We start from the raw sequence: 72,089 nt of genomic DNA, 5'->3' as shown, positions 1-72,089 counted from the left end.
TTTCTCAGAACCCCCGTTGGTAGCATATCGACGGGATCGTAACCTGAGGGATCTCCTTGTCAGAAGCCGCCTGGAACCCATACCTAGGGATGGACCTAAAGCCAGATCGTGTATGCGACCCCGATGCAAGACTTGTGGGCACCTGTGGGAGTATGACAGAGTCAGCTTTCCAGACAAGATTTGGGACATCAGGCGGCCGTTTACTTGCACTGACCGTAATCTAGTCTATGCGATTACGTGCTCCCTGTGTGGGATTGCTTACGTTGGTGAGACCGGAAAGAGGCTGGGTGACAGATTCGTGCAGCACTTGCGTGACGTATCGAACTGTGCAGACACAGCAGTGGCCAGACACTTCAATCTGCCAGACCACTGCGATGTACAGTGTGTGCGTGTGTGTGTGCTCAGTTTTTGCCATTCGGACACTTCCGCCCGTCGACGTAGGGAAACTCACCTGATCAAGTTGTTGGGAACGCTGACTCCACGCGGACTCAACACCAGGATTGACCACCACTAGATGTCAACGTCACCCATATTCATCACCACTGCTGCTCTCACTTCTGCCACTACAGCTACTGCTGCTGCTACTACTACTACTTCTACTACTACTACTACTACTACTACTCTACTACTACTACTACTACTACACTATTACTGCTACTACTACTACTACTACTACTACTACTACTACTACTCTACTACTACTACTACTACTACTACTACTACTAACTACTACTACCACTACTACTACTACGACTACTACTACTACTGTTCATACTACTAAAAGTACAACTCTACCTACCTACCTATCCTATCTATCTATCTATCTATCTATCTAGCTAGCTAGTTAGCTAGCTAGCTATCTATCTACTGATTATCCACCGATTCATAGTCATCTACCTTCCTAGCTCTCTCTCATTGTGTCCAATCATCCACTTTTTCATCCATTAATATACATATAGACCCAGCTATCACTCGGCTGTTTACTCGCCCTCTCTCACCTCCCCTCCACCCTTTCTCTCTCTCTCTCTCTCTCTCTTTCTTTCTTTCTTTCTTTGTCCCCCCCTCTCTCCCTCTTTCTCCTCCCCCCCTCTCTCTCTCTCTCTGATTCCCCCTCTCTACCGGTCCGCCTCAAACCAACCACCCCCCCCCCCCCCCGCCCCTTTTTTTAAAAAATTTTTTTTTAAATTTTTATTTCTTTTATTAATTTCTCTCTCTCTCTCTCTCTCTCTCTCTCTCTCTCTCTCTCTCTCTCTCTCTCTCTCTCTCTCTCTCTCTCTTTCCCTTCTCTCCCCTCTTTTCTGACCATCTACCTATCTATCTATCTATTTATTGGTGTATTCCACTTTACTATCGCATCGTTCCTTCGCGAAGATTCGACCTTCGCTCATCCAACAACCCCCCCCCCCCCCCCCCACCTCCGCCGTGACCCTTTCACCTCGCCCCCTCCAACCCCCCCCCCCTACTGTTCCACTACAGCTTTCTACTACTACTACTACTACTACTACTACTACAACTACTACTACTACTACTACTACTACCAATATGTCTTTTATCTTCCATTATAGTCTGGAAAGTTCTGTTCCCTGACGCTGACCTTTGCTTATCAATTAGATCACCCCCCTGGGCACCCTATCCTCTACCCACGCCACGCTAACATTTCATTCATACTGCAACCACCATTGAGTACAGACGATACAAGTTATTTTTCATTATATTTTATTTGTTTTCCACGTTTATTTGTGTATTGTTGTGCTGACGAAGGGTTTGTACCCGAAACGTCCATTGTCTGTTTTGTTCCCATACGAAGCCTTTCCATTTTCACTCTTTCGTTAGTACACATTAACTCACCAGTGTGTAGCTATCAGTGATATGTTTTATCATATTAACTGTGTTTCAATTTCTATGAGTACTGGTTATACACACAACACACTACTGACTAAAATTAGCAACCACCAAGGACATCACGAATTTAATATTTTTCTTTTCAGTATATTATTATCTATCTGCCTGCCATCATACGTGTTTAAAAACAATTCACTTCCAAGTCTATTAATAGAGCAGTAAAGTTAGGTGCCCCAAACGTAAACAATAACAAGTTGCTAGTGATTTCCGTTAGGGACCGGAATAATTTACGCACAATATAGGTCTCCCAATTTTGTAGTTTGAGTTGTAGGCAATACACTTTCAGTATTGAAAATATGTTTACATAAAATCTAACAGTTGCAGAAATAATAATATAAGGCTAAATTATTATGAAAATCAGGCTCCGAATAATTCTCGTTTTGTTCACACCAGCGCAATAATTTGCTCTGGTCTAAAAATAGATAGACTGTAACTTTTGATAAATTTTAGAAAATTTTACCTTTTGTTCCATAAAATATCCATATCTAGACATTATTTGATGCATGATCGAGTATTTATGAATATGTGTTTCTTTTGCCACCTAACAGCCAAATTTTAAAGGTTATTTTTTTCTATTATTTACATTGGAACGTGAGCTGTCAAGACAGGAATATGTGGTTTGTCACGTGCTTCTCGACCTTTGTTTACGTTTGGGGCACCTAACTTTACTGCTATATAGTGTGCTATTCAGTGAAAAGGTCCTCGTTTCCCCAGCCTATAGATTGAATGAAGTTGACGTCACTCATGTTTTTGTTATTGCTTTTTGCCATCCGCGTTTGTGAGTAATTCTCACTTAACTCCATTATCCAGACTATAAAAGTTCATGGTTACACAGAGTTTTGTGTGTTGGTCATCAAGACCACTCTTATAGCTGGTTGTTTACAAACAATAGAATGAAGAAAGTTGAAATCACTCTGTCCTTTGCTATTGTTTTTCGACCACCAGCTTATCAAATCCGCTCAATCGGACTATAAACATTAAACGTTACAAAAGTTTTATTGATGCTATGCATTTAGCCAAAAAAACAAACAACAAAACAAAACCTCATAACATCAGCCAGTGGGATATAACGTACCAACACACAAAACTATGTGTAACCTTGAACATGTACAGTCTATTGATATAATTTAGTGAGAACAAATCAATAAAATAGTTGGCTGAAAACAATAACAAAGAGCTGAATGACGTCAATTTCGCTCCTTCTACAAGATGATATTATCGATCAGGCGTATAGAACTAGTGAGCATTTTAGCTGAACGCAAACCATCTATGATAATGCCGTGTAGTTTGCTTAGTTTGATAGTAACTGCCATTGTTTGCAATTGGAAGTGTTCGATTGGTGTGACTATGTCCCCCTCCACAAAATGCAGTTGATGCTATGCTATTAGACAAAAAACTCACAACATCCGCCAGCCGGATATAATGAACCAACACACAAAACTATTTGAAACCTTGAACATTTATAATCTGATTAATAGAATTTAGTGAGAACAATAGTTCATTTTACAATTCATATCCAAGTTTCGATTGTTGTATTACAGAGACATGTTGTATGGCGCATATTATGCCGACGACCCGAGACTAAAATGAAAATATGGAAACACGAAACTTAGGGGCTCCTTCCGTATATGGGTGTCCAATGTCAAGTCGTGAAACATGGCATTTGAGATTGATGGTATGTGTTTAGATAATATACACACCATTTCTGCCTGATATTGATGCATTCCATTTATTTATCCAAAAAGCTCAAAACATCCGCCAGCCGAACATAACGTGCAAACACACAAAACTATGTGTAACCTTGAACGTTAAAAACTTCATTGAAATGGCTGTCTAAAAACAACAACAAAGAAGTGAGTGACGTCAACTTCCTTCTATCTTTATCAATTGTTCAAAAACAGAAAAAGTTTATAGCCTTTGAGAATTTAGTGAGAAGAAATCACTCCACTGCATAGAAAGCTGCGAATTCAAAAGACACCTTGATAACCACCCTCTCAGACCGTGGCCTTCGTAAAGTTATAACGATGGCTACGCTCAGACAGTCGTCATACTGTAAACAATGGCAGTGATTGGTAAATATAGCGAAATGCACAGGTTTCACTATCGATGGTATGTGTCTATGTAAAACAATTGCTATGTTCTATCGCTTGATCACTAGAAAAAAAAAAAGAAAATTATATGTAAACTTAACCGTTTATAATATGTTCGAGAAAATTGTGTGACAACTCTTGTCACCCATTTGGCGGAATAAATAATAATTATAATGATGTACATTTAGTCACTCGGGTCTTTGTTATTGGTTTTTGCCATCCGAGTTTATGATTACTTCTCACTAAACTGTATTAACCAGACTGTAAACGTTCACGGTTACACATAGTTTTGTGTGTTGGTCCGTTACACTTCCGGATGGCAATGTTGTGAGCTTCTTAGCCAAGCGCATACTATCTATACATACTGTGCGCTGCGCTAAGAAACTCATAAAATTGCCACCCGGAAGTATAACAGATCAACACACAAAACTATGTGTAAACATACGTTTATAGTCTGGTTAATATAGTTTTGTGAGAATTACTCACAAACATGGATGGCAAAAAACAATAACAAAGGCCTGAGTGGCGTCATATTTGTTCTATCTATATATGACGCGCACGACCAAAGAAAAAGTTATTTGTCCCAATTTTAGACTGTGTTGTTTTCAAATTGGAAACTATTTTTGTTTAGTTCTGGTTATAGATGCTGTGCGCATGACTAAGAAACTCACAACAGAAAAGAAAAAGGACCAACACAGAGAAATAGGTGTAGCCTTGAACGTTTATACAATGTGAGAATTACTCATAAACATGGATGTCAAAAAACAACAGACCTGAGTGACGTCAACTCTGTTCTATATTAATACATTCGCCGTGCAACATATCAATGCCATACAACAGACAGTTTTAGAGAAATTAATCTCCCACATCGATATAAATTCTTCAACGGAACAATTGATACATTGCATTTAGCCAAAAAAAACCAAAACAAACTCATAACATCCGCCAGCCGGATATAACGCACCAACACACAAAACTATGTGTAACCTTAAACGTTTAATAATAATAATAATAATAATAATAATAATAATAATAATAATAATAATAATAATAATAATAATAATAATAATAATAATAATAAGTTATAGCGCCCAAATTCCACATAAGTGCTCAGCGGCGCTTTACAATATTATTTATTTTGTGTGTGGTTCCGTTTTATTTCCGGATGGCATGTTGTGAATTTCTTAGCCAAGCGCATACCATCTACAGTCCGTTTCACAACCTGTGCGCACGCATTGTGGATATTTTCACAACCTGATGGATTTTAATGACAATTGACTAAAACTAGAATTGCTAGCGACGATAAGCAATTTTTTTTGGCACTGGTTGCAATGCCACACTTTGGATTTTTTTTTCTATACGGTATAGATAGAATGCGCTTGGCTAAGAAGCTCATAACATTGCCATCCGGAAATATAACGGACCAAAACACAGAACTGTGTGTATCCATGAACGTTTATAGTCAGGTTAATACAGTTTAGTGAGAAGTACTGATAATTTTTTTGTTTGTTTGTTGCTTTAGGTCTCTTCCAACACAATTGAGGTTATATGAGAGACCGCTGAAACAAAAAAAACAAGCAATCTAACAAAAATAGTACAAATTTCAATCAAAATCATAACCTAAAGATATCATAAGCTAAATTATAAATAACCAAGAACAAACAGGCAGAGGATTTACAGGAAAAAAAATATCCCCTGTCAAAAATACAATCACAAACCAAAGAAGCAGGATAGGCTAGTAAAGAGAAGAAGAAACGACATCACTATCGGATCGTACACCCATGCGAACATCATAGGTATACGATTCAAGGGTGATGCTCCCATCCAACCACCCGCAAGTACTGATAAACGCGGATGGCAAAAAACAATAACAAAGACCTGTGTGACGTCATCTGCATACTATCTATAGATAGTATGCGCTTGGCTAAGAAGCTCATAACATTGCCATCCGGAAGTACAACGGACCAACACACAAAACTGTGTGTATCCATGAACGTTTATAGTCAGGTTAATACAGTTCAGTGAACATTACTCATAAACGCGGATGGCAAAAAACAATAACAAAGACCTGATTGACGTCATCTTCGAACTATCTATAGATAGTTTGAGTTATTCTCACTAAACTGTATTAACCCGACTATAAACGATCATGGTTACACAAAGTTCTGTGTGTTGGTCCGTTATACGTCCGGATGGCAATGTTGTGAGCTTCTTAGCCAAGCGCATACTATCTATATAAAAAAATGAACGTTCCAATAACTACACACACACACACACTGAATTCTGTTGTGACTACGATCACTTAACTCTCCAACAGGTTTGGCCAGGTGTTTAATTTTCACGAAATTCATGATTTCTACTGCTGTAATTTCTACTTTTATCAAAACAGATTACAATATGGATTAAACATACACATTTGTCACAATGAGGAGTCATAGTCCTCCGGAGCCATTAGACCTATGGAGCCGGAGCTCATTCCGGTTTCTATTGTGAGAAACGGACAATAGCAATTGCTTGCTACCCTTTGATATGACGCTTGTCTGTCGCAAAGTACTTTCCGCCAGATATAACATTCCAAGCTATCCAATCACTGAATGGACAAGGGGGTCAGAAAGAAATCTCGACTAAACCTGGAATCGACCTCGGTCCCTTTGATTATGAAGCGAATGCGCTAACAATGAGAAGTATAGCACTGAAAATTTACAAGTATTTCGCTAGAGAGCAGGTGAAGCACCGAATTCGTTTTCATGGCATGAGGCGAATAGCAATACTATTAACAGATGGTACACAATCAGAAATTCAGAGAGGAACGGTCCAATTTCAATAATTATGTGATGTGAGCTTAATTATGCATCTATTGTATTTGAAAAGGCAGTTCTTTAGAAAATTCACTACTTTTGCTCTCAAATGCATCCTACAGTGTAAAAACATCAAGACGCCTACCTACATGTGTTTTGTTTTTGTTTGTTTTTAAGGGTTTTACGGCGCTTGCAACACATTTAGGTTATATCAGCGCCAGTAAAAAGGAAGAAAATGGGAGAGTGACAAGTTCTAGAATTACAATTAAAGCACCCAAGAAAAAGTAAGACAAAGGGGAACTGAGAACAAATAGGGATCAGATGTCGATTCCAAGAGCATACCACCAATGTACTTAGTTTGAAATCACCTACAAGTCTCATCCAGACACAAGCACAAAATCCAACAAAGAGGAACACACTCAAATGCTTACATTATACATTCAAAATAAAAATAATAATACATAACAGAGAGATAATTTACAAGGAAAAAAATATCTCCCAAAACAATAACTATACATATGACTGTTTCCCTCCCAGCTAGGACTCCGGCCAGCGCCAGGACAAAACCAAGTAATCTCATTCCCAGACAAAGAGGAAAGCATGTTGGAAAACAGATATAAGGGGATAGAAGACACAGTATGTACCTCCCTGCCCGCTATGGGAGGTCAGGATCCCCACCCAGTACCTACATTTGTGACAATACACCAGAGGTGGTTTGCAAATTAAGAGAAGAAAGAAAGAAAAATTATGCTGTACAAAACTTACATGGAACCTAAACAGAACATAATATAGTGCATAACATTTACAAGGAAAAAAATATCATCTCCTAAAACTAACTATACATTTGACTGTTTCCCTCCCAGCCAGGGTATCAAGCCAGGGCCAGGACAAAACCAAGTAATCTCATTCCAAGACAAAGACAGAAAGCATGTTAGAAAAAAAGACATAGGGGGACAGAAGACAGTATCTATCTCCCTGCCCACTATGGGAGGTCAGGAACCCCACCCAGTTAAAGAAGTGTAGATTGTGATATTTCACATTACTACATTCAAAGTGCCCCCCCCCCCCCCCCCCCCCCCCCCCCAACAGAACATAATTCAAGAATGGCATACATGTACCGTTCTCGAAGGGTGACCAGTTAGTTTTTGAAACACGCATTCTCTTGCTCAACAGTAGGTTGGGCATACTGTCCTTACTTTGTGAAAGGCATTTTACACAACTTTCCTCGTCATACCGGAGACGGGTGTAAACATTCGGAGGATTTCCCTGGTTTTTGACATCAATGTCTTTGTCCAAAAAACGGATACACATCTGACAGAATGCTTGTATCGTCCAAAACATGACATAGAAGAGATAAATTATAAACGCTGGCAGCCTGTTTTCAACGTTGTTTAAATACTATTGAAATGCTATCATTACAATATTTGAAACAACCCAAAATTATTATCTAAGCTACGCCACTGAATGACACTTTGTTATGATTAGAAAGCAAGTTGGAAAACATATAGGAGGATAGAAAACACAGTATCTCCCTGCCCATTATGGGAGGTCAGGAACCCCATCCCAAAATTAAAAAAACAAAAACAATGCATAACAGAAAGATGATTTACAAAGAAAAAAACATCACCTCCCCAAACCAACACTATGCATTTGACAGTTTCCCTCTCAGCCAAGGACTCCAGTTCCGAGACGAGGACAGAAAGCAACTCAGAAGACATATAACGAGGCAGAAGACACAGCAAGTGACCTCCTGCCCACCATGGGAGGTCAAACACCCCACACAGAAATAGGGTGATAAGCTGTACGGTGAAGCGAGGTAGATTACACTTTTTCAGAAATGGTTACACAAAAATATACGAAAGAACCTAACAATAACAAAATATGTAATTAATATATCTTATTATTTAAACAAAAAACAACAAAAAATATTATAATCTCTGACTCTGACCAAAAAAAAACAAATTAATCAGCTGGGTTTTTTTCCTCTCAGCTAAATAAAATTCCAGACATGACAGGCCCAAGTAAAACCATATGATCTTCCAGAACAAAGAGACAAAGCCACAAGGAAAGGACAAAAGATATAGGGGGATAGAAAAGATATCAAGACTCTGGATCAAAGAATCTACCAGTTCAAGGAGTTCTAACGTTCCTCATCAAAGGAAAAATCCACCCACCACAACTACAAATTGATAATAAAAATTAAAGGGTTTCATGGTGCATGCACCATTTTAAGTCATTTCATAAGAATATGGAATTGGCAAAAAATTATCGATTTACATTTAAATGCACCTGAGAAAATGTATGACAAAAAAAAAATAAAACAAAGCCGAATCAAATGAACAACAGAAGATTTTTAACATTTTTTTTTTGCTTGCAACACATTAAGGTCATATCAGCGCCAGTAAAAAGGAAGAAAATGGGACGGTATAAAGTTCTAGAATTACAATTAGAGCATCCAAGAAAGGGTAAGACAAAGGAGACTTAGTTCAAATAGGAAAGATATAGTTTACAAGAGCACACCATCAGTGCACTGTTTTAGATCAGCTAAACGTCTTGTCCAGACATCAGAACAGGTCCCCTCTATGAGGAACACATTCAAATGTTTACAAATCATATTACAGTGGATAACAGAGAGATGATTTACAAGACAAAAAAAAACCTATACATTTGACTGTTTCCCTCCCAGCTAGGGTATTCGGCCAGGATGTAACCAAGTAATCTCATTCCAAGACAAATACAGAAATCATGTTGGAAACAGATATAGGGGGAGATAAGACACAGTGACACAGGTCAGAAACCCCACCAAGAAGTAGATTTCAAGAGCAATCAATGTGCTTTGTTTGAGATCACCTAACGTCTCATGCAGACACACACACAAGTACAGGATCTAAGAGGAATACATTCAAATGACTACACGGTATTATCTGTCCCCGCGGAAAATTGCAAATGAAAACCCCAAAAATTGCACCCAAAATTCCAAAAATTGCATGCAAAAAATGCAAAAATTGCAAGGAAAAATTGCAAATTTTAGACATTGTTTTCAATAAACAGCGCACAATAATTTATTCTTGCTTTAATTCTATGACAAGCACAGTCCACCAATTTTAGTTGGTATGTATCATACAGTATTGTGTCCATAAATTACATTGATATTGACATTGCATACTCAGAAAAGAAATATTATGCCAGGTATATACAGGGGATGCCACCAGGAGATTTTGAAAAATCAAAACAAAACAAAACAACACTTTTACACAAATGCATGGATTCCTAACATTTATGTGGTAGAAAAGCTCATAAATTTAAAAAAATATTATTATTATTATTATTATTAGTAGTAGTAGTAGTAGTAGTAGTAGTCGTAGTCGTCGTCGTAGTAGTAGTAGTAGTAGATTATTAGTATTATTAATATCATTATTATTATAATAATAATAATAATAATTATTATTATTGTTATTAATGTTATTATTATTATTATTGTTATTAATATTATTATTGTTATTATTATTAATATTATTATTATTATTATTATCAGTAGTAGTAGTAGTAGTAGTAGAAGTAGTAGTAGTAGTAGTAGTAGTAGTCGTAGTAGTAGTAGTAGATTATTAGTATTATTAATATCATTATTATTATTATTATTATTATTGTTATAATTGTTATTAATATAATTAGAGTAGATTCAGGCTTACCGGACACACAAGCCTTATCTGTGGTCGTCTCAGAGAATGGAAGACTGCTGGCCAGAAATAAGACCAATGCTGTATAGTGATGTCATAAAATGTAACGCTCAAGTGGCCGGTTTCAGGTGAACCAGCCGATTTTGCACCCTAAGCAGTCTTTTCCATGTTCTCGACGCAAAATGTTATTCGTGACATTTTGGTACTACCGGACACTTATGGAACGTTAAGGTCCAACCGGACACCCAACTTGGGCAAACCGGACACCCTTCACGGATGTTGAAAAACACTGTTTCCTTTTGTTTTTTAATAGTTTTCAATTCATAAACAGTTACAACAGATCCATAGGCTCAGTTTGTAAAATATCTGCCGGGTCGTTGGTCAATTTAGGGTTCGATTCCAGCATTCCAATGACTTTGAAGGACTCTTTCCATAAATTGGCAGAATGTTTCCTCCCCCAAAACGACTGCCATATATTTTCATAAATAGCTAGACTAGATCTAGACATCTAGATAGATAAATAAACACCTTTATGTTCATTTTCACCAGAGAAAGACAAAAGTAATTTATTCAAAACAATTTATAGGGTACATAATCCTAACGCAACATGTCACTTGCACAATGTACAAACAAACGTGAAAACACTGATCTTCTCCTCACTCATCCCCAGTATCTTCTCTCTCTCTCTCTCTCTCTCCCTCTCTCTCTCTCTCTCTTTGCCAGTACATCCTCTGTGGTACCACCTCCCACACTTGCACCAAATCCATCCATCCAGGTTCCTATCACTTCCACAAAAATCACATAAACGTTCATCTTTGTCATTCACACCACATAACTCATCCATATCCATCTCAACGTCCGACCTGTCATCATACACAACCATCGTATCATCATCCTCTGCACTAGACTCCACTCTTTCTTCCACTCTCCTCTTCTTGCCCTTCCCCTTCCGAGCACCGTCACTTGGGTTTTGTTATCGGAGCCGACTTGATAGGGGTGCTTGGAAGAAATGTCTGCAATGATGACTGAACCTCCCAGGTAGAAAGGGAAGCCAGTCTCGTCGCAATTGAAGACGTTGCTGGGGGGGGGGGGGGGGGGGGGGGGGGACCTTGGTAATGTCGATGCCATTTGACATTAGCGATGTCCGCATGGTGTGGAACCACCCACGTATCTTTCCTTCTGATACCTGGGCGCGTTGTTCCCAAGGGACATCGCTTTTCTCTCCCACACCTCCCCTTGTGTCTCTCCATGAATGCTTTGTACCAGTAATATCCTGGCTTGTTGTTTTTGAAGGGGGTCTCTCTGCCTTCAGCATTCATTATTCTTTGCACCTCCAGGCACAGCTGCTCCCTGTCCTTCCCTTCACCTGCCCTGGCACAGGCCACCATCCATTTGACAAGTTTTTTCTCCTCCTCTGTGGCCAACACTGTATGAGATACCCTATGGACGGGGTATTTTCCGGCCATCTTGTCCATCAGGGTTGATTTCGGGACAGAGTAGGTCGCAGCGGCCTGGCAGAATGAAAGATTTTTGGTGCGGATGGCATCAAGTGCAGCATCCACACTCTTTTTGATCGCGGCATCTTGGTGCCTGTAACAATGTGAAAAAATTAACTTTATTTAGATATTTGAACTTCATTTTCATAGACTGGCTAGTCTAATAATGTAAATTTTCCTTTACAATGGTGAACATAATATAATTTTAGGGAGGCCTTCGAAAGCTCCTACATCCCCAGTTTTTTTTTTTATAATGTTCTAGTAGGGGGTTTGGGAGGGGGAAAAGTTTTATTTTTAAAGTCTCCCCCCTCCCAAACCCCCTACCAGAACATTATAAAAAAGTTTCCCCCCTCCCAAAACATTATAAGGGGATGTAGGTGTAGACGCTTTCGGAAGGCCTCCCTAATTTTCTAATAATAATAATAATCATGATAAACATAGGCCGGTCAACAGAAATACAAGGAAAGCATTGCAACAAATAATATTATAGACGTCTAGAATAATAATAAACAACTTAATCAACCTGTCCGGTTTCACCTGAATCGTTTAAATTTTCTTTGGTCAAACCGGACACCCCCCCCACTGGAGCTAAAATGAAAACCGGACATCGTCAGACGATCTAACCACAATCAAACGATCCTAAAATAGCATGTAGTGCAGTGGTTGAGCCGAAACTCCTTAATAAAAACGTATAAATATCTTAAATAGCAACTTCCTTGCACACCTTGCAACCCATAACAAAGAACGGGATACTTACGTTTTGTGAGAAATATCTCGATGAAAACACGATTCTTTGACTTCTCCTTGATTGCACTCATGAAACGGCAGGACAAACGTCACAAGAGACGTGTGCTTAGTTACTAGAAATATGCACCGGGGAAAAAACAAAACAAAAGGAAATTAGACATCGAGTCGGGTAGCGTCCGGTTTGACCCGTGTCCGGTTTGACCTGAATCTACTCTATTATTATTATTATCATTATTATTATTATTATTATTATTTTTATTATTATTATTATTTTATTTCCAAGTACATCTATACATCATAATAATACAGTGGAACTCGGGAATAACGAGGTCGAGGGGACCGACCATAAAAACTTTCTATTTCCGAGTTACATGAATCTATGTTTATTTTTTTGTTTGTTGTTGCTTTAGGTCTCTTCCAACACAATTGAGGTTATATGAGAGACCGCTGAAACAAAAAAAAAACAAGCAATCTAACAAAAAATAGTACAAATGTAAATCAAAATCATAACCTAAAGATATCATAAGCTAAATTATAAATAACCAAGAACAAAGAGGCAGAAGATTTACAGAAAAAAAATATCCCCTGTCAAAAATACAATCACAAACCAAAGAAGCAGGATAGGCTAGTAAAGAGAAGAAGAAACGACATCACTATCGGATCGTACACCCATGCGAACATCATAGGTAGTATATTAAACACCCATAAAAAAAAAATATATATATATAATGTAAATTTTCACTCACATTTTTTTGCCGGGACGACTCGTTTCTGTGTTCCTTACACTCTGTAAGGAACACAGAAACGAGTCGTCTCGGCAAAAAAATGTGAGTGAAAATTTACATTATATAATAGCTCTAACCACCATTATCGAGCACTTTCGTACCTACAAGTACCCACCAACACTCATAAATATATATATATATATATATATAATAGATTGATGTTAGCAATAAAACTATTATTAAATAGCATCTTTAATAGTTTTGTGTGACGGTGGCAGTAGTATTTTCCTACGTTTAGCATTATATGATTATATGTGACTCCAGAACCTGGAAAATTGCAAAAAATTGCGGCCGTGTTGTGGCCGCAAGCGCCGCGATTTCCTGGAGGAACAGTATTATATATTATTTCTCAAACGTTTCTCTCTCAGCCAAAGACAGGACAAAACAAAGTAACAAGAAATCAACCTGCACAAGGAAAACAAAGAAGGGGAAATAGGGGACACAACAAAAGTGACCTCCCTGCCAATCACAGGAAATTTGTTTTTGTTTTTAAGGGTTTTACGGCGCCTGCATCACATTTAGGTCATATCAGCGCCAGTAAAAAGTAAGAAAATTGGATAGTAAAAAGTTATAGAATTACAATTAAAGCACCCAGGAGAAAGTAAGACGAGGGGGAACTGGGAACAAATAGGGATCAGATGAAGATTCCAAGAGCACACCATCAGTGTACTTAAATTGAGATCACCTACAAGTCTCAACCAGACACCAGCACAGGTCCCCACTAAGAGGAATACACTCAAATGTTTACAAGTCATACGTTAAAAAAAAATAACAGTAAGAACAGAGAGATGATTTAGAAGGAAAATCTAACAGGAAAATCATATCATCTCCCAAAACTATAACTATACATTCGACTGTTTCCCTCCCAGCCAAGGACTCCGGCAAGAGTCAGGACAAAACCAAGTAATCTCATTCCAAAACAAAGACAGAAAACAACTGAAAAACAGACACAGGGTAATAGAAGACACAGCAAGTACCTCCCTGCCCACTATGGGAGGTCAGATTCCCCACCCAAAATCACAGGAAAGACCCCACCCAACAATTACAAATAAAAACAGTAAGATATTGTATATAGCAAATAAATGAACAAAATATATTTGCATAAACTACAGTTTAATTTTTCTTTAACAAAAAATTAACAATGAACATTGGAAAAATTGATAACACAGTACAAGAGTAAAATATATGCAGTAATGTTTTAAGAGGTTTAAGGGCCTTTGCCAGAATTTAGAAAATAAAATGGAGAACAGGAGTAGATGATAGAAGAAATGTACTTTTGTACCTTGTCTGAGACAAAAATCATCACCCCCACCTGGATCGTTGCTAAAAATGAAAATAAATTTGTATTTTGATACTAGCTATACACATTAGCACATAAGACACCTATCAATGAGATGATTTAAAAGGAAAAATTAAACCATCTCTAGTAGAAAATGAATGACAAGTCATCCCAAACCCAGGATGTTCTATTATCCTGTCCTTTTTGTTTTGTTTTTAAGGGTTTTACAGCGCTTTTTAGGTTATAGTGCCAGTAAAAAGGAAGAAAATGGGAGAGTAAAAAGTTCAAGAAAAAGTAAGACAAAGGGGAACCGTGTGTATAAGAGTACTCGGCCCAACTAGATAGCAAATATATAACCCTTAAGTTTTATCCCACAGTACACCACACAGGATATAGTCACTGTAATCTTGTTTCAAAACCAGCGGAGATTAAACAAAAATTTAAATCAAACAAAACTATCATATCTCAGCAAAGGCAGTTACAGTTAGAGAGTGTATCATGATGCCTCTGCGAATGATGTCTCCAATTATATGAAACCATAAATTTTATATTATTTTGCCAGAGGCGTGCGTACATATATGCAATATCATTGCATAGGGAGGAAAGATAAATCATGACTAATTAAAAATGATATATCATTTAATCTTTACACTAAAAGTCAATTTTCCACACTAAATTTGTTAATGTTAAAATAAAGAAAAGCAGAATTAGCTAAGACGACTGCAATGGGATTAGATGTTAACCCACAATTATGTACAACCTGCATCAGATTTTGACCAAGCAAGCACGAAATTCAACTTCACACAAATATTTTAAACACAAACATGTGTGACTGTATTGCAAATGCAAGCTTAGAAGAATTGGATATCCAATTCCAATCAATGGAACACTATCTGAGGTTATTCTCTTGAAAATATCGACAAAATATTTCAATTTATTTCTACCTAACAAATTATGGACAAGCTAGCAGGAAGTGGAGAAATAGAAAAGACTTTGGTTGTAGAAATTGAGAGGTGCTTTTGTTACTTATAGCAATAGAGTTGCAGAAATTTAATTTGGACCATGTCATTTTGATATAATCTAATTTTGATTTTCAGATAAGGGCTCCTTAGCCCTACCATTGGTTATCAGAATGTCATTCAAAATGATTAAGATTTTGTCCTCTTGATCAATAAAAAAATCATACAAAAAAGATGAAGTACTATTTATCCTAAACGAATCCCCAATAGAAAAAAGTTCATTCAATTTAAAATCAACAAAATATTCCACCCCAAACCCCAGCAGAGAACACAATCTACAGCTCATACTCATACAGATAAATGTATCAATCACCTTATCCTGATATATTACATTTTCTTTCATTTCTTTAATTTAATTAAAGACATAATGGTGGAGGATTTATAATGATGCTGATGTTATTATTGCATGTCAACTCAGTATCTGCCAAAAGTGAAATCAGAGTCAATGAAAATAGGAATTTAGACCAAAATAAACAAAAATAAGAATTAGGGTTTAAATTTATACCTTCAAATATCAAATGTTCATAACAATTCAATTATCCCTCTTTGATAATACATTAATTATACTCTAAATGTATTTTACTGGGGTTTATATGGCAGAGGCAAAAGATTTTGTTAAAAGGGGAAAAGTTGGTATGTCTGCTGTGGCCGCAGTAGTGATAAATGATGCTAACGAGATGGTACAGGATTGATGATGCCACTGGTTGTAATCACCATGCACAATCCCTTCAAATTACTTCAGTTTTAAAGTAGGTGTTACGACGTATTACAGGTGATGGTGATGATCCTATGGGATTGATGATGATGATGATGATGTGGAACCTAGTCAGTCGTAGTAATGATAATGGCACTGTGGTGGGAGAGGTAATAGTGATGATGCACCTATCACAGATAACTAACAAAATAATATGTATATTTTCCACAAAAATCATGGTTTCCACAATTATCTATGAGATTTCCTTTAAAAACACCTAAGACTACCTGTAGCGCATTTCAATTTGGAAGATTATTAATTTCTGCGTGAAATTTTCATTGATTTTCCTCTAAATTTTGTCGAAAAATCTGAATCTAGAAGAAAGCCAAGTTTGGATAACAATCAAATTAAATCTGTATCGGTGGAAAAATTGGAAGGAGGAGGAGGAGAAGGAGGAGAACAAGAAGAAAAGAGGAGGAGGGAAAGGAAGAGGTGGAAGAGAAGAAAAATGAGGAGCAGGAGAAGTACGCCAATTAAGTGGTAGTGTAGTTGTAAGTTTTATATAAGAAATAAAACCAAAAAAAAACACGGTGTATACATATAATGGACATCACCTACATGTTCATTCCTTTTCAACAGATATAATGATCAACAATGTTGAACATTATTCTCTTCTAATCATATAATGATTAACCATCTTTAACATTATTCTAATCATATTCATTGCTGAAAATAGAAAGGAATAAAATTGAATTACATAGAGTTTTAGTATCATGAAATATAACTTCAACCAAACAGATCACAGAAATGTCTTTAAAACTGATAAGAAAATTTGAGCGTCTCATTTACATAGCACCAAATTCAAGTGGAGACAAGTAGTTTGAGAAATGAAATTTCTTGGTCAAAGCAATCTATCCCTATAATACTTAAACTATTTACATTGAGTTAATTACCGGTATTCAAATAATTTTCTCATAAGTTAACTCCCAATCCTCTTTGCAACACACTGAGAGGAGTTTTTGCTTTGTTTTTCTCAACAAATCAATCAAAAATATGTCCATAGGTTCTACTTTTTTCAATCATTTAAAAAACATAAAAAAATTTGCCCACTTAGAATGGGTAATTTGAAACTAGAGTAATTAGTTTTTCTGTTGAAATAATATTCAAATTCCTAAAGCATATGTCCATCTGATTCACGCTTCTGATTCATCTTTGTCTGCTAAGGACTCTGCTTCTGCTTCATCATAGGACTGGACAACTTTGACCTCCTTTGCTGTGATATCACACTGACCCATTTCATCTTTCTTGTCATTATCACAGGATTCTTCATTTGGGACTTTTTCAGTTGCCTTCATTGTCTGTTGTCCTTCCTTATTATTCACATTTTCCGTGGTCTCTGCTTCATTACTTTCCTTGGATTCTGCATCAAGTGTATTTTTTCCTTGCTGTTGTCCTTCACTTTCATTGGTCTCAACTTCATCACCTTCTTTTGAACATTTAGCTTCCCCTTCTTCAGTATCATTTTCATCTATATCTTCATTGGAAACTGCAAGTTCTGCATCTGCCTAAAAAAGAAGAAAAAAAATTTGAAACATAAATCAGTATGATTCCAAGCATTTATACCGTCTGACCATTTGCCCAATTCTTACATTAAGAATCTCGACATCTCATAGATATTTATGTACCAAACCAGTTGTCGAGAAATCAAAATTGAGACTTCATGTTTTGTTCATTCTACATTTTAAAAAAATAAAATTACACCCTTCTACTACAGCACCATTAGATACCGTCGCCTAGGCATTCCATGAAGGAACTTAGATAATCCATCAAACGAGATGTCTGATGTCAACAGGAATCGCCCATTTCCAAGTGAGCAAATTGGGGGTTAATAATCTTGCCCAAGAGAAAAAAATGAAAGTGCCCGACGCTGGGCTCAAAACACGGAACCTTCCAGGTCACAATACAATGCCTTAACCACTCAGACACGTCACCCCTCTATATATTTTCCATAAAATGTCACTTCTAATTTAAAATTTCTAAGTCCACAATATAATAATATTTATCAAACTTCAAGACAAACTAAATTGCAATTTGCAAAAATGTGCACTTTTTCAAGCTTCACATGAATGGGCAATCCAACAAACTTGTTTGTTGTTCAGTAATGTTGTACTCAAAACAGTTAGCACATAAAAAAATCAAATATTTTTGCATATATGTTGTTTGCAAAAAAATTGCACTGATCTGAGAATTTACAGGATTCCTATGCGCCAGAATACAAATTAGAATATTTTTTAGTGAATCTCAATGGCTGTTTTGCGTATGAGCAATATCATGACAATGATCTATAATAAATTGCATATTGACTTCTTATGTTTATTTTTGGTTGTTTGTTTGGTTTGTCTTTTTTATTTGGGGGGGGGGGGGGGGGGGGAATTATAACACACAATTTGAAGGGAATTTGAGAAATTAATGAACTTTCCATGAAAGGCAACTGTTAAAAGAGTGACATAAAAATGTCTATGGTAATATGAATAAAAAAATCAAATCAACCTTTTGTGGTCAACTTTGATGATTCAAAAATGAACCATTGTCCTGCTTGTTTTGACCATAAATTATGAAGTACGAGTAAGAAGAATATTAGACAAACAATGTGCAGATAGTGAGAGTAAAGGAATATATATCAAATTTAGGAATCTCAAATTGGAGTCTCACAAGGTTCTGTATCTTCTATCCTCACCACGATTCTATGAGAACATATTGAGAATAAATCATATAGAGAATAAATTACCATCCAAATGCAGACGACACACAAATATATGTCTGATTCCACCTAAAGAGCATGCATGATATCAAAAATTGGATGACAACTTGCAAAAAAAAGTTGGATGAAAAAAAGACCAAAAACTTCATTTTAGGTCACCACTTTTAATCAATAGCCTATTGAAAAAAATCAAATGTGACATAACTGGCTCGATTGCACAAAGTTATTCCTCTTCTAAAAACCTTGGCATCTTCCTCGATTACAATGACACTAGGTCAGCACATAAAATATTTATCTCAATGATTAAAATTCTACCTTAACAGAATTGTTAAAATAAGAAACTACATAAATACAGATGTGACGGAAACCTTGATTTTGTCATTGGATCTATCAAAAGTTGACAATTGTAACACTTTTTGAACAGCACCAGTGCGAACATAATACTGGCTGCAAAGAATTCAAAATAATGCTGCAAAATTAGTCCTTAAGTGCATTAAGAAACACCATGCAGCACTTCTGCTTAAAAAGGGTGAATATTATACAAAGTACTGGTATTGTGCTTTAAATGTTTTAACACATGTCAACCAACTTATCTCTGCACAAGATTGAATTTATTATAGTGATTCAATCCCTTCACTCATCAACCGATGATAACTGCGTGCTACTCCAGGAAAAGAGCTTTACATGTCATGTGGAAGACGTTATTTTTCTAGAAATATCCTAACCCTCTGGAACCACCTTCCAAAATATTTTAGACATTGTTCATCGAAAAATATGTTTTAAAAGCATCATAAGACTTTGTTCTTTTCCAAACTAATGTGTTGACACACTTGAAAAGCAATCTCAGCACTTCTTCCTGATGTTTTACAGCACTCAACAATTTCAATGCATTATTAAGAAGATAGTGACACCTCCGATTAACAGTGATTGTGGGACATGCCCAAAATCCCTATTGTAACAGTCCTGTTATAGCTGAATTTCAAGGGAAATAACCCAAATGGACTCTCGTTTTTTTCTTCTTCAAAACTGACCATTGTATGTGTATGTGTGTTTTGTGTTACGCACTGTCTGTGGCAAGGCCCATGTTTCACTGCAAATGATGTATGGTAGTATGTAGCTTAAACACATGCACACACACACACACACACACAGGGTATTCACGAAATAGGCCAAGCCTATTTCTCCTCTACCTTTAGCTGTCCGTGTACCTGAGAATAATAGAAATGTGGGCTAAGGTTTTGTATTTGGAGATGTTGAGTAGGTTTCCATTCCCCTATTATAACCGATTAGATTAGGCTCTTAGAAGTCTGTGTTATAGCAGGTAAATTTTACTAAAGGCAAAAAGAGAGAGATAAAATGGGGATCTTAAGAACCTGTTATAACCGGGTCCCAATCATGTTATACCCAAACCTGTTATACATGGGTTCCACGGTACTATAACTTTATAATAACCAAATCTCAGTTTGCTGACTCTTTATACTTTATATCATAAGTCCTAATTTTAAAAATAGAGAAATGAATTTACACCCTTGTCTCATATGTAATACATTTTCTTTACTTCTAATTACTTACTGGATCACTTTCCTCTAGATTGCCTCTGATCACCTCTTCCTCCTCCTGGAATAGAAAAAGATATATATAACAACACACATCATCATCATTCTTTGTTCACACATTAAAAAGATAAAATTTATTTTCACTGTTGGCAAAATTATTAAATTATTTTGGGTCGCACAATTAGTATAATGAATACGATTCAAATTTAATTAAGCACAAGTTAAAAGTTAACATATACTACTTACATCATCAACACTGTGAAATGATGCTGGACCGGAGTGTTCACTATCCACCTCTGAAAAATATAGAGGATCAATACTAGTTAATCCAGATGTCATTATATAAGGATGAATAGGAGGAGAAAAAGGAGGGACAGGAGCGTAGCAGAAATGTATTTTTTGAAAGTGTTTATTATTACAAACTTCAAATTCGACCCCATAAAAGAATACAAGCCAAAAGTTCATAAGATTAAAATAGGATAAAACTACATTATAGTTTTTTTTCTTATGGTCATTTTTTTTTTTTTTAAAGTTTAAAGAATTTGCGATTGTTTTACAGTCATTTCTTTGCCAGAGAAAGGAAAGATGATATGGATTTGTTTTGCTTTTTTTGTTTTTAAGGGTTTTACGGTGCTTGCAACACATTAAGGTCATATCAGTGCCAGTGAACAGGAAGAAAAAAAATGGGATAGTAAAAAGTTCTAGAATTACAATTAAAGCACCCAAGAAAAGGTAAGACAAAGGGGAATTGGTTCAAATAGGAAACAGATGTAGATTCCAAGAGCACACCATCACCTAAATGTCTCATCCTGACGTTAAGCACTGGTCCCCACTAAGAGGAACACACTCAAACGTTTACAAACCATACATAACAAAATAAACAAAACATAATACAGTGCATAACAGAGACATGATTTACAAGGGAAAAAATATCATCTCCCAAAACTAACTATACATTTGACTGTTTCCCTATCAGCCAGGGTATCCGGCCAGTACCTGGGCAAAACCAAGTAATATCATTCCAAGACAAAGACAGAAAGTAAGTTGGAAAACAGATATAGGGTGATAGAAGACACAGTAAGTACCTCCCTGCCCATTGTGGGAGGAAAGATGATATGGCAACGAAAAGCAAACAACAAATTAATTATCTGGACCAAAATTCATTGAAACAATATTCATACAAAATTTCAACTTAACATGTTTAGTTTTGGTTTAAATATAACAAAAAGTGATGAAACTGAAACAAAATAATTCTCCGAACCATTTAACAGAATAAACTGAAAACCAGGAAAAATAAACACCATGCAATAAAATCAAAATTGTCAACAACAAAAATTGTATAACAATATAACAAAACATCAATGGTCATAAAAGGGGGAGGAGGTTCACTGTAAGAAAAGTATAAATAAATATAAGGTCTGCAAATTGCAAACAATGAAACCCAAAAAAAAACCCTAAATCAGAAAAAAAATATCTCCAACATTCAATGTTAAAACAAAAATTAACAACTCCAGTTTTATTCTGTGATACACCATTAAGGTCAGGATAAACCTCCATATAGGAAATATAATTAAATATTGTTTTAAATTGTATATAATGATGGAGTTATACAGGAAAAATAGCCCCTGGGCCGCAAAATGACATTTATTGGAATCAAGATTTCTCAAGAGTTTTAAAGATAAGTCAATGAAATATTGTTTTAAAGTAAATCATAAAATCATTATAATGTACTAAAATAATTAAAATGAGGTAATTACTTTTTATGGTCATGTCATTCCAAAATGTTTTTGGACGGAAACAATATCTTTAAAAAATCCTTAATCCATAAATTGATGTTTATTTTAGTACAAAAGATATGAAAGGAAATCAACTATATGAATGCCAAATTTCATGGAGATATCTTTATACCTTTTTGAGAAATCATGATTTAGCTGTGGAGCAAGCTAAACCAGTGAAAATGACATATCCGAGAAAATGATGAAAAAAAACCCAATAACACTAAGGGAAACAAACTAACACCTCAAATTCATAAACATTAAAATAAAATATTTATAATAGATTTGTTACAATGTTTTTCACATGAAAATATGCAAAAAAAAATAATTTAAAAATTGCTGAAGTTTTATATAGGGCAAAAAAAACAAACAAAAAAAATATAAATTTACCCTAAAAATGTTTTGGGTTATTTCAGGGAGTTTATCCTGACCTTAAGATTATGGATGGGACATTTTTCAAATAAAATAAAACCATCTTGTCAATTACAAAGAAAATAAAATGATATTGCCTAAAATGTAATTGATCTAATATTTCCAAAGGTTGATCTGAACAAAATGTGACAAAAGAAACATGCCCTAAAGCAAACTTGTCAAAGGCAGAAAATATTAATTCTGTAAGGCAGTGGGAGGTTAAGAATCTGTTTCAACCTATGATGCAAGATTTCCATCTTTCGCTTTGTAAATTTTTGAAAAATTATGTAAACATGCCTTTAACAGAGTGTAGTTTAATTATCTCCTTACGGCCATTTTCCGGATTTTTCCATAAACGACATATTCATCCAACAGAAAAATTGATATTGTTTAAAAACTCGTAACTCAATAAGTACATGCTATACATAATTTTGTTCAGCAAAACAAGCCATACAACACAGAATTAAGTTATTATATCTATAACCAAAAAAATAAAAATTCTTCAAATTTTGTGATGAATAAAAGAAATCTGAATGATGTTAGTTGTATCATAACTGGAACAAATGTGAAGATTTTCCTATGGTTGATAAAGAGGGGCTTAAACTGGAGAGAGTGTGGTAAGTGAAATATCGTTTTAACAAATTTTTCTTTGATTTCTTGTAGAAAAAATTGGAATTAGCCACTTTAGAACTTCCATGAGGATTAAGTGACCAGCTGAATCTAATGAAATAATCCACAATAATTATGTGATATTCAAGATAAAATAAAATGGGAATGATGGCAATAATAAGCAAACATATTTCATGATAAAGCTTTACAGATTTTGATGATTTTAAAATGCAAGATAATGAGTCATTTGATGCAGTAAAGACAATAGGACTTGTTGCTTATAACAGGGTTAGTAATTTATAATTCAATAACAATTAACTTGTGAATTAAGGCAGAGAACTGAACGAATCAAAATGTCTCACTTGACCCTTTGTCAGTGTTTGTAACATCTCTCTCAACTCTATAAGATAAAGACTGCGACAGAGGTTCGTTCCTAAAGGCCTCAGCCATCTCTGGCATCTGAGCTTCATCTCCTTTTTCTTCATCTTGATCATCAATGACAACCTCATTTCTACAAGTCATCACAACAGCATCACCATTGTCCTTATTCACTCTATCATGATCTTCAGTCTTATTTCTATGTTGCTCAGGCTCATTTAAAGGAATTTGTCCGGCTGCACTGGAGATAAAATCATTATCTAAAGTTCTAATATTAGAGTTACCAACATCCTGACCTTGTTCATATTCATTTTCTCCACCAGGACAAATAGTTGAAATTTGTTGAACATCAGATACCTGGTTGTCGCTCCCCTGATTTTCACATATCTTTGATTTTTCTAAGCCTTCAGTTGAAACATTCTGAATATCTGTAAATGATTCTCCTTGATCGTACAATTTGGAATCAGACGAGAGTTTGACTGCACAATTCAAGGACAATGAAGAGACACTTCCTTCTTCAGCTGTTAGGTCACTCTCATCACATTGAGAAGTAGAGGTGTCATTGAAGGTAGAAGTATCTACAATGGAATAGCCAGATACCTCAGTGGTTTGAGTGGATGCTGATGTGTTGGATGTGTCAGCATATGAGGAGTCCAGTTGAGAGTCTGAGAAGACCAGACTGGATGTATCATAACATGATGAGGATTCTGGTCCACAGTCAGAGGACTCTAGTCCGGATCTATCCAAGGAACTGTCTGTCATTTCAGTGGATTCATCAATTACCAAACAGCCACTGGAATTATAAAAGCTATCAGTTCTGTCAAAGTCTTCAAAAGTCTCTGAAGCACTTTCATAGTTGTCATATGTGTCATCTAATGTACTGACTGAAGTGACGTGTCCATCTTCTCCTTCATCCTCTCCCTCCTTTTCCTCTTCACCTCCCGAAGCGGATACTGCTTCTACAACACTGGTACATTTTGGATCAACACAAACAAGAGATTCTTCTGTGTTTATTTCTTGAACTGAAATCTCTTCCAAGTCAACTGTGACATCGGATGCCTGACACGGATCATTTATGATTCCTTCTTGGCAGCTGCCAGAACTATTTGGCTCTAAACAGCTTTCAAACATTGACCCTTCCAAAGAATTACCATCAGGCGATCCAGGTGTTGCTACCTCCAACAAGTCAATGGACTTCCCATCGTCATCATTCAACCCAAATTTTATTTCATTGCTTAAAAAGCTATTGATGTCTTCACTGCTGTTTTTGGCATCAAAGGCTCCACTTGATGAAATATTTTCTGGGATGCCTCCAACATTTCCTTCACAAACATCCATTTCTTCATTCTCTTGTTCTGTGATTCCATCACAAACATCCATTACTTCAATCTCTTGTTCTTCAAAGTTAATTAATGCAGAATCCTTTTCAGTATCTCTATCCAGGTAGCCATCAATATCTTTAATGACAGAAGACTTAATCAAACTATTAGAGTTTTCTCTCCTTCCAACACATAATTCACTATCGTGAATGTCATCTTTATCTATCACACCTATATTCATTCCATGCTCCACATATGTGGGAGACTCTGTTTGATTACTAATCTCAACTCCAGTAAAGTTTTCTTCTACACGTTCTTCCATGCTATCCTTCACATCATTCAGTTGGTAGCTTATAGTAGTTGGTATTTCCCCATCTTCCTCATAACAAATTCTCATTATAAAGTTCCCACTCGACGTGACTTTAGCAATGTCGTATGACACGCTGTCGACTTCACAATATTCATTTTCAACAAAAGAATCCTCAAATTGTTCACAGTCCTGCACGCCATAAAGATTTTTACTGTTATCACTGTCTTTAACATAGCTATTGATAGCTCTTAAACTATTATCTTCTTCTAAGCTGTGCGTGCAATCAGATGGCAATACATCAGGACCACTGACTCCATCAGAAGGGCTCCCATGATAACCATCTGTCAAACCTGCCTCATTCTCAATGTCAACGTAGCCTGTCTGATCAAGAGTCAAGTAACTGGCATCCTCAGATTCAAATGTTTCAACGGTCTCACCACCACTGGCATTCACATCCTGATAATTTTCAAACTCATTTCTGTCTTTTTCAAGAGCTGTTCCATTGCAGTAGATCTGATCTGTGAGACTTCTCCCAATATCTCCTCTTTCTGCAATATCTTCCACAATATCTTCAATTGTAGAGCCGTCCATCTTGGCATCACTTATGTGGCTGCCTGTCTGATATACAGTAAGAATATGAGTATTGTGAACAAGGGACGTCTCTCCATCCTTTGATTTTGTGTCTGTCTGCAAATAATTCTCAATACAATCCACATCATATAAATGTGAATGGACATCAGAACCATTGACAGCTTTGATACAGGTTGTTTTTTCCTGACTCTCTAATTTTTCGTAGTATTCATATGGCAAGAGCTGCTTTTCTTCTTGAGTAATACTGAGTGCCTGAACGACTTCATTTGGATCAATCTCTAGAGCATTATTGACATTACCATGTTCACTAGTGTCATTTGGTGTATTGGATCCTTCATTTACATTAACTGATGAAAAAGAAAGAAAAAAAAAAAAAAAGAAAAGGAAAGGAAAAATAGGTAAAGAATTCCTTTGAATGTTTTCAACACAACTTGGATAAAAATATTCTAGAAATAGCTGATTGATGAAATGGGAGAAAATGCCCAGTACAATTATAGCTACGATTATTGTTACAAAAAGCATATATATTAAAATTATTTTAATTCCAATAAATCATTACAATCTTGTTTTTGTTTTTTGGGGTTTTTTTTGGTTAAGAATAACCATTAGCCTTAAATTCAAAATCAAATGTATTATAACATAATAAAATTGATAATTGACAATTTAATCCTTAATGAGGAATACCCTGTAACTAAATCAAGCTAAAGCAACATGGACAAATACAAATCAACATGTACAACTATGTAGTACCTGTTCCATTGTTTAGTTTGTTAAATTCCATCTTGATAAGGCATTTGGGTATTTCCTCATTCTGGCCATAGATATCAGACTTCTCCCCATTATCAATGCCATCTGTGTCAAAGGTAGACATTTCGTCCTCATTATTATTATTAAAATTACCAATGTCATTCATCTCTACAGCTGTAGTTGGCACATAACTCTCGGGGCTTGCAGGCTGAGACCATGTATATGAATACAAGGAGTTATTTTCTTCTGTTGGGGTTGTGTCACTCTTGTTTCCATTACAACTGCTTTGTGGTTTAGCAATGCTTGCTCTAGATATTTTATCGATGGAAGAGGCTTCTTCATTATCCTTGTTGGGCAAAGATTTAATTTCCTTTGAGACATCAAATATGCTGTCCACATCACTGGTAAGATCAAAAGACAAAACATCTTCAGGAAACAGATCGATGCATCCCATTTGGTCAATTCGATCAACTGCAGAGGCAATATTGAATGCCAAGTCTTTTTTGGTAAGGGCCATCTCGTCTGAAGAATTTTTTTCCTCCCGTGCTAAAGAACGGTTCTCTGTTTCTGATTTGGACAAGTGCACAAACTGATAGAATTGAGAGCCCACTTCCAGCGGCGCTTTGCATGCTGATTTATCTTCCTCTTGGGTAGTTGCAAAAGTATCAACCTGACTAGCAGAGGCTGCAAGAAGGAGAACACCAAATAACTGTCTGCATAGTTTCAAGTAAATCTCAGTGATCAGCCAAATTAAATTATTAACATAAAAGGAAAGGACAAATGGGAGGGTGGAACCCCTCCCCAAAAACAGACCAAGCCTTGCAGTTACCTATTTTCACATGGAGTTGAGCACAGATGTTTTTAAATTCAGTCAGAACAAAGAGTTATGAATATCTTCTTTATTCATGAGGAAACAATGAGGGGCATGCATTAATTATTTCCATCAATTCATTTCGAGCAAGCATGTTACAAAGTTTGCTCTATTAATAGATTTATACAAGGAAATGTTCAGCAAACATCTTTTTACGTGATCCAATGAAGATCATAAATTTCCTCTTAAAGTCAAGATAGTTGAGATGGCAAACTTGTATCAATCAAATAAATTGCTTCTTTCCCTCATCATAATGGTCCCGCTCTTACCTCCACGATTTGTCAAAAGGCCGAATTCAATAAAGAAAAAAATGCTCAATGAGCATCTTATATCTAATGCTCAACTGCATTTAATTTTAAGGCACCATGAGTTATAGTATTTCCAACAACAATTGACTGAACCAACTAAGTAACAAATTGAGAGATATGTTATGGAATAAAACAATTTTTTAAAGGGGGGTAGGGGGAAGGGGGGGGGGGGGGGGGGGGAGAATGCATGGTAAGGATAAAAATAGGATGACAGTACTAATTAAACATCTGTATTTTTCACAGCAAATTCTAAAGTAAGAAAGGACAACTTTCCTTGATTTGTACATCTTACATTATCTTAAAACATATAAAATGTGTTATCCCTATTAAAGCCATCATGCGCTTGATGTTTGAGTCAAAAAGGTCCTCTTATTTGACATAATGAGTTATCAACTGAAACCAGCCTATGACCTTGACCTTATTAGCAAACCTCAACATAAATTGATCAAAGTACTTCAACAGGGTCAACATGAAGTAACCAAAAAAAATCTGACTTGATATTAGCTCATCAATGATTGACGAAACGTACATGCTACTTTAATTTGTGAAGAAGAAGAAAAAGATGTTATAAGGGTTGAGTGTGCTTATTGGGATAATACGGAAAAGGACAAAGAACTGACACAAAGGTTTACATAACTGGTCACTTAAACTGTCCAGGTAATGTACATATATCATTATATATTCATTTCATCCACTAAACAAATATATATACAGCTGAAAAATAAAGTTATTCATTCTCTAATTTAAAAGGGGCTTTTCTTGAAAACAATTGCTTCTTTCTTTTATGACCACAAATATTTAGACAGCACATCCCTGCATTCTTTACTTGGACGGAGTTGTTTACCAGAATTGAGCTTTTCATAATTTAATTCCATTAACATTGTATAACATCTAACAAATCTGAGTCCATTTGACAATAAAATAATAATATTAGAGTGGAATGAAGGAAATAAGGTAGTAATAAAGATACACTTGAGAATGGAAAAAGTATAAAAATGATTTAAATGCAATGCTCTTCCATACAAATTTGGCATACTCTTCTAGCAATGCCATTCATTTCTCTCTGTTCGAGCTAAGTGGCATGGGATAAATGACATTACAATTACATACCGTCTGTTTCACTTGATTTCTCTTTGTTTTCCATATTTTTCTCAGTCTCAACTCCTTTGAAAGATTCCTCTGTAACAAATCAAACAGTTTGATGTTGTTTTGTTGTGTTAATGTATTAATTTTCTTTTCTATTTTTTAGATTAATGTTAGTATTTAACTTAACATTTTCAGTGACATACAAAACAACAAACTATTAATATCATCATAATCATTCCCTTAAGATTGATCATTTCATTATAAAAATGGGGGATGAGGATTTGAAATTTCATTTGAATTTCGATTAGAATATTGGATTGAAATGAACACAAAAAGTAAAAAAAAATAAAAAGATGCTGCAGAGTTAAAAGACTGGGTTAAAATAAAGGAAGGCATATTGAACAAAACAAAAAATGTAAAAAAATAAACAACAAAAAAACACAAATAAAAACAAGACATACCTAATTCATCAAGCATGTCAGAGTCTAAGGTCCTCTCCATATCGTACTGCACTTCAAGGTTTGACCCAGGCACAACCTATTCATTTTGGACAAAAAATATTTGTTTATTAACTACACGAAAGATCAAGACTTGGTAAAATAAATCAAACAAGAATGATAGCAACAAATTGTCAAAACGGATGAAAATATATTTTGATTGATAGGCCCAGCTCAAAATTAAAGCCATAACTAACACACACCAGCAACTTAATGATGAACACCTTCTGTGTTTGAATAATGATATGCAACTAGAGCGTGTTTATTCTGTGTAATAATAAATATGATGATGATGATGATAATAATAATAATAATAATAATAATAATAATAATAAAAGAGAGAGAAAGATAGAGAGAGAGAGAGAGAGAGAGAGAGAGAGAGAGAGAGAGAGAGAGAGAGAGAGAGAGAGAGAGAGAGAGAGAGAGAGAGAAGAGAGAGAGAGAGAGAGAGAGAGAGAGAGAGAGAGAAGAGAGAGAGAGAGAGAGAGAGAGAGGAGAGAGAGAGAGAGAGAGAGAGAGAGAGAGAGAGAGAGAGAGAGAGAGAGAAAATGATGATGACTAAACCCTGCTAGAGCCTAAAACTAATTATTAGTTTCCATGCAAAAAGTAAAGTCCTGGTAATAGTTCAAGATTGGTTACCATGTTGATAATTAAATCAAGATAAAATTGTCACTCACGTCTGAATAACCCAAATCCACCATCAATTGGTTGAGGGAGGCACCTGCATATTCTGTGGAGGAATCCTGCATCGTTGTCATGGAAACACCATACTTTCCATCCTCAGCGCTCTCTAACACATTGATGTGATGATCATGATCTTTTATATAATCTAAGGAAATAGTAAATTGTTGTGTTTGAATGTCATTTAATTTATACACTCAAAAACACACAATGTATCATGTTCAAATTCTAAAACCTGAAAAACAAAAACAAAACAGCAAACATACAACAACAAAAAAGTGGGTCTATCATATAAGTTCATTATACTTAGCACTTCATTTATTTCCAGTAAATGTTTTATGGAACTAAATTTTCATTTCCCAAAGCACAGATGGCATCTCATGGCTCCATTTTTATATCTTGACTTTTAAAATGTCCATTACTACCTAAAACCCTCCAGGGAGCTCAAATGAGTTTATCATTATCAGTCTAAAAAGCCTCATTCAAGAACACAACGCTGAGGGCACGATTAACAATCATTGTCACCCACTGAGTCATTAATCTTGCTTAATGCCATTTGACTGAAGTAACGTTCAAATTTGAAAGGAAAGCAATATTGATTAGTACCTGGCTTTAAAACTATTACTTATTACTGCCACATAACTACCTTCAGTCTTGTATCATTTCAAATAAATGAAATTATAAATGTAAGATTTAAAACATTTCATCAGTGTGATTAATTAGCATGGTAAATGATATATCAAGAACAGCATTCAAGACACGAATTTTAATAGCTTAGAAAGATTTTAAAACATTTTAATCTTTTCAAATTTGATTGAGCCTTTTTCAAACAAGTGTTAACCAGTCTATTGCGCCAATCTCTCAGCTATCAGAATAGCTGTAAATTCAGTATAAATTTGATGAATACCAATCTTTCAAAAGAGAAAAAAATGTTATAGCTTAAAATAGAAGTGGCTTTGTTTTGTTTATCTATATATTTTTAAAAAGAAGGCAAGGGGTTTTGTGAGGCTTGAGGGATATGGAAATAAAAATATTTTAATAGATTGGTGACAAAAAGACACTTTTATAACATTTTCACCAATTCAAGGGAACCATTACCAGTGAAGAAATCAATTGCCTCAAGTGACCATTCAGGCTCCAGAGAGACAACACCAGCTAGATAACAGTGGATGGCTTGTCCAGGAAGATCAAGAAACTGGGTCGGCATTGATCGCATTTTGTCTCGTTTTATAGACAGCTCCCAACCAATGTCTACAGCATAAACCTGAACAAATCCGGAAAAAAAATATTAATTAAAAATTTTCAGGTTAAAACAAATTTTCATGTATGTTCTGCAATGAAACCAAATGTAATTTTTTTTTTTTAAAGAAGAGAGAGAGAGAGAGAGAGAGAGAGAGAGAGAGAGAGAGAGAGAGAGAGAGAGAGAGAGAGAGAGAGAGAGAGAGAGAGAGAGAGAGAGAGAGCTGTCGCTATATTTGTACAGTTTAATCCCATGTTCTTTTCATCTTTCTGTTGTCATTCCTCTACTCCAATAACCAAGCAGTAATCACTTGAATATGGAGGAAAGTATTCCTTAACTCCTTTATATAATAGCATACTTATTTGAAGCATTTGAGATCTGGGACAAAACAAAATAAATTTAAACACTTATCTAAAAAACAATTTTAAATACAAAAACAAAAAAGATAAAAAGTTTATTTATTTTTTAACTTACGAAGTAGGACATATCATTGCAATCCATTCTAATGAGAGCCCTTTGCCATTCATTTTCATGCTGTACCAGACAAGGGTCGCCAATTTTGGGTGAGTAATCATTGTCAACATGACTGTCCACATATTCCTGTATCTCCGCAGTCAGAGTTGAAAGCTGACCTTCCAACTCTTTCAGTTGGACACAGAAGGCATTGGGAAGCTCATCATTACAGACTGTTATGGCATAACTCGAATGAAGGTTCAACTCAATGTTCCTTAAAATGAAGATACATAAAAATTAATAGAAATAAGGATGACACTTTATGAGATGATGGATAACAGTGCAACTAAATATACTATCAGTGCTGCCAACCCTAGCCCATGTATATGTGCACAATGGAGAGCCAAAATGAGTAAGATTTTGATCAAATGCATACCATCCTTCAAAAATTATAAAAAGTGCTAAATCTGATAATGGGCAATTAGGCCATAATATCAGCAATATTAAGATTGGTATTTAAATCAATGAATAAATTTTTCTTTTTATAGACTAAAGAAAATAGTATCGACTACCAGAATCCATGTATAAATATGGCATGACTTTACCCATCCATATACCATATAATATTATATTGAACTACTATACTATATCATACGAGGGCTCTTTCAGAAATAACCGAAAAATGCCCATTGCTCAGCAACCAGTGGAAATTTTTTAATTCTGTAAACGACATGATATTTCTTATTTCCTTACGGATATTCCCAGAAATTATGAAGTGCATCATTTTGCACAATGAATTTCTAGACGATTTTAAAGATGGCGGCCCACCTTGAAACTTGGTCAAAGGAGGAAATCAGAGCTGTCATACGTTTTTTGAACGCCAAAAGTCTGAATCCTACCGAAATTCATAAAGAACTTCAGAGTGTATATGGTGAGCATGTTATAAGCTGTACACAAGTCTATCACTGGTGTAATTTGTTTGAAGTCGGCCATTCAGACTTGACAGACAGGGAAGGGAGAGGGCGTTCGATAACTGCGACGTCAGAAGACAATGTGAAGCGAGTTGATGAGCTTATTCGTCAAGACAGGAGGTTGAAACTTCATGAAATCGCAAGCATTCTTGAAATTTCGGAAACTTCTGCCCATAGAATTGTATTTGATGAACTTGGCTACAGAAAAGTCGGCGCAAGATGGGTTCCTAAGCAATTGTCAGACAATCATAAAGAACAAAGATTGGACATCTGCAGGGAACTTTTGAGAAGAAGCAAGAGCTCACGCAGGGTTCACGGGCATACTGCCAACGCCGGCGGAGACTTTCTAGGGTACGATGTGACTTTTCTTGACAGCATAGTCACCGGTGATGAGACTTGGTTGCACCATTGCACCCCAGAAACAAAGCAAGATTCGATGACATGGAAACATCCATCCTCACCTGTCGCGAAGAAATTCAAAGTCATGCGGTCAGCAAAGAAAATAAGGGGAACTGTTTTCTGGGACAGTCGTGGTGTTATTCTGTTCGAAACCTTACAACCTGGAGAAACAATCAATGCTGCAAGGTACTGCCAAACTCTTGACAAGCTTAGGGAGGCCATTCGCAGAAAGCGCCCAGGGCAGTTGACCAACGGGGTCATTTTGCAACACGACAACGCTACACCCCACACAGCACGAGTGACGCAAGGTTGGCAAGAGAAATATGGATGGGAGATTTTGCCACACCCACCACACAGTCCAGACCTCGCACCATCTGATTATCACTTCTTTGGGCCACTGAAACGTGAGCTGGCAGGATAGCGCTTTGGTGTCGATGAAGAGCTTGTTGACCATGTGCGGAAATGGCTACAAAACCTTGACGGAAATTTCTTCCGAGAGGGTATCTATTCCATGGTGCGGCGTTGGCAGAAGTGTGTCGACAGACTTGGCTGTTACGTAGAGAAATGAAGGACGAGTCAAGGTATGAACACGTGCAAGAATTTTGTTGATAGCATAAAAAACGCGGATTTTACAGGCATTTTTCGGTTAATTATGAAAGAGCCCTCGTATGAACTTCTGTATCCAGACATAGATAATAGTGTTTAAGTACACTAAAAGAGTGATTTGTTTGATTGCTAAAATGCTTAAATAATAGAAATATAAAAATGCTTATCTTCAGCCAAATGCATACAATGGACAAAAATAAGCACTTTCTATGTAAGGTAGGCACCACTGTACTGTCATAGATTACTGTTTTTAATATTTAATGAAAGCATCCAAAAAAGCTTTTTTTGTGGATGGTCGGGAAAGACCATGAGAGAAATGAAGGACCACTGAATGAGAATGCTAGAACATAGGGCTCAGGACATGGAGGGAGGCTGCCATCACAGCTCAAGACAATAATAACTTGGAGAGGATGTGTTCTTGAGGACAGATGCCAATAAGTCAAAGTCAAAGTTTTAGAAAACCACATCAAAATCTTAAACTTACCTATAATATCCATCATCAGCGTATCCAAAGGAATAATCTTGGTAATTGTTCGATGTAGCTTCATCCACCATGGCTGTAGATTCCATGATTGGTTGAGTTATCTCTAAACACTCTGACTCATCACACTTATCTGTTTCATGTCTTGCCACAGGCAAACTAGAGTCAATATCCAGACTTTTGTTGACTAGTCCCTCCTCAATCAAAACCTCTGACAAAGACTTGCCAGTTTCTGGTACTATCAAATCAATTAGTGCTGTTCCGTCTTGCTTTCTTCCAACTAGAGTCAAAAGCAATTCTTGATCTGTGGTCAGTTCTACAAATCTATTGCAAACTTCTGATGACCACTCCTCTTCTAATGGTTGAATTTTGTCGAGACAACAACTAAAAGAGAGAATGGGTTGATTGCACAATTCTTCCCTAATATTAAAAATTTGATCCCTAGAACACAAGCCACAATTACCATAATCAATGAATCTAAGTAAAACCTTGTCATTGTCAGAATTTTTAGAAACCACCACAGATCTGTAACGAGATCCATCATCCTCAAATAAACCCACAACCAGGGCACCATTGCTGATATCGCCAATGATATTATCAGAATCCTGTGGAGTAGAGTACAGAGTCTCCATTCTATCTGCAAGTTCCTCCAATTCATCAGATGACGAAGCCAATTGACACCATATTTGGGATGGGTTATCAGCATGACTTACAAATGCTTTAACTTCCTTCAACTCTTCTACTTTGTCCGATATGCATCTGCAAAGAAATAAAAGATATCAATTTCATCTCTAATAATCTATCAGAGAGAGCAAGTGAGAGACAAAGGTGCCAAAGGATGGCATTTAAAAAACATGTAAATTTCTAAAACAATGATGATGAAAAAAACCTGTGACTTTGTAAACAAGATGTGCAGCTCCATGATCCAATCTGTTCCACAACAACCACATACAAAACATTGCTTAAAAGCGTGAATGAAATAATGTAGGTTTTTTCCCCCAAACAGACAAAAAAAAAAAATATCCATCTAAATACCAGACAAAAATTCTCATCAAACATAATTGGAAATGTTAAGTGCTTCAGCCTTTATTTTGAATCAATACCAGTAACTGAGCAATAAAATTGTTTTGATTCAAAACTTTACAGTACATCTCATATCAACATAAAATGAATGGTCAAAAACTTCGTAATCATTACTGTCATTATGTTTGAAAGCTTTCAAAAATAAAGTTTGAGTGTCAAAATCTGAAGATTTAAATGTAGAAAGAAAGAAAGAAAGAAAGAAAGAAAAAAAGAAAGAAAGAAAGAAAGAAAGGAAGGAAGAAAGAAAGAAAGAAAGAAAAAAAAAAAAAAAAAGAGAGAGAGAGAGAGAGAGAGAGAGAGAGAGAGAGAGAGAGAGAGAGAGAGAGAGAGAGAGAGAGAGAGAGAGAGAGAGAGAGATTAATAAGTAATTAAATTGGAATATCAGCCCCAGAGCTATATGCAACCACTGACAATTTGCAATTCAGCAGGTAGCTGTTTTGATTGATGTAACCCCGAAGTTTCGCTCATGCAACATAATGTAGTTCCACTTAAGTAGAACATTTTGTTAAAGGATTAATCTATCAAAAATAGATATTTTAAAACTTTATATTCCAAGTATTGGGTTCTTATTACATTTAAAAATTGGGTAAATGTACTTTACAAGCAAGGAAAAAAGACGGAAACACTATTTCATTAAAAAAATTAATGCTCACACTTTCATTAAAGAATAAAAACCATACCCTATCTTATTTTTCCAGATCTTGTCACTCTCATTAGGTACAAAAGCCTCTGTCACTATCAAACTACTCTCATCGGTTTCAGAAAAGACCTGCTTTGTTGATTTACTAATGTTGAAGCTACCTGTGGCGACTGCGTAGCCTGTAAGACAAAAAAAAAAAAAAAAAGTTAAAAAAGTAATTAAAATTTTTTCTTTTAAAACACACTGAGAGACTGTCTCTTATATGTGACCAAACTTCTGTTAATGCATTATGTAAAGGTGAAGTAGACTCAAACTTAGAATTAAAATAAGAAAATATGAAATTCAACTTTTTGTTGCTGTTGCAAAGTATGACAATGTATTCATTCTCAATCACAATGAATAGAAATTTGTATTAAAACCTTGTTTCATGTTTGTAGCTACAAATTCTATTTCCAGCACTTAGTTCATCCCAACCTTATACAGCTTTGAGACAATGGACCACAAATGAAGTCTCTGTGTGTCACATGTTTATTTATATCATGTTAGATTTTGGCTGTAATCACGAACTACTGTAGTGATCCTCCCAAAGGTTAAGGTTACAATATGTCACATGAAGATGAAGAGTGAAATTACAGATTGCCACACTAAAGAATTTTTCACTAAACTTCAAAGTTTACAAATCTAATAAATATCATATACTAATTTCGTTGAAATAGATATACAATATCATAAAAAATGAGCCACATTCATTTCTACTTTGAAAGTAAGGAAGTGGAGGGAAGTGTTAAATTAAAGACAAGCCAAGGTGAATCTTTGCAGCCCTCAGTGAACCATGGACCTACAGGTCACAAGGTGAGTGTCAAACCAATAGGAACACATAAATCGCATAAAAACTTTAGAATATTGAATGTTGATTTTAGTACTTAATAAATAAATTATAAATTAATAAATCATCAATGTCAAAATCTACCTTTGGCTACAAGGGTGTCTTGAACAGGGGTTCCCATATCAAGGAGATGAACCACCCATGGCTTGTCATTTACATCAAGTAAATCAGCCAATAATGATCTGAAAAACACAAAATGCACAACTGAGCATAAAAAATTATTGGACATTTAAAAAAAAATACAGGTGTTTAGCACACGATGACAAAGTTACCACATCAACACATAGTATGTTGTGTGTAGTAGCCTAAGAGGCTGTGTTTTTGTTGCTCCACAATATATGTACATTTTCTAATTTTTACTGGTGTATTTTTATTCTGGACTTTTTATATTGCTGTATTTGTGACACCGTACTCTTTCATTTCATATAACTTTTGTCAGTTTCTAACAGGATTTTTTAGTGATTTTACGTTATTTCTGAATATCTAAAATGGATTTTATCGACATAATAAGCTCTCACCAGGCCCTGTTATTACATTCAATTTAATATTTTTTATTCGCGACTCAATTTTTATGCCAAGCAAATATTTGCCGTGAACTGTTTTTAAACACTGTTTTCACCAACATATTTATAGAAACCAAAAAAGGTGGAAGACGCAAGCAAAGACCATTTATGGTGAAAACTGATCATCCGCCTAACCCTCGTCACTACCCTCCAAGACCCCCACCAACACAGACAATACAAGTAAACAACACAGTGACCAACAACGCACCCTTCGGTAACTCACTTTCATCATCAAAATAATTTCCAATGACAAAAACAATTCATATCACCATTCACCTTGTCACTCCACATTGCTGAGTAACAGTTCACACACCAACAGCAACAACACACAGTATAGATAGTATGCACTTGGCTAAGAAGTTCACAACATTGCCATCCGGAAGTATAACGGACCAACACACAAAACTATGTGTAACCTTGAACGTTTATAGTCTGGTTAATACATTTGAGTGAGAATTACTCATAAACGGAGATGGCAAAAAGCAATAATAAAGACCAGGGTGACGTCAATTTCATACTATCTATAATACAATGTCAATGTGTGAGAAACACTTAGTAAAATTAAAGTGTCAAATCTAATGAAATGTGGCTTATTTAACTCAAGCAGTATGTAATAAAAAAGATGACTAGTTTATGGCACATTTTGGACATGACTATGACTTATTATTCATAACAGGGACATGGCTAAAAAATGAAAATTGTGACTACATCACTAATAAAATAAAACCTGCTGGGTACAATGTAATCAAGTAAAGCCGGAAAGGTCGAGAAGGCAGTGGGTTAATGATAGTTCACAAGGAAAATATTGCCTTACAGAAAATAAAAGTAACAACTAAGCCATCGACCTTCGAAACCATCAAATGCCAACTAAAATATAAAAACATGAAACTTAACTTTGCTCTTATTTATCACCCAACACCATCTAACAAAAACAAAACAAAACAACAAGACAGTTTTTGACAGAATTTGAACAGTATTTCACCGATCTGTCAACAAAAGACAATCTTTACATCCATGTGAATGACGAGTCAGATAACAATGCATTAGATTTTCTCAATATAATTGAGGCACAGAACTATGTCCAACTCATCACAGAACGAACACATGAAAAGGGAAACACGTTACACCTCATAATTAAACACTGTGATGACACTTTGTTGAATAACACCCACGTACAAAAAAAAAACACATATCAGATCATCAATCTGTATATTTGAATTGAATTTGGAAAAACCTAAACCCACAAAAAAGACAGAAACATATCAAAAATATAAGTCATTAGATATTGAGACATTTTTTAATGACCTTATTACATCAGGTCTTATCACCAAAGTTGAACGTGCATAAACAGCAGGTGACAAAGTTTCTATTAACAAAATTATGTCTGAACTTCTTGATCACCATGCTCGTTGTCAACCAAAGTTATAACCATAAGACCAGACACATCATGGTTCACTGAGGAAATTCGGTTGTCAAAGCAGATGAGACGAGAAGTGGAAGAAACATGGCGGAAAACAAGACTCACAATATATAGGATCTCTGCGATCCGGCAGTTCTTCGCTACTGGAGAAAAACATCCCAAGAACAAAGTTTGCTGAGCGTGGTTTTGCATTTTCCACTCCAATCGTAATGAATTCTTTACCACCTAAAACCCGACAATGTGAAAGTCTACCAGTCTTCAAACAGCATCTAAAAACCAATCCTTTTCATTCTGCTTATCGTGATTCTATGTGAATTTCGTACAAGATATGTGTGTGATTGTTGTAGTGATTTTATAGTCGAATGAATGAACATGTGTGATACTAAAAAAACTATTGTAAAGCACCTCTGAGCTCTATTTGTGGATACTGGTGCTATATGAAATAATAATTATAATAATAATAATAATAGTTTCATATATTTCAAGGCAGACGTCTGTTGTTCAGTGGAAAACAGATCTGGCTACGTGGGCAGAAAAGACAAAGTGTCTTCACCTCAACCCCATACCAGACACCCTTACAGTCACGTGAAACACTTCTCATCAAGCAGTGTTATTTTGAAACTGATCAGATAAAAAATAATAATAATGGGATAGATAAAGAAATTTTATGTTCATATATAAATGTTTTAAAATGATTGTCCGACAAAGAATATTGTAATGCATGGCAATATTAAGTTAAAATGCAATTTATATATAAATATAAAATTAGGGGGTCCATTAGTGCCACAAAGCACATGAAGGAGGAATTCATCCAAGTATTATGGTCAGTAAAACATTGCTCCCTACCCTCTGGATAAAGTGAGCCTAATAGCAATGGACTCTTCACTACATTAAACAGACTCAGCTGGGCAGAGGATTAAAAACATAAAAGATACCTGATTTAACCAAGGATTAAAAATTGGCCTTTTGCTTGTGGGCCAAGTGCTCTACCACTGAGCCATCAGGACCCTGTCGAAACTTTGATCTTATTTTTCTCTTAATTTCAATATATGCAATTAAAGTATGATTTGAGAGAATTTTTAACTAATAAATACAAACTTTTCTTCCACAAGAGCCCTGAATGCTTCAATTGCCTCCTCAGTCCAGTCTTCATCCACTGGTTTGACACCAGATAAAGTTGCCTCATGTCCAAACAATGGCAAAGATTGATACTTGTCAGGAAGTGCACGCAAATCAGCACGATCAGAAACAGTCTCTGTGTTACCGTGGTCAACATACAACACCTGAAATCATATTTAAAATGCCAGATTGACAAATTTACAAGAAAAAAATATGAAGATATAAAATTGCAGGTCAATACAGACTCCTAATAAGTAACATGGTCAAAGCACCTGATTTTTGTTTGTTTAATTTAAAAAACATTCTTCGTTCACTGGGTTAATAAACCGTCCATCATCATTTCTATAAAACCTTTCAGCCTTCTGTAAATTCAGAACAAAGCATATATGATTCTGTGCATGCCATTTGAGAAGATATCTGTGCAAAATCATGAAACCGTGTTCAAGAAAACCGTACCAGAGTGTACTACTAATACCACCACTACTCATTTTACTTTATGTCTGATATAATCCATAATCCATCAGCAAGAGAAAAAAAGGAAAGGAAGAATAGATCTCAAAACACTATACAAAAAAAAACAAAAAACAATACTATGCAAGCATACAGTCAAAATTAACCATTCGGGCAACAGATCACTGGAAACCATTGTAACAATAAATAGAAATGGGAGAGGAAGAAAAATAATACCTGAACACTTTGGTCCCCCTCTCCACAGCTGACCACCTTTACACGGTACCAAGATTCCTCATAAAGAGCTGCACATAAATCACCTATAGCAAGGTCTCCTGACACAAGACCCTCTCCTTCTGCCAGACCTGTGATGTCCTCATATAAGTCATTCATCATAGAGTCCAGCTGATTTTCGTCGTCCTGAAGCTGAACATAAAATTGTCCAGGGCTGGTGACAAATGGAATGATAACTGCTTTACGTTCACTTGAGGCAGATTTGACAATTTCCTCTGGTATAGTACTCGGTTCTGAAAAGAAAAGAGAAAATGGAGATGCTTTACTCAAGAGACTGATATATCTGTTAAGACCCCAAAAAAAAACCCCAAAAAAGCCAGGAAATATAAGGATCCAAAATTTATCCACAGGTTATGAAAGGTAAAATAGTTGGAATATCTTGACAACTCATGAACCTGATTTTTGCAGGTAGACCAGAAACACAAATACTGGAGGGCACACAATGAGATGAACAAGGTGTGTTCAATAGTTAACAGACAACCCCTTCTTTTCACACACAAACATGAAAAACACACAAACCGCACATGTCCGTGTTGCAGGATATCATTAGAGTTTGTTGCATATATTTGCCCATACAATTCCTTTGTCCATTATTTTTTCTTCTCACGTCCTATAATTTATTTCTTGTTTCTTTCATGTGTCAATTGATTTTATTTCTTCACTTATTTTATGCACGTCTCAATACAAAAAATTCCTGGTATTATGTCTTTATTTTTTTCCTTTTAAACTTTATTTCTTGGTATTTTTACCTTATAGTTATTTTATCTTGTTATTAATTTTATATCGTTATTGTAATGCATCTTAAAAAATAAATTTAATTCATTTTTCTTGATATTTTCATCGTATCATTAATTTTATTTGCATGTAATGTCCATGTAATGTATTTTTCTTTAAAATTGTCAACGTGTGTCAAAAGTTTATCAGATTGAGGAACAATTAAAAGGTGCTAATGAGATTACAACAGCAATCATGAAACACAAACAAAGGAAAGACAAGTGAATGATAAAAAGTATAGTCAACACGGTGTGATTTAGACTTTGCTAAACATACAAATTGCCCCACTATCCATTAGTCTAAACAAAGGACAAAGGATTTAAATCTGTCAACTTTGTCTAGGGACAGTAAACTGGGTAAGCGACAACAGTAGTAAATCTGATGGTGTCTGCTTTATGATCCGTAATGATGTCCTCTGCCTGTGCATTTTAACAAATGTCCACCTTGTACGCGATAAGGAGAAGGGGAAAAAAAAATCTAGACCGCTGGGTGTCCTTCATAAACAGTTGTCAACCTTACATATTACATAGGTGTTCACAAATACATGACAATTTTAAATTTGTTGTAAATATATATACTTTCCTCCATGCAAATAAACATGAAACTCATTAAACTTCATAAAGGTGAAAATACTTTAATAGATGAAATATGGTAAATGAGCTGTAAGCCCTGTTGAAATGGAGCAAATAAGTAAACCTAATACTAATAATCATTATATTAGTATAAATAAAATAAAGATAATTACCTTCAGCAGTTGCTTCGTTGACCCCAATTGGTTGACCATCGTGTGTAACATTTACACTGAAAACACTGTCTTCCTCACTGGATACAATTTCAATGGAGACCACCTTATCAAGGACAGCTCCTTTAAATTCCTCGACTGATGACAAAGGGCTCGATAACTTACATTTGTAAGCAAATGCTGGAATGGAGATTGTACTCAATTCATCCGGTAATGATGCCAATCTGTTTTTACTGAGGCTATCTGTATTTCCGTAATCTACAAATCTAACTGTGAAATTGTCACCATCCACTTCTTCAACAGATGCCCTGTACCAAACGTCATCTTCAGTGAATTTGGCACATAACATATTGCCCACTTCAACAGTGTCTGGCTCAGTGTGCTCTGTAGCAAGTAAGGCATCTAAACTGTCAGACAAACTTTGTAATTGATCTTCCTCTGATACAAGTTGAGCATAGAACATTCCCTCTGGTGTGGTTTCTGTGATGTAACAATTTCCACCTTGAAAGACTGAGGATCCTGTAGAAATAAAAATTTACAGTATAACAAAAAGACACCAAAAAGGAAATTATTTTGCCAAAACTTAAGTAGTCTGTACTCTTGAAACTAATAAATCAAAAACTAATACAAGGGAAGAACAATGGGGATAAATAATAAGATTTGAGGAATGAGAACAACAAGGACTAAAAGGTTTAAGTTTAAGGGCAGCTTTGACTTTGATGAAAAGAAAAAGACAAACTACAAAATCCAAATATTACGTGAGGGAAGATTCAGAGCCAAATTTATTTCTGAATGATTAAACTAGACGCAGCGTTGCCAATTCATGAGGAAAAAATTTACTGAACACTGAACTCCAGGAAAAAGAGATTACGTACTTGTTTTTATTTCTGTTCACCTGGTGATTGGGTTAATACAAAATACTGAATTCCATAAATATACAGAAAATCAGCAACCTTGTGTAGACAGCATTACTTGTTTATCTCCAAATAGTGCTCTAGTCTATGGCAAATTACTTGACTTTCCATCAGCTCTAAGTCAATCTTGCTTTTAAAAAATATTACTATTGGAGGACCAATATGGAAGTTTAGTTTAGCTAGACCACTTTTATGTCACACTCCACCAACGAAGCATCCCAAATAAATCGACTTCATGAGTCATGAGCGACTAATGTAAATCACAATAACAATCATGACAAATCATGAGTCAATATAAATATACATCTTTCATCATCATTGCCTTTTTCACCCTGGCCACAGACAGTTTCCATCCTTCTTCTATCCTGAGCATCTTTAAAAATTATCAATTAATGATGATGATGATGACATCAGCAACAACAAAAACATTAATAATAATAATAATAATAATAATAATAATAATAATAATAATAAAATAAAATAAAATAAAATTCCCTTTATTCATCTCAAAGGGGAAATTTGTCACTGGAATGACCCGGGCGTCAACCGCAGTTCATCACCGCAAATTGAGGTAGGGCGAGGTGACTTGCTTAAGGGGATGGGCAGGTCCTCGATTGTCAAAAACCGAGTAAAAAATCGGTTTTGATATTTTTTTAATTTTTTGAAAAGTTTGAAACCTTTGCTACATGAAAATCGCATGTTGACTCTCAGGTGGGTCAGTTTAGGTCCAAACTGACCTCTTGAAGTCCAATGGGGTCAGTAAAAATATTGTTACAGCCTGGCTTGACAACGAAAAAGCCATATAAACATTAGGCAAATATGAGCATAAAACATCGATAATAATAGGCAAGTTTGGTATCGATAGTTTCGTCTATTTTTGTTCTATACGAAATGCCCACTGTCAAGGTCATCGGTTTATCTATATTTTGTCAAGAGCTTTTCCAAAAAACCCTTCTCTGACCCAATTGCGAGGGGTTGACTCGATTGTAGTAAAATCGTGAGTGATTGTTGTGACCTTTGCCTCGCTAGCGCTGTTCTCATTGGCTAATCAAAATAAGTCGATGATAACATGACCTGATATTGCTTTCTAAGTGGTTAGCGGGCGAGTCAAAGTTCATGCTTTGACCTCCCTTCGCATGCATCGTATGTAAACATTGTTGTTCTGTTTGTGATATTATTTCTTCCTGGAGTGTTTTCAACTGCATTTTTCTTCATTTGTGAAAAGTACCGACATGTACGCAACAAGTATGCCTAGAAAGACTATAATTGTACGACATGCAAAATCAGCAGCTCGAACAAGATGGTAACAGTAATATTAATGTGAATTTTTATAGTTAGAATTTGTCACCCCTTCGTAACATGATGCAAAATGAAAAAGCGATGAGGTTTCTATATGAACTGAACTGTTGAGCTAGACTGAGTATTGGTTGTAAACGAATGAACGAGAGGTTTGTTATGCACTTGAGAGAGAGAGAGAGAGAGAGAGAGAGAGAGAGAGAGAGAGAGAGAGAGAGAGAGAGAGAGAGAGAGAGAGAGAGAGAGAGAGAGAGAGTGTGTGTGTGTGTGTGTGTGTATACGTACGTGTTTACGTGGTGTGTGTGAAGCCCGAGAAAAGGCAAGGCAAGAACAGGAGGCTGAAGAGGGAGGGCCTGCATATCAAGCAGGGTCATTTTGACGCATGAATGCATGATCTTGTCTGAGTTTCCTGCGCTTGAAACTTTGAATGCGTTTTTCTCTGTTTGTGCTTTTTCTACATATATTTTGCTACTCTTCCTTTATTTGTATGCATTTTGCATGATTTTTGGCATGTGCAAACAGTATTACTAACTTCATAAAACTATGCATTTGTATTTCAGATTTATTTTATAAATTTTGCGTAAAAGTGGGTCAAAAGTCCAAAAATGGGTCAATTTTTGATGTTTCAAAATTGATGAACTTTGAAAATCAATAAAAACGAAACTAATGAAGGTATTAGAAAAAAGAATGCAGTTCTCAAGAATGGCATAAATACTACTTGTGTACTTATTTTCAGGTCAATAACTTGTCATTTGACGAAGCCTTAGTATTTTGAAAACTACTTTATTATAGTATAGGGTATCAAATTTCAAAATGGCGGTGTTACCATGGTAACCAAAAACTGAAATTTAGGTTTTCCATTTTTTCCCCTCTAAAATAACCATTAAAAGTCAGCTACTTATTACATTTTAGAATTTTGCCTTCAGGACCCGCCCATCCCCTTAAGGCCACACAGCACAGTGATGGGTGATCGAACTCGGTACCTTTCCAGTACAAAGCAAAGGCTGTACCGCTAATAATAATAATAATAATAATAATAATAATAATAATAATAATAATAAAAATAATAATAATAATAATAGAAGATGAGGAAGAAGAAGAAGAACAATTAAAATAAATTCTGTTATTATTCAGGATGGGAAATTAAAAATTTTGTTGAGATCCAGATAATTAGATAAATAAATGAAATATTTACTTTGTGTTGCTGCAGTCGCTTTGTTGCCCCCAATTGGTTGACCATCATGTGTAACATTTACACTGAAAACACTGTCTTCCTCACTGGATACAATTTCAATGGAGACCACCTTATCAAGGACAGCTCCTTTAAATTCCTCGACTGATGACAAAGGGCTCGATAACTTACATTTGTAAGCAAATGCTGGAATGGAGATTGTACTCAATTCATCCGGTAATGATGCCAATCTGTTTTTACTGAGGCTATCTGTATTTCCGTAATCTACAAATCTAACTGTGAAATTGTCACCATCCACTTCTTCAACAGATGCCCTGTACCAAACGTCATCTTCAGTGAATTTGGCACACAACATATTGCCCACTTCAACAGTGTCTGGCTCAGTGTGCTCTGTAGCAAGTAAGGCATCTAAACTGTCAGACAAACTTTGTAACTGATCTTCCTCTGATACAAGTTGACCATAGAACATTCCCTCTGGTGTGGTTTCTGTGATGTAACAATTTCCACCTTGAAAGACTGAGGATCCTGTAAAAATAAAAAAATATTTTTTTTTAAAAATCCAATGTTTAGTTTTACAGAAAGGACATTTTCGCATGCCCCTTCCCTTACCGACAAAACACTTTATAAACGGGTCTTTAAAAAAACCCGACCAAACACCTTGAAACGTTTTATGTTTTTGCTTTTTCATTTCCTAGACCTAAATGTGTATAAAGTTGCTAAACAGTTTGTCGTTTAACAGTGGCTGCTAATAGGAAGGCAAAAAAAAAAGAGTCTACAAAGAGGACTGAGCAGGAAAGGAAACATCAGGAGAGGGAAAAACTAAAGCAGAGAGATTGGCACTGAATCAAAAAGGGAGAGGGAAGGGCAAAAAGAGAAAGACAGAAATTATCCTCGACGAAACTAGTCAGAGACTCATACAGAGGTTATTCAGTAGGGAAAAAATATATCACACATCCAACACCACTAGAACATGGATATTTCTTGCCGGGGAAAAGTCAGTTGACAACCCAAACCTAAAACCATGTCTTCAGATTTTTGAAAACAATATTATTTATGGTGCTTGTTTTGAACAGCTTATTTCCCTTGTTCTCGTAAGGCGTCACAAGGCTCTTAGTGAATGGCATGACAGGGAACGGGACGACTCTAGGTGGTGATTTGCAAAATTCAAGTAGTTTTTAAAATTTTCTCAGTAATATCAAAATCAAGGAGTTTTCAAGGAGTCCTTGAATTTAAGGAGGCCGTGGGAACCTTGTTTACTACAAGACTGTTATTTCGACATTATAAACCTCGATACCAGCAAAAACATTTTAAAAAAAAAAAAAAGAATGCAATTCATGAAGTCAAGATATCCTGCTGTGAAGTAAAACACAACAGCCAATGAAAATGCAGAGATATCCCGCTATGATGTAAAAGTCAACCAAAGAAAATGCGAGATTATTGTCCAATGATATCCTGTGAATCGTCATTGATCAGAGCCGTGATGAGAGGGGTTAAATTTAGTCCTGGGCTGTGCCAGCATTTCCTTGTACTGATACTGATAATGGGAATTCCCAATATCAATATTACTTGGCTTTCAACAAATAGGCTAATGAGAAATCACCCCAATCACCCACTACATACTACAGGAGTGAGAATGACTGGTCACAAAAAAGGAGGAAATTTTTCATCGTGAAGATCATGACCCATCCATGCGACCATAATCTATAAATTTGAATTTCACTCAAATTTACTGAGATGCGATCCAAAATTTGTCTTGCAGCAATTTCTGACACAATTCGGTGGAATTTCAAAAGTTGAAAGTGTAATTACAACATTTGGTGGTTGTAGTAGGGATGATGATGTGGTGGTGGTTGTAGTAATAGCAGTGGTAGTAGTGTGGATGATTGTGTGGTGGTGGTGGTTGTAGTAGCTGTGGTAGGAATGATGACGTGGTGGTAGTTGTAGTAGTAGTGGTGGTAGGGATGATGTTGTGGTGGTTGTAGTAGTGGTGGTGGTAGGGATGATGGTTTGGTGGTGGTTGTACTAGTAATGGTGGTAGGGATGACGGTTGTAGTAGTAGTAGTGGTAGGGATGATGATGTGGTGGTGGTTGTAGTAGTGGTAGTAGGGTTGATGATGTGGTGGTGGTTCTAGTAGTAGAGGTGGTAGGGATGATGGTGTGGTGGTGGTTGTAGTAGTAGTGATGGTAGGGATGATGGTGTGATGGTGGTGGTAATAGTAGTGGTGGTAGGGATGATGATGTAGTGGTGGTTGAAGTAGTGGTAGTAGGGTTGATGATGTGGTGGTGGTTGTAGTAGTAGCTGTGGTAGGAATGATGATGTGGTGGTAGTTGTGGTAGTGGTGCTAGGGATGATGGTGTGGTGGTGGTGGTGGTAGGGGTGATGTGGTAGGGATGATGATGTGGTGGTGATTGTAGTAGTAGTGGTGGTGGGGATGATGATATGATGGTGGTTGTAGTAGTGGTTGTAGGGTTGATGATGTGGTGGTAGTTGTAGTAGTAGTGGTGGTAGGGATGATGTGGTGCTATTTGTAGTAGTAGTGGTGGTAGGGATGATGATGTGGTGGTGATTGTAATAGTAGTGATGGTAGAGATGTTGATGTAGTGATTTTGGTGAGTGTTTTTCTATTCAGTGATGATAATAGCAATTTGTCAAAAAGGAGGAAAATTTCTCGGGCTATCGATCAAACACAAGCAAAGAAACCTAGTAGTAGTTATTTAGCTTATAAATACAACCCAAGAATCTCTCAAATTTAAAGCCATAGAATAATCCAAAGGTAAAAAGAAAAAAGATTAAACTAAGCCAATCACCATTGCTTTGTTCTAATATATCATCTCTATATACCAGATGATTAATGTGGTTGCGAAAGAAAGAGAGAGAGAGAGAGAGAGAGAGAGGAGAGAGAGAGAGAGAGAGAGAGAGAGAGAGAGAGAGAGAGAGAGAGAGAGAGAGAGAGGAGAGAGAGAGAGGAGAGAGAGGGGAGGGGGGGAGGAAAGACTTCTTTACCAGAATAACTTATGTATGGACCTTTGAATTCTATATCCAAAAAAAAAGAGAAGAAGAAAAGAAGAGAAGAGAGAGAGAGAGAGAGAAGAGAGAGAGAGAGAGAGAGAGAGAGAGAGAGAGAGAGAGAGGAGAGAGAGAGAGAGAAGAGAGAGAGAGAGAAGGAGAGAGAAGAGAGAGAGAGAGGAGAGAAGAGAGAGAGAGAGAGAGAGAGAGAGAGAGAGAGAGATTAAAAAAGCAATAGGTACCTACAACAGGGGGGAAAAAAACCAGACCCATTTGTCCCTCCCCTTCCCCTTCAACCATCAACTAACTAATCAAAGAACACTACTGGTCTTCTGTGTCAATTGTGACATCTGGTGCCATACTGTCTGGCCCAACGTCATAAAAACGGGACCGTCACCAAATTTCACGAGACTGAGCACAGGTGTCAAAATATAACACAAGACATAATGGTGATTTTGTGGGTTTGAGGAAAATGTTTGACACGGCAAATTTGAAAAAGGAGGAAATGTGATGGGATGGGCGGAGATAAACTACCATTTAGGCGGAAATCCGCCTTTAGGCGGAAGATTCTCAGCCCTGATACTAGACTGTCTATCTTTGCAAGCTGCTCGACCAGGAACCGAGATTGAGTGTCAGTAAATAATGAGACAGACCTCTTTAAAAGTCTATAAAATTCAAATAGAGTGTACGGTCATAAATTTCAAAATCGGCCCTATTACCATTACCTCCCTTTCATTTTTTGGAATGACTAATACATCAACACAAGCTTATATAGACATTTTACTGTGCTCCCGACGATGTCAATATATCCGCCCTCGACCGTAAATATATATATGATGATCTATATAAATATATGTCTTTAAAAATAATTTATCAATGTTGATAAGATGACAATGTTGGGGACAATAACAATAACAATATCAAGAAGAAAGGGAAGAAGAAGAAAGGGAAGAAGAAGAAGAAGAAGAAGAAGAAGAAGAAGAAGAAGAAGAAGAAGAAGAAGAAGAAGAAGAAGAAGAAGAAGAAGAAGAAGAAGAAGAAGAAGAAGAAGAAGAAGAAGAAGAAGAAGAAGAAGAAGAAGAAGAAGAAGAAGAAGAAGAAGAAAAGTACTAGCAGTAATAGTTTGACACATTTTTTTCAAATGCTATTACTTAGGGAAATTTTAAAAATTGGTTGAGATCCACAAAATTAGATAATAATAAATTAAATATATTTACTTTGTGTTGTTGATGTTGCTTGGTTGACTCCAATAGGTTGACCATCATGTGTAACATTTACACTGAAAACACTGTCTTCCTCACTGGATACAATTTCAATGGAGACCACCTTATCAAGGACAGCTCCTTTAAATTCCTCGACTGATGACAAAGGGCTCGATAACTTACATTTGTAAGCAAATGCTGGAATGGAGATTGTACTCAATTCATCCGGTAATGATGCCAATCTGTTTTTACTGAGGCTATCTGTATTTCCGTAATCTACAAATCTAACTGTGAAATTGTCACCATCCACTTCTTCAACAGATGCCCTGTACCAAACGTCATCTTCAGTGAATTTGGCACATAACATATTGCCCACTTCAACAGTGTCTGGCTCAGTGTGCTCTGTAGCAAGTAAGGCATCTAAACTGTCAGACAAACTTTGTAACTGATCTTCCTCTGATACAAGTTGGGCATAGAACATTCCCTCTGGTGTTGTTTCTGTGATGTAACAATCTCCTCCCTGAAAGACTGCGGATCCTGAAAATATACATTTTGTTGTTTCTCATTGGTAAAATATGACACCAGACAATAAATTACAAGATACAAATGTGTGTGCCCGGAAAAAGCATGGGTTAGAAGGAAAGTTCCCTTTCCAGAGTAATGTTTATTTCTGGATCTATTGTTTTTGCTCTTTAAAGCAATTTTTACAGACTTCATAATTAGTAACTTTTTAATGAATGCCTGAAGATGGCAAACCCCAGAACTTGTGAACTGGAAAAAATAGCAAAAAAGATTGATAGAGGTCGCCAACAGTCTGCATCTTATCCATGGTTTTCTAAGGCAGGCACACGTATCTCGATGTCCAGATAATTCAGGAGCACAATGATACTCAAAAATGCTTATCAAGATGAAGTTACCATGAAACTGAATTTGCCTCAAACTAAAAAGTCCAAAATCATGCTCTTTAACAGCACAACTGATAATCATTAACAGCTACCAAAATGGTACCCTAGCTACAATAAAACCCCTGTATTATAACTCTGATATACTATCCATTTCAATACTTTTTGTTAATTAAAAAAGTTATTTTAAAATCTTAGTAAAGCTATTCCTTTTAATAACTGTTTAATCCTTCTCACTAACTGTTTGCATTGTTTTAGGTAAAACATCCTCAAAATATTTTCATAAAATGAATCAAAAATTAATATATTACAGATTCTTAAACTAAATTAAAATTCCACCCAGTACATACGATTCATATTGGCATTGGATACCACAGAGTCATCCACCATCTTCCTAGGGCTGTCAGGCTCTGGAGCACTCAGTCCAAGCAGGTCCAATTCGATGCTCCTTGCCAGGGACACTCGGTAGGGTGGTTTGCTTGTATAGAAGGTGGCATTTAGGATCTTGTCTTTGGTCATGTCAATAAATTTTTCCTTCAAATCATCTGTCCAGCTTTCAACACCCTTCAAACGACATTCTAAGGCAAATGGTGGCTCTTTTAAGAAATTGATGGGAAGTAATCTAAGATCACTTGTATCCGCAGAGTCCTGTTTTCCCCAATCTACATATCGCACTTCTGCTTTAGAATCATTTATACTTTTGATAATGCATCGGTGCCACTGATCATCAACTGTTGATTTGAAACAACATGGGCTATCAATCTCTGGATTCTCTACTGATTCTACATCAGCTGAGGAATAATGTTCACTTAGTCGTTTCAGAAGATTTTCTTTGGCTTTGTATTGTTTGTAGAAGCAGACATAGAACCTGCCATCTTCCTCAATGTGACTAACGCCAACTGGGGTAACATCTTTAGGAATTATATGAGAGCGGAATTGGTTTGATGGGCAGACAATGTCCCGTAAATCTTGACCATCACTTGTTTTGGCTGAAACAGTAAACGGTGCAGATTGATTGTTAAATGATACTGTAAGCTGATGCTCCATGAGAAATTCTTCCAACTTTTCTTTTGATTTGTTTGATAAGGCCTCATCTTCTCCTGCAAATGAGCATTGGTAGGCCAGGGGAGCAGCTGTCAATAAATCTCCACTCAATGGGCGAATATTCTGTTTTGAAACTTTATCCCCATTTCCAAAATCGACAAAAGTAACCGTGCACTGATCATTTGTGACTTCAGATATCTTTGCCCTGTACCATGACGAGTCCTCAGAGAAAACTGCACCACATGCTGCTCCTTTGGATAAATCAGGGTGAGGAGTATTTGAGTCTAAATTCTTTAATTTTTCAGTCAAGCTTTCTAATAAATCAGTGTCCTTTTCTAATTGAAGATAAAAATGACCATCTTCAGAGATGTGAGATATGAAAGCTGTCTGAGATTCTAATGGAGCTGTTTGAGATATGAAAATTTGTTTTGGGAGACTAGGTTTAGCTGGAGATGATGATGTAAATCTTAAAGACTTCACAGGTGAATCAAACTTTTTCGGTGTGCTAGTATCCATTCCCCCTCTTGACCCAAAACCTTTAGGTGACTTGGCTCCAAATGCCCCGCCTCCTTGACTAGGTGAGCAAATCTTTGGTGCAGGAGGGGCAATTTTACCAGTCATTATGGAAAGAAGGTCTCCATCAGGAGTTTTGATGTCAACCTCAAAGGGTGCAGATGTGCTGGTAAATGTCACCTCTAAATCTTTATCAAGGGTGACAGATGCAAATTTCTCAGCTTGATCCAAAGACCAGTCCAAACCACGCAACTTACAAGGGAAAGCTTGAGCCGGATATTGTAATAAATCTGGAAACAGGAACTTCAGATCATAGGTAGAATGCTCAGCAATGTTTCCAAAGTCCATATATCTAACCAGAACCTTGTTTCCATCTATCCCTTCCACTTGACATCTATACATACTTCCATCATCAGGAAATTTACAGCAGCATATTGTTCCTTTTTCTGCTGTGCCTTTCAACCTTGGTCCCCCACTTTTATAGCTTCCAGCCAAACGTTTTGACAAGAAAAGAATATCTTTTTCCATAGAAGGCAATTGTAAGTAAAATGTGCCATCATCATCTATATGTACAAGAATTGCATTCTCTGGACCAGAGGGTGGATCTGCATAAGTAAATTTATCAGCAGTGGCACCACTTGCAGATGAATCTGCACTGACATTCCGTTCTCTTCTTCCCCCTCCAAACCCAGTTCCACCATCACCGCCACCCCTTCTTCCACCAAATCCAGAATCCTCTCCATCACGTGATCTAGACTTGAATCCACCTTTTTCAGATCCTTCATCGCTTCTATGAGATCCAGATTCATCTCCGCCACCAAATCTTCTTCCACCTCTATCCTCTCTCCCTTCTCCCCCAAATCCTCTCCCATCTCGTCTATCTCCTCCAAATCCTCTTTTGTTTTCTCTATCCTCTCCAAAGCGGTTTCCTCCGCCTCCAAATTCCCTCTTCTCATCTCTTCCCTCACCAAAATTATTTTGTCTTCTGCCCCCAAATTCCCTGTTCTCTTCTCTATTTTCTCTAAAACCTCTTTCATCTCTCTTGCCTCCACCAAATCCTCTTGGACTACTTTCCTCTTTTTTAGGACTCTGACCAAATCCAGGACTATTTTTAGGTCTGCTGCCGCCACCAAAACCACTTGTTGATACGGCCAGGGGAGAACTTGCTGCTGTTGTTGTTCGTCGACAATGTCCTGCTGAAACCAATTTTGTGGCAACATCCTCCCCATTGCAAGATATAGTCACTTGAGACGGAGTATTGAATGTACATTTCAATTCTTGATCCATAACAATAGATTCAAAATATTCAATGGATGACTCAGACCACTCATCAGCGTGAATTCCATGCAATGAACACTCGTAAGCTAAAATGGGACAATTTGAAATTTCTGGTGTCATGACTTTAACAGACCCAATTTCTACAAATTCTTCATTTCCGTAGTCAACAAAGAGAATCTGACACGTATCTCCATTTACCGATGTAATTTTACCCCTGTACCACTGATTGTCATCTTGATACAAGGCCACACAATATGTTCCCACTGATGGTTGAGAGACCACTGGGATTCCCTGAGGTACATACTTTGTTGCAATCCTATCCATGAGTGAAGACAATTCATCATCTATTCCTGAGAGTTGGAGGAAAAATCTTCCTGGATTGTGGACCATGCTAGTAAATGCCACTACTGTAGAACCTTCTGGGATAGGCTTAACTGGCTTGATTACTTGCACATTGCCACCTTCATGACCACTGGATTTGCCACTGACATTAACGAAACTCGCACCTCGAATCCTCAATAAGCCACAGACAGACTCTCCTTCAACAATCAAGTCTACAGTTGGGACCTCACCACCTACAGCTAAGACCTTCAAACTGACATCTTTTTCTAATACTAAATCAGACAACATATCTGTCAAATTGGACACATCTCCTTGTAATGGCAGGCTGCATCTGATTGCCTGGGAAGGCAAATCTAAGAACCTAGGTTCTGCTAAGCACACTTTACTTGGAGCTACCAATTCTTTGTTACCATAATCCACAAAGTGTACATTACAACCAGATGGTGTGATGTTCATTATGACAGCTCTATACCAGGCACTGTCCAAACTATATTGGGCCACACAAGCTTGTCCAACAGCAGGTTTTGTGACTGGCGTTCCACCTTCTTCAGAATAGTGATTTTCCAGCTTTTCCATCACTACATCTAAATCAGAACTGCTTTTTTTAAACTGAACCCAAATGCAATGAGGGGAATCAATATGCGTGACCAAGACTTGCTCTGTTTGATTTTCATCAAGTTTAGAGCTTGGCAGGTAGCTCTGAGAAGTGGATTTTGTTGTAGGTAATTGACTTCCTGCAACTACAGCCAAGGACACAAGTTCCTGAGTTATGTCTCTGCCATCTGCTTTTAAGTTTACAAAGCGATAGGCTTCATTTTTGCTTAAAACTTCACATTGGCATCCATTCGCTGTAAGTTTTTCAAGAAAATCTTTAGCATCCACTGACCATGAATTGTCCTGAGGTAAAGGTTTAATCCCTTTCAAACTGCATCGGAAAGCAAGGGGATCTATCTGTCCAAACTGAGGGTTTACTTGCCTTAGTTCTGATTTGGGGATGGTATCTGTATTTCCATAATCAATGAAGAGCACTTTGACAACATCATCAAATTCCTTTACAACCAATCCTCTATACCATCTCTGATCATCAGAATACCTAGCAATAACAAAAGCACCAGGAGCAGACAGAGCTGCAGGTCTTGGTTGAGCATAGTACTCTTGCAAGTCTGAAGACAATTTATCCAGAGTATCTGATGCACTGTCAAGTTGCACCCAAAAATCAGAAGGGTTGTCTATCCAGCTAAGGAATACATCAGATGTGCTTCCCACTCTGAAATCCAAACCCCTGCTCTTGGACTGAGATTGGCTATTGCTGTTATTGTTGTTAACCTTGTCAATGTTTGTTGAGGACTTTGATTTGATACCACCCTTACTCAATATTTTATCCTTCAGCTGATTTCCCACATCCCTGTTTTCTACCACATCTAGCAAAGATACATTATACCCATCAGGGTACCTTTGAAGAACATTTAATTCTAGCTCCTTATCCACAACCAGCTTTTCAAACTCATCCGTGGCTCCTGGACCCCAATTTCCTCCACCTGAGGAACCTGGTGATGACAAACTACATTTCACAGCAAGAGCTGGAAGAATCCTGAACTGAGGCTTCAATTCACAAATAGAATCCAATGATACAGTTTCTGTATTCCCATAATCTACAAAGTAGACTTGTGCTTCATTTCTAGACAGTGACTGAATTATTCCTCTATACCAGTCATCATCTACATGGAATTTGGCTGCACAGATTGCCCCAGGTCTTATGTCTTGTAATGGTCCCATTTCTTGAGTCATATGAAGTCGAGATAGCTCTTCGGATAAGACAAGTATGTTATTGGTATGCACAACTTCCTGGCACCAAAACATATCTGGACTTTTAACGTAGACCACAATTGCTGGGACAATCTGACCTTCCTTCCATACAACAGTGTCAAATCCTTGTTCAGTGTGTCTACCATTCCTGGTGGCCTGAATACAGGAGCAGATAAAAAACTAAGTAGCTGAATACAATATCAATAACAAAAATAAATATAATAATAAAAATACGACTACTACTACTACTACTACTACTTATATAATAATAATAATAATAATAATAATAATAATAATAATAATAATAATAATATAATAATAATAATAATGATGATGATGATGATGATGATGATGATGATGATAATAATAATAATAATAATAATAATAATAATAATAATAATATATATTAATAATAATGATGATGATGATGATGATAATAACTGAGATAATAATAATAATAATAATAATAATAATAATAATAATATTAATAATAATAATGATGATGATGATAATAACTGAGATAATAATAATAATAATAATAATAATAATAATAATAATAATAATAATAATAATAATAATATAATAATAATAATAATAATAAAAGAATGGCAATATTAATGGTACAGTCCACTCCGGATAATCGCAACACCTTGGGATCAGAGAAAACATTGCAATTAACCGAGTTTACAATTAACCAAAGTTGACTTTCCTGTCCACTATTGCAACATTTTACACATATATGGTAAACTCAAACCAGTTGTTATAAACAATGTCCCTAGTCCACTAGAGACTGAGCAATTTGATTGAAACAAAAACCATGTGGCAGCCCTGTATAGGTTTGTCAACCAAAAAGCAGCTTTGATGCAAGCCGACATTTTATTCAGATTGAATAGATTTTGTTGTTCTCAAGTTTTGTAAGAGTCAAAGAGATTAGCCGTGATGATAGACATTAAGCTCACACCAAATTTGTTGGTCCACCGTTGTCAATCCCAAAACAAAGGATATCGCTAAGTCTCTCTTTCCAACGGTCATTGTCTACCTGTTGTCAAGACTATGCCCATCCCCCTCCCCTCCTATTTAATGGCCACATATTACATGACAAACCCATACTGCAAAGCCCCGCCCTCTTTTGATTCTAATAGAGTGATGACACACTATTGTAGCATTAAATCCCACTCACTCTCGATTCTTCTACCTGTCACGGAATTCATCCATGATGAAATTTAATCATGATATTTTGCTTGATGGATTTCTTGATTTACCACCTTTTGAGGACGAAAATTTGTTGCGATTAACCAGTGACTTTTATATAGAATTAATTCCGTTTCTTGGGAAATTTTGCGTTTATCCAGAGTGCATTGTAATAACAAAAAAATTTTTGTAAGAGAGAGAGAGAGAGAAAGAAAGAGAGAGAGAGAGAGAGAGAGAGAGAGAGATAGATAGAGAGAGAAGAGTAGGCAATAAGTACCTATCACAGAAAAAAGAAAAGATCCATCTGTCCCACCCACCCACCTCCCTCCCTTCTCAACAATCAATTAATCATAGACCACCACTGGTCTTGTGTCATTTTTTTATATCTGGTGCCAATCTGTCTTGACTGTCAACAACAACAAAAAACAAACAAGAAAAAACACACAACGTGTCACACTAATTCATGCAAGTGAGCACAGGTGTGAAAATGTGACATAAGATACAATGTAGATACGATTCCACAGCTGCAATCTCGATAGGCAGACCTGCCGGCCACAGCTAACAATCTTCCATACATAGCATAGTGACACCTATTACTATTACACTTAATGTTCTGAAGTGTGAATCAAAAGAAAGGCAACATGGTTCTATGTTAAAACTGCTCCTGTCAACAAATTCTGTGAATATCAAAACAATCTTGAGCTTACATTGAAGCCTTGATTATTTTTATGAAATATATAGTATATTCAAAATTAGAATTATCCAACAGATCAATTAGGCCCTAAATTCAAAAAAAAAAAAAAAAAAAAAAGACAAACGAAACCTTACATTAAAAAAAAAAATACAAAAGAAATTTTGATTTTCAAAACAAAGAAAATAATAATAATAATCTCATTCTCTTTTAAGGTATGAACAAGACAGCCCAGTTCATCCCTACTATTCTATTCAGAGTTAAATTCATGCAGACCTGCCAACCTTCCCAGAATGAAAAGTGTATTCTATGACCCTAAAAAGTGTATTTTGTCCGCACATGTGGGAAAAAAAGTGTGCACTATACAAAAATTTATATAAAAGCTAACACCAAACCCAAATCAAAATAAACTCTGATCTTTATCATTCAAGCAATCTCTAGTGATTACCAAATTATCGATTTATCGAGAAACTAAAACTCAATGACCATTTTAAATTAGTAAAAGGCTCCAAAATTGCAATTTCAAAGGAAATTGCTTTCAAAACACTCAAAGAAATGACCAAAAGACCCTTAACATGTTGGTAGTATCGATGCTAGTGTCAGTGGAAGAAGTGGTGGTTGTTGTAGCGATGGTTCTCTAGTGGTGGTGGTGATGATGATGAAGCTGTGGTGGTGGTGGTCGTAGAAGTAATGTGGTGGTGGTTGTGGCAGTGACAATGCTGTGATAGCGGTTGTAGAAGTGGTGATGCCATGATGGTGATGGTAAGAGATGCTGATGTACCAAATGAAGTTGTGATGGTGATATCTGCTGGCCCAGTACATCAGTTATGAGTAAGTTTTGAGATAAATATCTGGAAGAGTGGCTTCAATTCAATAGATGACATTTTGAAACAGTAGCAAAATATTTTCTATAACATATGTTATCTAATGATCCATCTCTCTCTCTTTTTTTTTTTTTTTTTTGGAGCATTCACTATTACTATTACTAATTTATATACTACTAATACTATTACTTTGGTCAAATGATGGGAAATTCGCAAGTATGTAATATGCAAAGACAAGTTAAATACTTCTAAAATGGTTCTAGAGAATTCATTTTGAACCAAATACCGTTTCGAAAGATGCCCACTTTGTAATTCAAGACTCGTACAAAATAATAAAGAAAAAAAAAAAGATCGTTATAAATTTTATAAATCAAAATAGAGTAATTTTAGTTATTATAAAGGGAAATAACCCATTTATGTTTAAGCTTATTAGCAATTCAGTTTTTAATTGAAGGCTTCATAGTCAAAGATGTTAGTTCAATTAAATTTTTACTTAGAATTTTCTATTTTATAAGTGGCAAAAGCTTAAATGTGGTCTGAGACTATATTAAAAAAAATGAATGAGAAAAATATTGGTGAAAACCGGCATCATATAAGCAACTGAAATGATAACTGTAGTACTATATGTGATGCATCATTCATTCAGAAACACAGTTGGTGTACGACATGTGTGTATCAATGCATCAAATGTATCATCAACATCATTCACATCATATATCTTTTTAAAAATCGTACTAAATCCTTCGGACTCGTATCCGCGTATTTGGGTCCAAAAATCGTACTAAAATACGCGAAATCGCACTGGTTGGCAGGTCTGAATATGTGATAATTATAATAAATCAAACTAAACAGCAAAAGTACATAGAATAAACTCAATTAGATGATCTTTACCTGAACGTTTGCAACAGGCTTCTTTCTTTCGGGAGCTCCAAATAGTTTGTTAATGTGATTTCCCTGTTCATCAAACATGTCCAATTGGTAGATATCTTCTCCTGCTTTTTCCTTAAAGACAGCTGTACATTGTTTGTCAATCACAAGATCCTCAAACTGAACTCTCAGTTCTGGAGTCCATAGACCATGAGGGCACGACACACCAGACAAAGCACACCTTCAGAGTATAAAGACGAATATAATAAAGCAATAGGTAACAAAAATGAGAAAATTTTCTGCAGTCAAATTATTATCATCATGATGACTAAAATGGAAGTTTTGAAATGTTATCAGTTACCCATCCAGTTTGGACAGAGTGGCACACAAGGCCTCCACATGCAGTTTTCTGTTAATTTGGATGTGGCCCTTGCCTGACAATCTGTCCATCAATTCATCGCTTACTTATCCGAACCAGCGACCAGCTAAGCTCTAGCCCCAGACCAGTGCCATGATGTAGAAGTTAGATTCTTTTTTAATTGTTCCAGGTGAGAATACAGTGTGTAAATGATGCTTGGATTTGGTGGGAAAAATGTGCATCTGAGGTCTTCAAGAGGTTGCCACTCAAGTGGTGTGTTACTGTTTCAATGGGATGTTGACATAAGGGACAGGAAGGGGACGTTTACTTTGTAATTTACTTAGATGGCTGTTGAGCGATTTGTGTGTGATCTTGGTTAAAAGCCATCCATCATCAGCAATCCTGCATTCTTTTCTTTTTTTTTTAAATCTGCCTCCATATGATTTTTGGCCTGCCTCTTTTTCTCTTTCCTTCAAGGGCAACTATGTCATTGCTGTAATACGATCATCATCCAGATTTTTCTTCAAGATATTCTCTATGTTCCTCCAGCTCTTCTCATTGATTCATATCAGCTTTTCCTTGGACCTTAACATTGCTGATGTGATCTTGCCATTTACCTTCAATACATGACCAAGACATGTGGATTGTAATGTTGACAATGAAGAGTCCTTACAATGACGCAAATACAGAAAAAAAAAAATTGGATAAAAAAGAATTTGTAGAATTGACAAAGCAGCCCTATCCCTATAATCCTTATGTATGTATTGACAATTTATCTTAGTTTCTTTTTCAAAACATATGCAGAGCAGCCAACCCACGATGCCAGTAAATCAGGATAAGACCTTTATAGAATAATACTTTTCACGACTATTATTTAATCTATTAAGAATTGCAAGTGTTTATACCACTACTAAAGTCCAATAGAAACAAGCTATTATAAAACAACACTTAAAAGACTATCCAATTTGTTATATCACTTTTGTAAAAAAAAAAAAAAGTAAAGCTAAACAGGTATTGGTTTTCATTCTTATGTCTAGTAATTGAAAAAAAAATTCCATCCCTTTTTTGATGGATATAATAACAAGTAACCTGTCAAGGTCTCTCTCCCTCTCTCTCTCTTATTTAAGCTGCATCACTATAATGGTATCCTTCACTGGCTACAGCCAGCTTTTCTGGCACTACCAAGTTAGTAGGATTAGTGCCTCTGCAAACAATGATATCTCCGTCAAGCCACTGATTCCACTTAGTCGATTGACATTGTTACAAGACCATACTGCTTGATCGCCAAATCCATGGCCTCTGGGAATGCATCATACACTTTTTTCAGATTCTTTCAAGGTCTTTTAGATCCAAATGGAAGGTATGTGGGATAAATCAATTAACCTTATGATGATGACCTATCAAGTTTTTGTGGTTGCCATGTCTTAAGATCACAAAGTCAAAGAGACATTTGTCAAATATCTAAATATCCCCAATGGCGAGTTGATGAACTGCAGAGCAATAAACTGGTTTATTCATCTTAACTATGCCACTACCACATCATCTCATTCATCTGTGGTGTTTCAATCATCCTGTTTTGTTGATAAAGGGGAAACCCGAAACAGTCATTTGATCTGTTTTTGTAATTAAATTGAAGCTTACATTCAACTTCACGTTATTATTTATTTGGTTCAATGTATAAAAACAAAAATTTGTGACCTACCTATAACTTTGAACAGGATAATGCATCAAGTCAATGTCAAGCTTTTTGACGCGGTCTGCACCGACATAGTCTGTGTTACCATAATCCACAAAGTTCACCTCAATTAGTCCATTGTTGTGAACTCCTGATGAAAAGAAAAACAACAAAAACCCCCCAAAAAATAAATAAAATAATAAAATAAAAGATTGATTTTAAAAAAGGGCTTGATGCAAATAAGTGGAGGATACATAGATTAAACAAAGGTAATTTTTCAAAGTGTACTATTTCTCTCATTGACTACCACAAATGACTATCTATTTCAAAACATTGCTCCTCCCAGTAGGAGTCGATCAACAAAAAACTGTGGAGTCATCAACAATACTGCTCTATACTATTCAGCTTTGGATTGGTGTGCTGATGAATTATTTCCTGAAGCTAAAAAAATACTTGAGGACCTGCTTCCATATTGACCTTAGTGTTGTGAAAGGCTCTAAATTTTCTCATGAATAATCAGCTTCAGACAGTCCATTTATTTATCCATAAAATAATCTTTTTATTTGATAGATAGTTAAAAAATTATACTTCCAAAAAAAATTTGAACTATTTTTTATAATAAGCAGTGATATTCTTACCAGTAACCTTTGCTCTATACCAGTTATTATCATCAGTGAATTTGGCAGCACACAGACCTCCAGGTTTAATTTGAGGTAGAGTTTTGTCATTTGGACCAAGATGAGAGTACCGTGTTTCCAGTTTATCCATAATCTCCTCAAGGATTCTACTCCTTGTGTCTAAATGGACATAAAATTGCTCTTGATGTGTCACATGAGTGGTGTAAACATCCTCCACAGTCCCAATGGACACAAAGTCTGTTGGATACTCTTCCATTTCTTAAGTCACTCTTACAACAATATTTTGATATGAGACCTGTGGAGAAATGTTATCAAAAAAGTGTGAACGTATCAAAACAAAATCATTTATAAAAATATACATTATTTCACAGAATAACAACATGTTTTCAATTTTTTTTTAAATTCTACTGGCTCAGGAAGCACACACATATTAATTGGAACAATTTCAAATCTTCATCAATCTTTGAGGGTTTTTTTCTCTCCCCAATTGATCCTCAATAAATAAAATGTATCCTTATTAAGAGAAATTAGATTTAAATAAAGAGCACAAATCAACTGATCTGGATGGAATACCAACTACGGTTGCTAAAAATATGAGCTTATGAACCAATATTAATTCTTTGGGTTCAAGCAAACATCACAGTATCCCCAAGGAATCCTCTGCTGAAAACTATCACCTTATCTCTTCCTAATGTTGCCAAGTTTTTGAGAATATAAATTTCCACTCAAATATTAATCAGAGGGGGGAAATAATATACTCACAAATGTTCAACTTCGATTTAGAAAACAGATCATATGTGAAACACATTAAAGAAAAGAGAAAATAAATTCATAGTCAATTTTAATATCTGTATTCTTTTCTCTTGGTGCTGTTAATAAGTTTGTCAATGTGAGAATGATAATTTTCATTATTTAGTGGATTGTTAACTAAGATTTAGATGTCTCGTTTTGGTGTTCGTTTAATTTGATCTTATTTTTCCGCAATTTGCCACAGACTCGATTTTAGAAGTTTATTAGTTTATAATCTGATTTTACAACTGTACCTCCATAAGATTGTTGGGCATTTAATAGACGGTGTTTCTTGTCATGTTTACATAATATATAATCAATCTGATTAAATTTTTATGTTTTCCTACACTATTCACCTTTTGACATGACCCAAAGTGACCTATGATACTAATTCAATTTTCAATGATATTCATTGCTTAAGAGCTAAGTACTGAATTTTTAAAATAGCATACATGAAACCACCATGTCCCGTAATTAGCAACAAATTCGGACCGCTTTGCGACTCCAGAAAGACAAAAAATCTCCGTGAGATCTCTATGGATATAAGATAAATATTACTTTGGTAATTCTTAAGACCTAAAAAATTAAATTACATATCATCTATTCCTATTCTTCTACACAAAGTATTATGAAGATAAAATTATATCGGATTTTTATCAACAGGATGATATAAATATAATTATTAATTAATAAAAATTATGCAACTTAATGTGTTACTACCTAACAGACCTGCCAACCGGTACGATTAATCGTATTTTAGTACGATTTTTGGACTCAAATACGTGGATACGATTCCTTTAGTACGATTTTTGTTGTAATATTTTGATTCTTTTTTTTCTCAAGCATGAATGATGTTGAAAATGACAACATGTTATACATCAATTATTGACCATGTTTCTGAATGATACATCACAGTTAGTACTATTGTTATCATTTCAGTTAGTTATATGTTGCCGGTTTTCACCAATATTTTTCTCATAACTTTTTGAGGATTTGCATGGAATTATGCATTTAAGCTTATTTTATACTTTAAATGGCCTCAGGCCACATTTAAGCTTTTACCACTTGTTAAATAGAAAATTTTAAGTGAAAATTAAATTTAACTAACATCTTTGGCAATGAAGCTTTCAATTAAAAACTGAATTGCTGACAAGCTTAAACATAAATGGATTATTTCCCTTTATAACTACTAAAACTAAAATTACTCTATTTTGTTTTTATAAATTTAATGATCTTTTTTTAAAGATTTATTATTTTGTATGAGTGAATTATTATTTTTTTTCATTACCAACTGGGCAGCTTTAGGAACAAAATGGTTCAAAATGAATCCTCTAGAAGTATATAACTTTTCTGTGATATGTGTGAATTTCCCATCATTTGACAAACAGTAATAGTATTAGTATGTAGTAGTATTAGTAATAGTGTTAGGAGTAGAAGTAGTAGTGGTAGTAGTAATAGTACCAGTCTAGTAGTGGTTGTAGGAATTGCTGTAGTTGTAGTAGGAGGAGGAGTAGTAAATGCTATTAAAAAGGGAGAGAGAGATAGAGAGAGAGAGACATGGATCATTTGATAACATAATGGAAATTATCTTGTCACTGCTGCAAATTGTCATCTCTATTAGATTGAAGACTACTCTCACAAATATTTTATCTCAAAACCTTCAATTCAACTGATTTACTGGGCCGGCAGATGTATATCACCATCATAATTTCATTTGGGACATCAGCATCATCATCATCTCATACCATCACCACGGTTACAACCATCACAGCATTGTCACTGCCACAACCACCACCACTAACTAGAGCACCATCGCTACAACCACCACCTCCTCTTCTTCAGGCACTGGCATCAATACTACCAACATATTTGGGGTCTTTTGGTCATTTCTTTGAGTGTTTCGAAAGCAATATCCTTAGATAGTGCAATTTCCGAGCCTTATACTGATTTAAAATGGTCATTAAGTTTTAGTTTCTCGATAATTTTGTAATTACTAGTGATTGTTGCAAACAAATGTTTGAATGATGAAGATCAGAGTTTATTTTGGATTTGGGTTTGATGTTGGCTTTTATATAAATTTTTGTATTTTGCACACTTTTATTTTCCACACATGCGGACAAAATACATTTTTTTGCTAAAAAATACACTTTTTAGGATCATAGAATACACTTTTCATTCTGGGAAGGTTGGCAGGTCTGCCTTAACCATTTTCAGAACACACATGATGTAATCTTATTGGTTGACCTTGTTTTTAAAAAAAAGGTCAAGGTGAGCCTAATTACTGATTGCATATATTGCCACTTGTATTAAATATAGGGCGTACAGACTCAGTCTTAAAAGTCTCCCTTGGCTATTCAGATTCAAACTCCAATACGCATGTCATGGGTGCCAGCAGGAAGAAGTGCTGAAACCTGAAACTAAAATCTTGACACTTTGCCAAACCTGAAAATGTTCCTACTGAAAATGCGGCCTAAACTTTACTTTTATTTCATCACCATTTTTATACTATTATTAAATGATTACGTTTTGAAAGGTCGAGGCTGTAAACATGGGGTTGGACAGGCCGAGGCCTTGACCAAAGAGAGTTCTGGTTTCACGAATCTGTCTGCATACAATGAAAAGGTGGCTGAATCACGTTTTTGAATTTTTACCAATGCTATACTATTAGGTCATTTTACTCAAAACACTGAAACCGGAGGTATTTGACTTCGAGATATTGAGAAACCGGAATTCCGGCATGAGCTGGAAAACTGGAACCCATGACGCATGTGCAATTAACAAGTTATTCAGACTCCAGTCAGAAAAGTCTATTGTGGCAGTTTTTAATTTCAGTTTAATAATTCCTAACAATTACATAAATTGTGGCAATGAGGGCACATTGAAATCCTAACATTCAGTGGCTACATAGAGGGAAAAAAAGAGCTTGTGGTCGTCAGGTTGATGTTTTTTTTTACCAGTTTGAAGCTATCAACAGGCAACATCCCTACAACCTGAGTATATGAAAGAGGCAGAGGACAGATTGTCTTGGAGACATATGATAGGCAACGTGCATACAAGCGCTTTGAAAATAATTATAATGGTATGTAACAACTATCAACAAGTAGTATAAACGTTAGCATTTTTTTTCACAATATCTACTAAACATGCTCAAAGCGCTTTACAAGGGGTCCCTGATCAACAACATGTAACATGAAAATATCTAACAACTGTATCTATCATGTTTATGACCTTTTTAAATGAAAATTCAGTTGTCAAATGACAGTATAAAATCTGGTTTATTAAGATGCAGTATATCATCCCATTGGAACTAAAACCGTTTGAATTTTGTGTCTAGGTTATATAGAAGCAGTTATTCAATTATTTTTTTTTTAAATACCTTAAAAACACCCCAAAAATTACTATAGGTTTATGGAACGCTCAAAGGGTATATGGGAAGCAGGTTTGATAGTTGAAAATGGTATCATTATCATTGAAAAGGAAAAGGGTTGAATTTTATGATTTTTTCATGTTTCAAGGGAATTTCAGCTTGGACAGCCGTAGTCAGCGTCGTTCATTGGCTCCTAGCCTCGTGACGTCACAGTGTTTCAGGGGAATCCCCTTTCGTTTTTTCAGTCAGCTGGAGCCCAGTTTCAGGCTGATTCCAATAGTAATTTTGGGGGTGGTTTTAGGGTATAAAAAATTGAATAACTCTGCTTCTACATAACCTAGAGACAACATTCAAACCGTTCTATCAATGGGATGGTATACTGCATCATCGTAAACCAGATTTTATACTGTCATTTGAAAACTGAATTTTCATTTCAGTGCCTACTTGGCAATTAATTGACAATTTCTTTTGTAAATAGCAGAGCTGCCAACCTACCGCAAAAAATGCGGAATTGTACGCATGTTCATCGATTGTACGCTTGTACGCATTTCCCCCAAGATTGTACCCATTTTCAGTGTACAGAGTCACTTGAGAAACCTTGGTGACCAAGTGGATATTCATATATTTTTTTACCAATTATGATCTTCATGCTGGGAGGTAGAATTCTGAAAGGATTGGATTATAGTCTTGGGAACATCATTGTTGCTGCAATTGAGCTTGTGCGGTGTGACTTTATGTAATTATACCTTCCTCTTACTTTCACAATGGTTATTTTCCGTCGATTTCAGGATTGTACCCATTTTTATGAAATCTCTCCCATTTTGAGGTCCCATTGTACACATTCTCATCAGATGGGGTTGGCAGCTCTGAAATAGGATATCTCTTTAACTCTTTAAGATTCAACCCGACAAAAACCGACAACGGCATAATATTCATGGGCGGGGTAGCCAAAACTGGCCTCAGTAAGTAAAAAAAAAACAAGAATTGTTTTTAAAATAAATACAATTTAAGAAATTCATGCTCAGAAACGGAACATTTACATAAAGGTTTAGGTCAAAATATAAAAAAAAAAGAAAAAGAGAGATTTCCCTCGGAGCAGGGAATAGTGTTAACAATAATAATAATAATAATAATAATGATAATAATAATCATAATTATAATGATAATAGTAATAATAATAATAATAATAATAATAATAATAATAATACTAATAAAAATAATAGTATGATAATAAGAGTATTAATAATAAAAATAATATTATCATTGATAATAATATAATAATGATTATGATGGTAATAGTAATAATAATAACAATTATTACAATTTATTATTATTATTATTATTATTATTATTATTATTATTATTATTATTATTATTATTATTATTATCATTATTAATTTGACCAAAATAAAAAAAAACAATAATAGATCTAGAGCAAATTAAATAATGAAATAATATTATCGGAGAAATAAAAAATTCAACTGATTAAAAAAAAACTCTTGCTCGGAACTCGGAACAAAAGTGAAAACAATGAAAATCAATTGGGAAGAAAGAAAGAAAAAGTAAAAAAAAAAAAAGTGCGACTGGTTCGAATCTGTGCAGCTAAAAGGAGTAAAATGAAAGGTGGCCTAACCCACTGAGCTGTCTATCCACACCGCTATCGGAATATCTTAAATTCATATATGAGCCAAACATATTTCCACCATTTTTGCTTCCTTGTTTTGGTAATTATTTACATCTCTGATTCGAATAAAAATATGTTGTTGGATCTAGTTTTGTGGACGTGTGATACTAAATTGTATTGTCTTGTGCGAAGAAGACAGGAAAATAACAGGTGTCGGTTTTGGGCTTTGGGGCGAACAACACCATGGCCTAGGAATTCGTCCGCGAAATAAAAAATAATTCCCGGTCATCCCCAAAATTGTGGCCAGAATGAGCAAATTATAGAAACAATAGATGATCAATAAAGTTAACAGGTAGGTAGGTAGTGAAAATTTAAATGGTTGGTGGACTATGAACAGATTTGATGATTAACAACTTTCTTCCTGGTTGAAAATAAAAAGTCGAATTGCCAGTTTGACGTTTTCAGATCAAAGTAACAAAAGAAATTTCATTGATCCATTTGCTTAAAAATAATTTTTTTAAAAGAGCTGGATTTGACATTTGATCACTATTTACTTTCAATTTGTGTTAAATATCACTTGATATATTAACTGTTTTGGGACACAACCACTAGTATTTTTACCAGAATATTTGGTATTTTTCACGCCTAGTTTGGCATTTTGCATAAAATCTTTCTGCCCACTTGCTACATGCGTCTGGGGATAACCATAAAGGCAGCCTAAAGTGAAGAGTGAAGGCGAAAGACTATAGCAAATTTGCCTAAATGAAGGGAGTGTCATTGGTCATGTTTGTTTAGAAATCAATGTGCCTGTTCTGTACCAATACTATACCAATGATTATTTTTTTTACCAATGTGATTTGTGACACAGACATAATATAAATATAATAACACTCTGTCAATACATTGCAATTGCATTGTCCACCAATAATTCCATATATTGATTGACTAACCTAGCCTAAGACTTTAACTTTAGGTAGCGTCAATTGCCAAGGACCTTGACTATTGTCAAATCGTCAATTGCCAAGGACCGTGTCAGTTCATCAACTACGCATGTGTACTTTTAACTGCCACGGAGTACCTTTAGTGTCACGAAGTGATGCATTGCCACAGAGTGATGTTATGTATTAATATTAATTAATACTCTCTTTTACTCTTCTTTCTCTCTGTGTGTCATTTTCTCTTTTTTTTTTCTCTATCACACACACTCTCTCTCTCTGTCATTTTCTCTTTTCCCTCTCTATTTTTTCCTTTGTGTATGTATTTCTCTGTCATTCCCCCTCTCTCTCTCTCTCTCTCTCTCTTATATTTCCTCTTTTTGTTACGGACCTTGCCAGTTGGTAGATCATCAACTATTTACTATTAATGCCACGGATTGATCTTGTTGCACAAATATTTTACGTTAATTATTCCGTATTAAGACGATGTGCAGTATATTTCCTTTAAAATAAAGGAAATCTTACTTTTCTTTTTTAATCTAGGACATCTTGGCAGGGATTTGCCACTTCGTCCTTCTGTTTTTTCCCCCCCGCTGAATCCGAAATCAACAGTAATTTTTGTTTAATATTATTTTAACTCATCTTGGAATTCGTGAAAAGACATAAAAATTTTTTTTAAATGCCAACAAGTGTTGACTTGATCCTTTCCACAACGATTGACAAGGAATGAGTGAATGGCGAATGGAAGAAAAGAAAGAGACGGGGTTCGAGATTCGTATGCGCGCAAATCGAGGCTCGACTGAAATCACCACATTCAGCTGATTGAGGCCCGACTGAAATCACCACATGCGGCTGAAGAGTTCCAATTTGACTCCTTGGCAATTGATGAACCGTCAACTACCAAGGACTCACTCCTTGGCAATTGACACTTCCTTAACTTTATGATGCTCCAATTTCACATTTTGTCAATAAAGGGGTACAGACAAGATATACTGAATGCTAACAATTTCCATAGTCGTCTATCCATATCAAGCCAGAGTGCCAGAATAACAGTGTTAGTGTTAGTGTTAGTGTCACTCTGGAGAGTGTCAACCAAGTCAACCTGTTGATTTGGAGTGAAGAACGACCTCACTGATCAAAATCAAACTAATAAGAATAAGAGCATCCTATAATATTCCTCAGTTGCATTTGCCTCAGTAAGGCAGTGGGTTGAGCAAAGACTAAATCGTCGACGGAATTGTGGACAAGCATTCACTGATTGCTAAAGGTAAGTAAGCATTTCACTGAAATGTGACGAAGGGGGATTCACGCTATCGAAAAAAGGTTACACAGCCGTGCGTCGCGAAGGATGGAGGCAGAAGCACTTACAAATTATTTGACAAGTTTTATAATGTTTATAGCATATACTTACAATCTAATGCAATTGACAGATATAGAAGCTACATCCAAATGTTATCATATTGTCAGATTTTACACACTTAAAAATTAATTAAAGGGCCTTTCCCTTATGTTCTATTTTCGTCTGACAAATGACAAAAACTCAGAATGGCAACGGTATCGGATTTATATTTGCTTGTTTGCGATACAGCAGTGGAGTAATCGCGCAACGGAACATTCCTAAAAAGAAAGTAAATTAAATATAAATTATCAGGGTACGTCAACGTGCACTTATTTGCAGGTTTGATATCAAATTGTTATGACGGCCGTTCCTTTACAAACACGGGCCCCCTTGTGTGGAACGACCTGCCCAGAAGGATAAGAGAAGCAAACTCTATTTATAGTTGAACAGTCTGGTACTCATTTTACAACTGACAACGATGAAAGAATGTGAATGAAGAGCCTTTTTCCAATGACTCAACTATGCGCCGCTCAGTGCGGGACTCGCAGCCAGGACCTTCTGATCTGAAGGCGAGTGTCATACCACAAGACCACTTAGACTACATCTTGGTAACCATTTTAAAAAGTTTACAATGGGCAGGTATACCTTACCTACACTGTGCATATTTTACCAACCGGGTGCATCTACACTTATTGGACTGGATTGGATTGGATTCGGTGCTCTATGACACTGAGTCACAGCTTTCGTTGACCAGTCATCATCATCATCATCATCATCATCATCATCATCATCATCATCATCATCATCGTTGTTGTTGTTTTGTTGTTGTTGTTCTTCTTCTTCTTCTTCTTCTTCTTCTTCTTCTTCTTCTTCTTCTTCTTCTTCTTATTATTATTATTATTATTATTATTATTATTATTATTATTATTATTATTATTATTATTATTATTCTTGAGTATGAGTTCATGTTAGAGGGCCGGTGGTCCGTTGATGGTCTTTGGATCGGTCTCCACCAACTTGTGGAGGTCGAAAGGCTGGCTTCAATGGGAAATCGGTGCGGTATTATAGATCCTGCAGGCTTTTAAAGCTGTTTATGCTTGGCGCTATAACTATACTTTTCAGGAAGGCTATTCCATGTTTCAACAAATCGCTGACTAAAGAATTTTTTTCGGATGATTAAACGGCAATTTTGTTTGGCAAGTTTATAACAGTGGCCTCTTGTTCTTTTGTCCTTGTTAAATGTGAGGTAATCTTCTACGTTTACTTTGTAGAGACCGTTGGTCAATTTATAAGTTTCAATTAGATCTCCTCTTAGTCTTCTGTACATAAGGCTAGGGAGGTCTAATGCTCTGAGTCTATCTTCGTAGCTGAGGTTTGAAATATCGGGAACAAGTTTGGTGGCTCGACGTTGGACATTTTCAATTAGTAAAGCATCTGATGGACAATACACAGTTTCCATATTCCAAGTGTGATTGTATTAGACTTTTAAAAAGAGTGGTTATTATGGGTTTGTCTATATAGTCGAAAGATCTTCTGACAAGTCCCATGATTCTATTTGCTTTGTTAACAGTCTTTTCACAGTACTGGCTAAAATTCAATTTGGCGTCCACATAAACACCAAGGTCTTTTTCACATAAAATACTTTCCAATTTTATTTCAGCTCCCTTAAAACGAAATGAATATGTTTATGTTGTGTATATCGCACGTGTGAAAGAAAGAAAGAAAGAAAGAAAAAAAAAAAAAAAAAGAGAGAGAGAGAGAGAGAGAGAGAGAGAGAGAGAGAGAGA

The 72,089-nt window shown here is 35.8% G+C and overlaps 1 protein-coding gene across 2 annotated transcripts; it reads right to left on the bottom strand.

Annotated features, from left to right (window-relative positions):
* Positions 1-14,591: 14,591 nt before the first annotated feature.
* Positions 14,592-70,542, bottom strand: LOC144958903 (uncharacterized). 2 transcript variants are annotated; one of them, XM_078891191.1, is made up of 23 exons: positions 70,375-70,542; positions 62,249-62,543; positions 61,638-61,761; positions 59,602-59,818; positions 51,372-56,160; positions 50,135-50,656; positions 45,914-46,435; positions 42,512-43,027; positions 40,936-41,225; positions 40,228-40,412; positions 37,231-37,328; positions 36,301-36,439; positions 34,541-35,296; positions 32,102-32,354; positions 31,486-31,651; positions 30,384-30,535; positions 29,671-29,746; positions 29,234-29,302; positions 26,948-27,628; positions 23,962-26,544; positions 21,051-21,100; positions 20,821-20,865; positions 14,592-18,052 (listed from the first exon to the last, which is right to left on the bottom strand). In XM_078891191.1, exons 2-23 carry the CDS (start codon positions 62,502-62,504, stop codon positions 17,681-17,683), a joined length of 12,861 nt encoding a protein of 4,286 aa, XP_078747317.1. In that variant the 5' UTR covers positions 62,505-62,543; positions 70,375-70,542; the 3' UTR covers positions 14,592-17,680. The 2 variants fall into 2 exon arrangements, with proteins under 2 accessions (XP_078747317.1, XP_078747326.1); XM_078891200.1 differs by lacking the exon at positions 23,962-26,544.
* Positions 70,543-72,089: the final 1,547 nt, after the last annotated feature.

This window comes from Berghia stephanieae, chromosome 1 (genome assembly GCF_034508935.2).
Source record: "Berghia stephanieae isolate SIO BIC M18660-M18661 chromosome 1, UCSD_Bste_1.3, whole genome shotgun sequence".
In the NCBI taxonomy this organism is placed as follows: domain Eukaryota; kingdom Metazoa; phylum Mollusca; class Gastropoda; order Nudibranchia; family Aeolidiidae; genus Berghia; species Berghia stephanieae.
This window is presented reverse-complemented; position numbering and strand designations above follow the sequence as displayed.

Coding starts and splice junctions, on each gene's coding strand:
- LOC144958903 (XM_078891191.1), bottom strand. CDS start 62,504: ATGGAAGAGTATCCAACAGACTTTGTGTCCATTGGGACTGTGGAGGAT. Junction 41,226..42,511: donor CAACGAAGCAACTGCTGAAG/GTAATTATCTTT, acceptor TTTTCTTTTCAG/AACCGAGTACTATACCAGAG. Junction 40,413..40,935: donor AGGGGGACCAAAGTGTTCAG/GTATTATTTTTC, acceptor ATATGATTTCAG/GTGTTGTATGTTGACCACGG.